The sequence below is a fragment of the Sus scrofa genome, chromosome X, assembly GCF_000003025.6.
Source record: "Sus scrofa isolate TJ Tabasco breed Duroc chromosome X, Sscrofa11.1, whole genome shotgun sequence".
NCBI classification, from domain to species: domain Eukaryota; kingdom Metazoa; phylum Chordata; class Mammalia; order Artiodactyla; family Suidae; genus Sus; species Sus scrofa.
Genome location: NC_010461.5, coordinates 43205465 through 43273352, shown reverse-complemented (window position 1 = coordinate 43273352; position 67888 = coordinate 43205465). Strand labels below are relative to the sequence as shown.

General features: G+C 54.1%; 5 protein-coding genes across 10 annotated transcripts in view; 3 read left to right on the top strand and 2 right to left on the bottom strand.

Moving 5' to 3' along the window:
• CACNA1F (calcium voltage-gated channel subunit alpha1 F) overlaps window positions 1–22904 on the top strand; it is a 34010-nt gene extending 11106 nt beyond the window's left edge. The window contains 32 exon segments of the mRNA XM_021080219.1: window positions 30–150; window positions 267–348; window positions 2719–2761; window positions 3222–3273; window positions 4474–4633; window positions 4804–4933; window positions 5798–5857; window positions 6016–6122; window positions 6206–6293; window positions 6749–6856; window positions 6956–7008; window positions 8732–8878; window positions 9815–10016; window positions 10109–10267; window positions 11090–11200; window positions 11432–11509; window positions 12543–12671; window positions 13024–13089; window positions 13354–13445; window positions 15064–15223; window positions 15455–15582; window positions 15808–15904; window positions 16092–16194; window positions 16459–16560; window positions 16750–16880; window positions 17124–17258; window positions 18025–18194; window positions 19828–19953; window positions 20054–20181; window positions 20571–20683; window positions 21286–21483; window positions 21753–22904. Coding sequence (XP_020935878.1) covers window positions 30–150; window positions 267–348; window positions 2719–2761; window positions 3222–3273; window positions 4474–4633; window positions 4804–4933; window positions 5798–5857; window positions 6016–6122; window positions 6206–6293; window positions 6749–6856; window positions 6956–7008; window positions 8732–8878; window positions 9815–10016; window positions 10109–10267; window positions 11090–11200; window positions 11432–11509; window positions 12543–12671; window positions 13024–13089; window positions 13354–13445; window positions 15064–15223; window positions 15455–15582; window positions 15808–15904; window positions 16092–16194; window positions 16459–16560; window positions 16750–16880; window positions 17124–17258; window positions 18025–18194; window positions 19828–19953; window positions 20054–20181; window positions 20571–20683; window positions 21286–21483; window positions 21753–21983 — 3810 coding nt within the window. The 3' untranslated portion in view covers window positions 21984–22904.
• SYP (synaptophysin) lies at window positions 26589–41163 on the top strand. Its single transcript, XM_003135078.5, has 7 exons — window positions 26589–26715; window positions 27884–27949; window positions 29097–29221; window positions 33958–34153; window positions 34867–35058; window positions 36261–36591; window positions 39492–41163. Exons 1-6 carry the CDS (start codon window positions 26680–26682, stop codon window positions 36585–36587), a joined length of 942 nt encoding a protein of 313 aa, XP_003135126.2. The 5' UTR covers window positions 26589–26679; the 3' UTR covers window positions 36588–36591; window positions 39492–41163.
• On the top strand, window positions 42985–55082 carry PRICKLE3 (prickle planar cell polarity protein 3). The gene is made up of 9 exons (XM_003135080.4): window positions 42985–43123; window positions 44466–44551; window positions 45616–45799; window positions 49186–49299; window positions 50189–50326; window positions 51625–51828; window positions 51928–52114; window positions 53302–53601; window positions 54216–55082. Exons 1-9 carry the CDS (start codon window positions 43082–43084, stop codon window positions 54827–54829), a joined length of 1869 nt encoding a protein of 622 aa, XP_003135128.1. The 5' UTR covers window positions 42985–43081; the 3' UTR covers window positions 54830–55082.
• Window positions 55035–57981, bottom strand: PLP2 (proteolipid protein 2). The gene is made up of 5 exons (NM_001244435.1): window positions 57720–57981; window positions 56478–56630; window positions 56288–56383; window positions 55660–55750; window positions 55035–55434 (listed from the first exon to the last, which is right to left on the bottom strand). The coding sequence occupies exons 1-5, from the start codon at window positions 57813–57815 to the stop codon at window positions 55412–55414; spliced, it is 459 nt and encodes a 152-aa protein (NP_001231364.1). The 5' UTR covers window positions 57816–57981; the 3' UTR covers window positions 55035–55411.
• Window positions 60464–66673, bottom strand: MAGIX (MAGI family member, X-linked). 6 transcript variants are annotated; one of them, XM_013986138.2, is made up of 6 exons: window positions 66403–66673; window positions 65297–65400; window positions 64262–64344; window positions 63949–64185; window positions 63671–63842; window positions 60464–62251 (listed from the first exon to the last, which is right to left on the bottom strand). In XM_013986138.2, exons 1-6 carry the CDS (start codon window positions 66531–66533, stop codon window positions 61944–61946), a joined length of 1035 nt encoding a protein of 344 aa, XP_013841592.1. In that variant the 5' UTR covers window positions 66534–66673; the 3' UTR covers window positions 60464–61943. The 6 variants fall into 6 exon arrangements, with proteins under 6 accessions (XP_013841592.1, XP_003135142.2, XP_003360368.1 ...); XM_003135094.5 differs by lacking the exon at window positions 66403–66673 and adding an exon at window positions 66207–66316 and having other exon boundaries at window positions 65254–65400; XM_003360320.4 differs by lacking the exons at window positions 63949–64185; window positions 66403–66673 and adding an exon at window positions 66207–66316 and having other exon boundaries at window positions 65254–65400.

Genomic DNA, 67888 nt, shown 5'->3' with positions numbered 1-67888 from the left:
GGAGCTTCACGGTGACCTCCCACCCCCAGATCCTGACGGGTGAGGACTGGAATGTGGTCATGTATGATGGTATCATGGCCTATGGTGGCCCCTTCTTCCCTGGGATGCTGGTGTGTGTGTATTTCATCATCCTCTTCATCTGCGGCAACTGTATCCTTAGAGCCTTGGGAGGCTGGATCGTGGCAGGATTGAGGGAGGAGAAGGAGGACCAGGGAACTCCACAGGTAGGCTGTTTCTCCATCCTTTGTAGCCTGAGCTCACCACAGACATCCTGTTGAATGTGTTTCTTGCCATCGCTGTGGACAACCTTGCCAGCGGAGATGCAGGCACTGACAAGGACAAGGGCAGGTGAGATCTGGCTCTGCCTCCAGGACTCTCCCTGGGATCCCTGTCTGAGACCCCCCACACACACATCCCACATCCCCAGAGATGCCTTGGTCACCCTGGCAACCCACATCTGCAGATCCAACTCGCCCGTCCTCATTCATGTGACATGCATTTATTTATTTGTTTATTTGTCTTTTTGCCTTTTCTAGGGCCGCTCTTGTGGCATATGCAGGTTCCCAGGCTAGGGGTCAAATCAGAGCTGTAGCCACCAGCCTAAACCAGAGCCATAGCAACACGGGATCGGAGCCACATCTGCGACCTACACCACAGCTCACGGCAACACCAGATCCTTCACCCACTGAGCAAGGCCAGGGACCAAACCCACAACCTCATGGTTCCTAGTCGGATTCGTTAACCACTGCGCCACGACGGGAACTCTGTGACATGCATTTATTGAGCACCTATTTTTTACCAGGCCCTGCTCTAGATGCTGAGGAGACAGCAGGGGTCAAGGTAGAGAGAGTCCTTGACTTCGGGGAGCTGACATTCTAGTTGACGAAGGCAAGCAAAACACAAACAAATGAATACATAATAACATAATTTAATTAAATATGTTAATAATATGTAATGAAGGAAAAGAAAGCAGGATCAGAGACTAGAGAGAAATAAAGATTGCTGTTTTGGTTAGGTGATCAAGGAAGGCCTCTAAGAGGAGGTAACAGTTGAATAGAGAGACTTGATTGAAGTGGGAAAATGAGCCATGCAAATATCTGGAGAAAGGGTGTTCAAGGCAAGAAGACAGCAAGTGCAAAGGTCCTGAGGTGATAATACTCTTGGCACATTAAAAAAAAAAAAAACCTCCATGGGAGTTCCCATCATGGCTCAGTGGTAATGAACCTGACTAATATCCATGAGGATGCGGGTTCAATCCCTGGCCTCGCTCAGTGGGTTAAGGATCCAACGTGGCTGTGAGCTTTGGTGTAGGTTGCAGATGCGGCTCAGATCTAGCATGGCTGTGGCTGTGGTGGAGGCCTGTGGCTACAGCTCCAATTTGACCCCTAGCCTGGGAATCTCCATATGCCGCAGGTGCGGCCCTTAAAAGCAAAAAAAAAAAAAAAAAAAAAAAAAAAAAACCACCAGCCAGATAACACAGATGCCATGGAGTGGCATGAGCAAGGAGAGTGGTAGGAGGTTAATATCAAATGGGGGAAATAGGGAAGCCAGGTCAAGGGCATCCTGGGCCATGGTGAGGACTTTGGGTTTTGCTCTGAGTGAGGGGGAGCCATGGGAGGGGTGTGAGCAGAGGAGGAATGTGCCAGACTTTGGATTTGTTTGTTTGTTTTGTCTCTTCAGGACCACACCCCCAGCATATGGAGGTTCCCAGGCTAGGGGCCCAAACAGAGCTGTAGCCGCTGGCCTATGCCAGAGCCAGAGCAATGTGGGGTCTGAGCTGCGTCTGCAGCCTACACCACAGCTCGGGGCAATGCCAGATCCTTAACCCACTGAGAGAGGCCAGGGTTCAAATCTGCATCCTCATGGATGCTAGTCGGGATCATTAACTTAAAGTTGAGCCACAAAGGGAACTCCCAGACTTAGGATTTAACAGGATTCCTCCTGCTGCTGCTGTAAGACTAGACTATGGGGATAAGGGAGGAAGCAAAGACGTCCTATGGGATCTAAGGAAGGTCTGTTCTGGAGTTCCCGTCGTGGCTCAGTGGTTAACGAACCCAACTAGGAACCATGGGGTTGCGGGTTCCATCCCTGGCCTTGCTCAGTGGGTGAAGGATCCGGCGTTGCCGTGAGCTGTGGTGTAGGTGGCAGACTCAGCTCAGATCCCACGTTGCTGTGGCTCTGGTGTAGGCCAGTGGTTACAGCTCCAATGAGACCCCTGGCCTGGGAACCTCCATGCGCGGGAGTGGACCTAGACAAGGCAAAAAGAGACCAAAAATAAAGTTTTAAAAATAAAATAAGGAGTTCCCGTCGTGGCGCAGTGGTTAACGAATCCGACTAGGAACCATGAGGTTGCGGGTTCGATCCCTGCCCTTGCTCAGTGGGTTAACGATCCGGCGTTGCCGTGAGCTGTGGTGTAGGTTGCAGACACGGCTCGGATCCCGCGTTGCTGTGGCTCTGGCGTAGGCCGGTGGCGACAGCTCCGATTCGACCCCTAGCCTGGGAACCTCCATATGCCGCGGGAGCGGCCCAAGAAATAGCAACAATAACAACAACAACAACAAAAAGACAAAAGACAAAAAAAAATAAAAATAAAAATAAAATAAAATAAGAAAGGTCTGTTCTGACTGCAGTGACACCACCCCCCCCCGCAATGCTCAGCCTCACCTATCTGCTTTGATGCTGAACAGTCACTACCCACCCCCCAATCTCCCCGCACAGGGAGAAGAGCACAGAGGAAACTCCAAAGGAGAATGGAGCATTGGTGAGTTAGGAGCCTGGGCGCCGTCTCCACCTCCCAATCCCTGTCGATGTGTGTGTGTCTTTTTTTTTTTTTTTTTTTTTTGCCATTCTCTTGGGCCGCTCCTGCGGCATATGGAGGTTCCAAGGCCAGGGGTCTCATTGGAGCTGTAGCCACTGGCCTACACCAGAGCCACAGCAACGTGGGATCCGAGCCACATCTGCCACCTACACCACAGCTCACGGCAATGCCGGATCCTTCACCCACAGAGCAAGGCCAGGGATGGAACCCACAACCTCATGGTTCCTAGTCGGATTCGTTAACCACTGAGCCACAACAGGAACTCCATTGATGTGTGTGTGTCTTTAACCCCCATCCTCGAACTATTCATTCCTTCTTCATTGCGACCCTTCCATGCCTCTCCCATGTCCATCCCCTGGCGTCTCCTGAATGACTTCATTGACTGCCCTCTTCCTGTCCCCAGGTGCCTGGTGGGGAGAATGAGGAAGAGGAAGGTGCAAAGAATGAGGGAGCAGGCAAGTGGGCAGGGCCAGACAGAGGAAGTGTGGGACCTTGGGGACATCACCTAGGCAGAGCTCTTGACCCCTGAGACCCTCCAGTCTGGGGAGCAGCCTTCTCGGAGATCATCTTGAAAATAATGGGCTTGGTGTGTGGCCAGCAACATTTGTGACACTGAAATTAAAGAAGAGAAACAGATGTTGTGTTTTACTGCAGAGCTTCTCAGAGCCTTTAATTATAAAACAGTGTGTCAGGAATTCCAGTCATGGAGCAGCAGAAATGAATTCGACTAGGAACTATGAGGTTGCAGGTTTGATCCCTGGCCTCGCTCAGGGGGTTAAGGATCCAGCATTGCCATGAGCTGTGGTGTAGGTGGCAGATGCGGCTTGGATCTGGCGTTGCTGTGGCTGTGGTGTAGGCTGGTAGCTGTAGCTCCGAGTCGACCCCTGGCCTGGGAACCTCCATGTGCCGCAGGAATGGCCCTAAAAAGCAAAAAAATAAAAATAAAATAAATAAATAAAATAAATAAAATAGTGCATCAGAGTTCCCACTGTGGCCCAGGGAGCTAAGGATCCAGCATTGCTGCAGCTGTGGCCTAGGTCGCAGCTGCAGCTTGGATTTGATCCCTGGCCAGGGAACGTCCATATGCTGTGGGTGTGGCCAAAAAAAGAAAAAATAATAGATAAAATAATAAAATAGTGTATCTATGACTGTGAGGACGGCGGTGGTCATGCAACACACATTGATTGAGTCCCTACTGTGGCCCAGGCCCTGTTCTAGTGCTGAGGACACAACAGTGAGCAAAAGAGACTAAACTCTTCTCTGAGGAGCTGACATTCTAGAGGGAGATGAGAATTTACCATTTGACAAGCCCTGTTCTAGGGGCTTTATATGCATTTTCTTTTTTTTTTCCCCTTTGGTTTTTTTGCCATTATCTTGGGCTGCTCCCGTGGCCGATGTAGATTCCCAGGCTAGGGGTCTAATCGGAGCTGTTGCCGCCGTCCTATGCCACAGCCACAGCAACACGGGATCGGAGCCGCGTCTGTGACCTACACCACAGTTCCCGGCAACGCCGGATCCTTCACCCACTGAGCGAGTCCAGGAATCGAACCCGCCACCTCATGGTTCCTAGTCGGATTCATTAACCACTGAGCCACGACGGGAACTCCTATGCATTTTCTCAGTTACTTCTCCCTCTTTGGATCTACGGCTGCCAGGCATGGAGGAAGAGGAAGAAGAGGAGGAGGAGGAGGAGGAAGAGGAAGAGGAGGAAGGGGGTGCAGGACATGTGGAACTCCTGCAGGAAGTTGTACCCAAGGAGAAGGTGGTACCCATCCCTGAGGGCAGCGCCTTCTTCTGCCTCAGCCAAACCAACCCGTGAGTGCTGGGAATATGGGGGGGGGGGGCGCATGAGGTGCTGGGGTCGGCGGGGAGATCCAGGGTGGGGGGCATGGCCTGATGCCACAGGGCCCATGATGTATCCTTGGGCTCCCTGGGTCCACTCTGTGGCCCCGAGTTCTGACCATGGCCCATTGTCCACTCCCCAGGCTGAGGAAGGCCTGCCACACCCTCATCCACCATCACGTCTTCACCAATCTCATCCTGGTGTTCATCATCCTCAGCAGTGTGTCCCTGGCCGCTGAGGACCCCATCCGAGCCCACTCTTTCCGCAACCATGTGAGTTTTGGGCTAGGGGCTTGGGGGACACTCCCAGGGGTGTCCGACTGGGCACAGGCTGGGCCAGGGTGGATGCAGGGAGAAGACCCCTAGTCGGGCAGAGAGAGAGAGGCGCGATAAGGGCAGCTGCTGCAGCGCAAGCCTTTACTGTGTGTGCAACACGCTTGGGGAGGTGGTCAGTATCTGGCCGAGGAGGAAGCTGTCTGTGCTCAGAGGTTGAACAGAGGAAGGATACCCATGTAGCTGGGTAAAGGCAGAGGAGCCCAAATCTCAAGCTTTGTCTTCCTTTCTTCTTCTTCTTCTTCTTCTTCTTCCTCCCCCCATCCCCTCCCCCTCCTCCCCCCTCCCTCTCCCCCTCCTCCCGTCCCCATTCTTCTTCTTCTTTTTCTTGTTCTTCTGCTTCTGCTCCAGCTCCTGCTCCTTCTTATTTTTTGCTTTCTTAAGGCTGCACCTGTGGCACATGGAAGTTTCCAGGCTAGGGGTCGAATCAGAGCTACAGCTGCCGGCCTACGCCACAGTTCCTAGCAACATGTGATCTGAGCCGCATCTGTGACCTACGCTGCGCTCACGGCAACACCAGATCCTTAACCCTCTGAGCAGGGCCAGGGATCGAACCCTCATCCTCATGGATACTAGTTGAGTTCGTAACCTGCTGAGCCACAGTGGGAACTCCTCAGGCTTTGTCCTTCTGATGGCCAAGGCTTTTTTGCCTTGTAGAGAAATCTTTGATGGTGATGAGAGAGAGAGAAAGAGAGACAGGGAGGGGAGGAGGGGGGGAAGAGAGGCGCAGCAAAACTTAGTGAGCCGTACCCACACCTAGGATCCCCCTCAGCCATGACTCGATGGCTCTTTCTCTTTCCCCAGATTCTGGGGTACTTCGATTATGCCTTCACCTCCATTTTCACTGTGGAGATTCTACTGAAGGTGACTAGTGGGCACCCCCCTCATCATACTCCCAGTTGTCCCAACCTACTCCCCACCCCGCTGCAGCCCACCTCTCCTGTATCCACCGCCAACTCCCCTCTCTATCCCTGGCTCTGGGATCTATCTCACCCGATGTCCTTCTCCCACCCCACCCCCAGATGACAGTGTTCGGGGCTTTCCTGCACCGTGGCTCCTTCTGCCGTAGCTGGTTCAATCTGTTGGATCTGCTAGTGGTCAGCGTGTCCCTCATCTCCTTTGGCATCCAGTGAGTGAGGCCCTGCCCACCCCATTCCTCCCAGAGCCAAAGCCAGGCCCCGGGCCATGGCCTGAGGACTGCCCCCTCCCCAGCTCCAGCGCCATCTCGGTGGTGAAGATTCTGCGAGTACTCCGAGTACTGCGGCCCCTCCGAGCCATCAACAGAGCCAAAGGACTCAAGGTAACCCCGCTCCACCCAAATCCTCAGGACCCAGACCCCGCCCCGCCCCGGGGGCCCGGATCCCAGATCAGATCGGCCACGTGCGGTGACGCATGACCGCAGAGCTTAGATCCAATATATAACCACATGGCCCCTGACCACTGGCCACGTGGCCTGATCCCGTGTTCCTTACAAGTGACCACACATTCTTTAGCAAAGGCCACACACTTGTGGGATCCACGTCACATGTGGCCACAGACCCCTGCCTGGCAAACACTTATTTCTGGTTGGTGCCCACACCCCTGCCCCATGACCACGTGTCCCTGACCACACATAGTCCCTCAGCCAAGACCACATATTCCCAATCCAAGTCCCTGAGCGCTCTCCCTGCCCAGAGTCCCTGCCCCGAGTCCCTGCCCCGGGGCCGCCATGGCCTGCGGGCGGTATCCAGGAGCCGTATGTGTGGGTGCCTGCAGCACGTGGTGCAGTGTGTGTTCGTAGCCATCAGGACCATCGGGAATATCATGATCGTGACCACACTCCTGCAATTCATGTTCGCCTGCATTGGCGTGCAGCTCTTCAAGGTAGGAGGAAACCCTGGCGGGAGGCCCAGGCATGAGTCAAGGCCGGGGTGGGGGCAGGGGGATGAACAGCGTGCTGCTTGACAAATATCCTTCCTGCAGGGGAAATTCTACAGTTGCACCGATGAGGCCAAACACACACCCCAAGAATGCAAGTGAGTGCCCGAAACCCCGCCCTCCACGGAGCCCAGGACCTCTCCCAAAAGTCCCAAGAGGCCCCTAGATGTCACCCAGGCCTCCAAAACCCCCTAGAGCTTTCGCCCAAGAACTGTAGAACCCCCTAGATTTTATCAAGCCCCGCCCCCCAAGACGCCAGAATTTCTCAAGTTCCCAAAATACACCCCCAGAACTCTCCCAAGAACTGCAAAGAACCTCAAATCTCATCAGTCCCTAATAGGTCCCCTGATACCTCCCCAAACCCCCTCTCTACACTCCAGACTCCCCAGAAATTCCCATCCCACCCACTAAGTCCCCAGCTTCCATCTTGAGATGCCTGTAGAGGGTAATAGTTAACTGAAATCAGATGTTCCTGGTTGAAATTCATCTCTCGAGACCAGAGATGTTTCACCTTGCTGAACCCCACTTTCCTCAGTTGATAAGTGGGTGGTGGAGTTCCTGTCACGGCACAGCGGAAACAATCCGACTAGGAACCACGAGGTTGCGGGTTCGATCCCTGGCCTCATTCAGTGGGTTAAGGATCTGACATTGCTGTGGCTGTGGTGTAGGCCAACAGCTGTAGCTCTGATTTGATCCCTAGCCTGGGAACTTCCACATACCTTGGGTGCGGCCCTAAAAAGACAAAAAGAAAAAAGGGGGTAAAAAGAGTGTGGACCTTGCAAAGTTGTTGGGAGGAGTAAATGAGTTACTACACGGAGCACATACTACAATGTAAAATTACTACCTATAAAGCCTAGCTCAGTGCCTGGCATATGCTTGGTGCTGGTAAATGTTGGCTTTTATTAGCATTACTTTTTCGGAAATGCCCATTGTGGCTCAGCAGTATGGAACCCAACTAGTATCGAAGAGGACACTGGTTTGGTCTCTGACCTCACTCAGTGGGTTAAGGATCCAGCGTTGCCGTGACCCTTGCTATAGGTCACAGATCGGCTCGGATCTGGCATTGCTGTGGCTGTGGTATAGACCAGCAGCTATAGCTCTGATTCAACCCCTAGCCTGGGAACCTCCATGTGCCGAGGGTGTGGCCCAGAAAAACCAAATAATAGATAAATAAATAAATAAATAAATAAAGGCATTACGTTTTCCTGGAGGGCAATGATGATGCGGATGCTGATGCTAGCTAACATATATGGTACCAACAATGTGCCAGACACCATTCTCAATGACCGATAAAGTTGATCCTTATAGGAGTTCCCATCGTGGCTCAGCAGTTAACGAACCTGACTAGCACCATGAGGATGCGGGTTCAATCCCTGGCCTCACTCAGTGGGTTGAGGATCCGACTTTGCCGTGAGCTGTGGTGTAGGTAACAGACACGGCTCAAATCCCAAGTTTCTGTGGCTGTGGCCTTAGCCCAGAGGTTGCAGCTCCGATTGGACCCCTAGCCTGGGAACCTCCATATGCTGTGGGTGCGGCCCTAAAAAGACAAAAAGACAGAAAAAAATTCATCCCTATAACAAGGCAGGAAATGCATTCTGTCATTATCCTTATTTCATAAATGGAAAAAAAAAAAACCCTGAAGCACAAAGATTAAATGCCCAAGGTCACCCGGCCAGTAAATGGAAGGGCAGGATTGGAACCCAGGCTCTCTAGCTCCATCACGATGCCCTCCACCACTATGCCCATACCGGAGACAACCAGTCCCCTTTCCTCAGCTCCCCACCCCTCCTCACCCACCCCGCATGTCTGCAACATCCACAGGGGCTCCTTCCTGGTGTACCCCGATGGAGATGTGTCACGGCCCCTGGTCCGGGAGCGGCTCTGGGTCAACAGCGATTTCAACTTTGACAATGTCCTTTCAGCCATGATGGCCCTGTTCACGGTCTCCACCTTCGAAGGCTGGCCTGCGTGAGGGCAAGGGCCCCGGGGATGGGCAGGGGACTGGGCAGGAGTCGCTAGAGGATTGGTTTGGGTTATCCTGAGGATGGGTGGAAGGGTATCTTGGGATGTGACCAAGGTCTCTGGAGACTGGATAGGGGTCTCTGGGGACGGGTGGGTGTATCAGAGGACTAGGTGGGGATCTCTCCCAGAAGTTGGCTGGGGGTGCTTTGGTGACCTGGGTTGGGGAGCCTCCAAGAATTGGGTCGAGGTCTCTGAGGTAATAGATGGAAGTCTAGGAGTTCCCGTCGTGGCTCAGTGGTTAAGGAATCCGACTAGGAACCATGAGGTGGCGGGTTGGATCCCTGGCCTCGCTCAGTGGGTCAAGGATCCGGAGTTGCCGTGAGCTGTGGTGTAGGTCGCAAAAGCGGCTCGAATCTGGCATTTCTGTGGCTCTGGTGTAGGCTGGTGGCTACAGCTCTGATTTGACCCCTAGCCTGGGAACCTCCATATGCCACGGGTGTGGCCCTAAAAAGACAAAAAGACCAAAAAAAAAAAAAAATAGATGGACGTCTAGGAGGACTGGGTGGAGGTCTCAGAGGAGATGGAGCTGGAGATTCAGGGATTTGCAGACGGCTGCCCACATCTTTGAGAGTACCAGCTGAAGACATTTGGGAGTGATGGAGCAAGGAATTCAAGTTGATGGGATGGGAGAGTTAGAGATCTCAGGGGACTTCCAGGGAGCTGCCTGGGAATTTCAGGATGGCTGGAGGAGAACAGAGGGTCTCTGGGAATGTAAGGGATTTGGAGGTCTTTGAGGGCCTGATGGGGATCTCTTGAGGTAGGTGTGGAGGTCTCAGGTGGATTTGGGGATCTTTGGGGAAAATTCTGGGGGTGTCTAAGATCTCTGGGGGCAGGTGTGAGAGGTCTGGAATACCCCCTCGCTTGCCCCCACTGGCTCCTCAGGCTGCTCTACAAGGCCATTGATGCACATGCAGAGGACAAGGGCCCCATCTACAACTACCACGTGGAGATCTCAGTGTTCTTCATTGTCTATATCATCATCATTGCCTTCTTCATGATGAACATCTTTGTGGGCTTCGTCATCATCACCTTCCGTGCCCAGGGCGAGCAGGAATACCAAGACTGTGAGCTAGACAAGAACCAGGTGACCCCTGAGCCCCGAAGCTCCAACCCCCACCCACCCACCCTCTTGCCTGGGGACCCCACCACTCACGCTTGCCTCGTACCCATATGCAGCGCCAATGCGTAGAGTATGCCCTCAAGGCCCAGCCACTCCGCCGCTACATCCCCAAGAACCCACATCAGTATCGCGTGTGGGCCTCTGTGAACTCTGCTGCCTTCGAGTATCTCATGTTCCTGCTCATCCTGCTCAACACGGTTGCTCTAGCCATGCAGGTCTGAACACCCCACCCTGACCCCTTTCGTACACCTGACCCTATTTTGTCCACACACCTCCTTGGGACCCATCAGGAATTCTTTAGGCTGCAAGTAACTAAACCACAACTGACATAGACGTAAGCGTTAAAGGCATCTGCCATATTTCTTTAAATCTAAGGCCAATAATCATAAGTTGCCTCCTGATTTCAGAGATGGAAGAATATGAAAAAAATCAGCAGGGGGCAGTCGTAAATTGCCACTGACTGTGAGATGCACCTCAATTTCAGAGATTCTAAAATGTGAAAATATGTGCATCCTGGAGTCAATGACATATGATAGTTACCTCATATAACAAGCAGTACAGAGGTAGGTTATTTGCTCATTGCTCATCAGGGATCTTGGATCTGTCTTTCTGCTCCACTATTCTTAGCAAGTTGGCTTCATTCGCATGATTGTTGCTTCATGGTCACAAAGTGGCTGCCACAGCTCCAGGCATCAAAACCACATTCAAGGCAGGAAAAAAGGAGGGAAGGCTACACCAAGGGACTTTCTTTGTTTGAGCCTTTTATTGGAAACCAAAAATATTTTTCACAGAAGCTGCCCAAGGAGCAGCAGACTTATGTTTCTGCCTCATTGGTCAGTACTAGCTGCAAGGAAAATTAGGAACTCAAGAACTGGGCTTTTAAATATCCATAATGGGAGACAGAGAGTGTGAGAGGTTGGGCCAACTCATAATGCTATCACATGCTCAGACTCACCTCAGTCCAAGCTAGAGAATCTTTGGTGGGGAGGGGTCGCCTCAGCTTCAGGACATTCCCCACACCTGAGTTTCTCCCCCAGCACTATGAGCAGACTGCTCCCTTCAACTATGCCATGGACATCCTCAACATGGTCTTCACTGGCCTCTTCACTGTTGAGATGGTGCTCAAAATCATCGCCTTCAAACCCAAGGTACCTCTCCAGCCTGGGACCTATTCCTTAGGGTGGAGCTCATTGCAGAGTTTGGGGGCGGGAACAGCAACCAGGAAATCATGGGAGAGGAGAGGGACCTTCAGGATGCAGCCCTATCCTGTGGTCTGAGCCAGGCCCTGCCTCCCCAGTGGTCCCCACCCCAACTCCTGGACCCATAGCCTAGCTTGCTAGCTCTGAGAAGACAGGGCACTCCTTTCCTCCCATTTACAGCATTACTTTACTGATGCCTGGAACACATTTGATGCTCTTATCGTGGTGGGCAGCGTAGTGGACATTGCTGTTACTGAAGTCAACGTAAGAACTGGCCTCTTCACTAACCCACTCTCCCTCTAACCACCTTCCCCCACCTCAGCCCCAGGGATTTCTTTCACACATGTAGGTGGTTCCCACTCACATCCACCCCACTCCTGGAGACTCAGAGCTCCTTCCTCTAACTCTATCCCTTCTGAGTCTCTGTTGGGTTCAGCCAAAGCCCCCTTCTACCAGTTCCCCCTCATTCATTTGCAAGGTATCCTCTGGCTCCACCATCTCCTAAAATGACTCTCCTATTATTTCTTATCATTTCCTTCATTGCCTCTTCATCCTCCTCCATGGGCTCCATCATCTATACCAACTGCTCCTTTGGCTCCATCACCTCTTCTGACTCCTTCATTGGCTTTGGTTCCTCCACCGACACCATCGTCTCCAACCCTGGGTCTTCATCAACACTGACTGCACCGTTGACTCCATCATCTCCTTCATTGGGTACTACATGTTCTCAATGGACAATGCTGCTGGTTCCATATCTCCATCAATGGCTTCTCCATTTGGTCCTCCATCGGTTCTCTCATCTTCACGAAACCACTGGCTCCATCATTTCCTCCACTGACTCCAATATCTCTCCTCCATCATCTCCTGTGCCCTCTCCTCTCCCTATGACTCTCATTACCAACATTTGCCTCATCTATCCTGATCCATACCCTTCCTCATCATCCCTTGGATGATAACTCTACCATTCACTGTCCCCCTCCATCTGCTCCATCGTTCCTCCCCTTGTTCATTTGGGCCTGTGATCTCATCAACTCTTCCATCACTTCTGTTTTGGCAATATCCCCCTCAGAACGGTGGCCACCTTGGCGAGGTAGCCCCCTCACCTTACAACAGGGACTCTCTGCTTCTTTCCTCCCCTACCCCCCTTTCCTTTCTTCCTTAGAAATGCTCCCTGACCACCCTGGGGCCTGGGTTCTGAGGGATTTGGGGGCAGTGGGGGGGGGGGTACAAAGCATGAGACAGGGAAGTGGCTGGGAGCAAATGTGGACTGAGCATACCCACCCAACCCCAGAGTTCTGAGGATAGTTCCCGCATTTCCATCACCTTCTTTCGCCTCTTCCGAGTCATGCGGCTGGTCAAGCTTCTCAGTAAGGGGGAAGGGATTCGCACGTTACTCTGGACATTCATCAAGTCCTTTCAGGTAAACCCCCCTCTACTCCTTTGTCCACCCCTCACCCCCACCTCATACCTCTTAGTGTCTCCTTCTACCACCCCCAGAACTACATCTTCCAGCATGCCATACCCATCCACATCTTATCATTTCCAGTTTTCTCTCGTTTCTGGGCTTTCAATTCCCAACATGTCTTGGCCTTGTTGACCTTACTCTATTGTATATAATACTATGCCCACGTTTGGGAGAACTTGGCAAGTCATGGGCACTTTGGGAATGGACCACAGCTCTTCACCGGCCCAGGCTTGAGAGAGCAGTGCATTCTGGGGCTGACAGTTCTCTGCCTGGACCTGAATATCTATCCTCCTCTCCACCCCCATAGGCCTTGCCCTATGTGGCTCTTCTCATCGCAATGATATTCTTCATTTATGCAGTCATTGGGATGCAGGCAAGTAGGGACCCTAGGGAGCATCCCTCAGGCCCTCCTCTGCTGAATGGGGTTAGGTAGGAAATGCACCCAAAGTAGAGGTGGAAAGACAGACACTCAGACAAGCTGGATGACCCTGAGTCAGTCCATACGTCTGTGAAATGGGGTCAGCCATGCCTACCTGTCAGTGTTGTGAGGCTCCTCTGGGTGATAGATGTTATGAAATGGGGAGGAACCTGGAGAGGCACAGGTTCACCCCTCTGACACAGCTCCATGTGCCCACAGATGTTCGGCAAAGTGGCTCTTCAGGATGGCACACAAATCAACCGAAACAACAATTTCCAGACCTTTCCACAGGCTGTTCTGCTTTTGTTCAGGTGACCTATGTCCTTCTCCCCTGCTACTTCGATCCCCAGCATGCTCTTGGGTGCCCACACATCCTCTCTGTGTTCCACAGTGCCTGAGCTGAGGAAATAATAGGGCAGCGTGGGGCTCTAGGGAGTTCCCACCATGGCTCAGTGGGTTACTAACCTGACAAGTATCCATGGGGCTGGTGACATTATGGGGGCTGGTGAGGGTGACGAGATGACCTGCTTCTTGCCAGGGGCTTCACCCAGCAAAGATAGCATTTCAATATTTTAAAAGCTGGTATATAGAGCTCCTGTCCTGGCTTAGTGGTTAAGAACCCGACTAGTATCCATGAGGGTGTGGGTTTGATCCCTGGCCTTGCTCAGTGGGTTAAGGATCCAGCATTGCCGTGAGCTGTGGTGTAGGCTGGCAGCTGCAGCTCCGATTCGACTCCTAGCCTGGGAACTTCCAAATGCCATGGGTTTGGCCCTAAAAAAAAAAAAAAAGCATGCAGTGCCATATTGCCTGAGACATTTTCTGGCTGTGTTCTTTCAGAATATTCTATCCTTGGAGTTCCCATCATGGCTCAGTGGTTAACAAATCCGACTAGGAATCATGAGGTGGCGGGTTCGATCCCTGACCTGGCTCAGTGGGTTAAGGATCCGGCATTGCCGTGAGCTGTGGTGTAGGTCGCAGACGCGGCTCAGATCCCGAATGGCTGTGGCTGTGGTGTAGGCCGGTGGCTACAGCTCCGATTGGACTCCTAGCCTGGGAACCTCCATATGCCGTGGGTAGAGCCCTGGAAAAAGACCCCAAAAAAAGAGAAAAAGACAAAAGAATATTCTATCTTCAGCCATCCTTTTTCTGGCTGCAAGATGTATCCCTTTCATAGGGCTCAACATCCCATCTATAAAACTCAAACATTACTATCATCAACACGGTCATACCAGCTTTTTTTTTTTTTTTTTTGTCTTTTGTCTTTTGTCTTTTTAGGCCCACACCCGTGGCATATGGAGGCTCCCAGGCTAGGGGTCCAATCAGAGCTATAGCCACTGGCCTATGCCACAGCCACAGCCACGTGGGATCCAGGTCACGTCCATGACCTACACCACAGCTCACGGCAATGCCAGATCCTTAACCCACTGAGCGAGGCCAGGGATCGAACACACATCCTCATGGATGCTAGTTGCGTTTGTTAACCACTGAGCCACGACAGAAATTCCACATGCCAGCTTTTAAAATATTGAAATGTGGAGTTCTTATCATGGCTTAGTGGTTAACAAATCTGACCAGGACCCATGAGGTTTCGGGTTCAATTCCTGGCCTCTCTCAGTGGGTTAAGGATCCGGCATTGCCATGATCTGTGGTATAGGTCGTAGACGCAGCTCAGATCCCGTGTGGCTGTGGCTGTGGTGTAGGCCAGCGGCTACAGCTCCGATTAGACCCCTAGCCTGGGAACCTCCATGTGCTGCAGGTGCGGCCCTAGAAAAAGACAAAAAAAAAAAAAAAAATCTTGAAATGCTATCTTTGCCAGGTGTAGCCCCTGGCAAGAAGCAGGTCATCTCCTCACCCTCCCAGCCCCCATAATGTCCTTTGTCATGACTTTATAGCCTCCACTCCACGATGGCACCCCTGTATGACCCCTAGGTGTGCTACTGGTGAGGCATGGCAGGAGATAATGCTTGCCAGCCTTCCTGGGAGCCGGTGTGACCCCGAATCTGACTATGGCCCTGGTGAGGAGTTTAGCTGTGGTAGCAATTTTGCCATCGCCTATTTTATCAGCTTCTTCATGCTCTGTGCCTTCCTGGTAAGGACCATTTCCCCGCAACCACCCCCACTGCCCTGGGGGCTGGCCCTTTGGGGTCTGGGGATGAGGGCAGGGCCCCAGATCTTCAGAGTGGTTGACAGGGCTGGCCTGATGACCAGATCAAACCAGGGACTTGGGACTCGGTGCCCATATAAGCTTCCTTCGTCCTCCTACCAACCCCCACACCCTGCTGTGCCCTTCGCCTAACCTCCCCTACTTGCTGGCCCACAGATCATAAACCTCTTTGTGGCTGTGATTATGGACAACTTTGATTATCTGACCAGAGACTGGTCCATCCTGGGCCCCCATCACCTTGATGAATTCAAGAGGATCTGGTCTGAATATGACCCTGGGGCCAAGTACGCCCTCTAACCCCATCCCTGGGATTCCAGAGGATCGTGCATTGCCTCACATGGTCCTCTAACCCCAGAACCTGACCCGTGCCTCTCGTTACCCAGTCAGTAGATGCCCTTCCCTGGCAGGCTCTGGGGGTGTTGGAGGGGGAAGGGAGGGATGATCTGGTAGGGCCTTGAGAAAGGACTCGAGGGGGTACCTCCAACCCAGTCCACCCCCACCTTCCCCAGAGGCCGCATCAAACACCTGGATGTGGTTGCCCTGCTGAGACGCATCCAACCCCCACTGGGATTCGGGAAGCTATGCCCACACCGAGTGGCCTGCAAGGTCTGTGCACCTGCCCACCACCGCCTCTGAAAGGACGTGGGCAGGAACCAGCGGGGGTGGGCAGGAACCTTGCCTTGGGTGGGGAGGGGTGTTTGGTGGCAATCCTCAAAGGTTTCTGCCCTTGGGCATTCGTGCCTGCATCCCCAGCCTTTGCCCAAAGTGGGTCTTCTGTCCCCGATGTGCGCAGAGACTCGTGGCGATGAACATGCCTCTCAACTCAGATGGGACAGTTACATTCAACGCCACACTCTTTGCCCTGGTTCGGACATCCCTGAAGATCAAGACCGAAGGTGTGCGGGGGAGGAGGGGGAGGGGCCGGAGTGGGACGTCCCTGGGGAAAATGCCAGGAGCAAATCAATTAAGGGATGGGTCCCACTCCTGGCTCTGGACCCCAACCTAGGTGACTTTGTCTTCTCCAGGCTTGTTTTCCCATCGGTCCAGTGGGGCCGGTGTGTGGCTGCGGTAGAAGCTTGGTAAGCCCCCTCCGACAGTGAGGGCGTGACCGTGAAGGGCTCTTCCCATTGGCTCATGCCTTACATCCTCTCCCAATGCAGGGAACCTGGAGCAAGCCAATCAGGAGCTGCGGATTGTCATCAAAAAGATCTGGAAGCGGATGAAGCAAAAGCTGCTCGATGAGGTCATCCCGCCGGCTGACGGTGAGCTAGCCCCACCCCAGGTCCTTAAGCCCGCCTCTGAATGTCGATGATTGCTCACCATTGCCAAACCAGCACGAGCTGGAGAGGGAGGGGAGCGGGGAGGCGGAGTCCGTGCCGAGGGTTGGGTGGGGGAGAGGGGGGGAAGCCAAGGACTCCTGAGTGACCTTGCCTCCTCTCCCTTGCCCCCAGAGGAGGAGGTTACCGTGGGCAAATTCTACGCCACATTCCTGATCCAGGACTATTTCCGCAAATTCCGGCGGAGGAAAGAAAAGGGGCTGCTAGGCACGGAGGCCCCCCCAAGCACGTCCTCTGCCCTTCAGGTCCTGGGAGCAGGGCCTGGGATGGGTGGGGGGTATGTGGGAGCGCTGTGGCTGAGGCTGACTGCCTGCTCGAGCTCATGGAGCCCATGTCACAGATGAGGAAACTGAGGCCGCAGGACCCACCAGAGGGTCAGGGGTGGCTGTGGGGCGCCTTCCACCACCCCACACTCCTACTCAGGGCCAGAAAAGTTTTAGACCCTGAGATGCCCGCTCCCCCGTTTTTCCACCCCCGCCTCCCCACAGGCTGGTCTGAGGAGCCTGCAAGACCTGGGTCCTGAGATCCGGCAGGCCCTCACTTGTGACACAGATGAGGAGGAGGGGGAAGAGGGACGGGAAGGAGAGGAGGAGGAAGAGGAGAAGGACCCAGAAACGTACAAAGTAAGGACAATAAGCTTTCACTCGCCCAGGAATTTTTTTTTTTTTTTTTTTTTTTTTTGTATTTTTGCCTTTTCTAGGGCCACTCCCATGGCATATGGAGGTTCCCAGGCTAAGGGTCTAATCCGAGCTGTAGCCGCCAGCCTACACCACAGCCACAGCACCGCCAGATCTGAGCTGTGTCTGCAACCTACACCACAGCTCAAGGCAACGCCGGATCCTTAACCCGCTGAGCAAGGCTAGGGAGCGAACCCACAACCTCATGGTTCCTAGTTGGATTCGTTAACCACTGAGCTATGACGGGAACTCCTCCCCAAGGAACTTTTGATTGTAAAATAGCCCCCCTCAACTCCCAAGCGACTTCCATACTGCCCCTGCAAGTGGGTTTTTGGTTGGTTGGTGGCTTTTTAAGGCCACACTCGTAGCATATGGAAGTTCCCAGGCTAGAGGTCCAATCCGTGCTACAGCTGCTGGGATTCGAGCCGCGTCTGCGACATACACCACAGCTCATGGCAACGCCAGATCCTTAACCCACTGAGTGAGGCTAGGGATCCAACCTGCGTTCTCATGGATCCCTGTTGGGCTTGTTACTGCTGAGCACAACAGGAACTCCAACAAACAAGTGTTTGTTGGGCACCTCCCCCCCCCCCCCCCCCGTTGGAGGGTAAGGCCCAGAGTCAGCCCCTGGGGAGCTCACTGGAGACACACCATTTGACCAAGTGACTTAGATATAACCTGGATGCAAAGCTCAGCCCTGTGATTTCCACAGGCCTCCGTGGGCTCCCAGCCCCCATCCCGCCGGAGCTCTGTGATTTCTGTGTCTCTGCCTGCCGGGGACAAACCTCCAGATTCACTCTCCCTTGGACCCAGTGATGATGATGGGGGGGCTCTCAACTCCAGACAGCCCAGTGTGCCCCAGGCTGGGTCCCATGCCCACAGGTATGGCCGATGGTCTGGGGGAAAACAGGGATGCGGGTACTTCAGGGGGCGGTTGGGGGAGCATAAGAGGGCCTTCAAAATTTGGGAAGGATGGAGGGGGTTCAAGGGCTCGGGTGGGAACAGAGAATAATAAGAGATTGATATGAGAAAGGCAGTGCAAAGCTTAATGCAAAAAAAAAGCACATGAGGATGGAGTTGTGGCACAGCGGAAACGAATCCGACTAGGAACCTTGAGGTTGCGGGTTCGACCCCTGGCCTCGCTCAGTGAATTAAGGATCCGGCATTGCTGTGAGCTGTGGTGTAGGTTGCAGATGCAGCTGGATCTGGTGTTGCTATGGCTGTGGCTGTGGCTGGCAGCTGTAGCTCCGATTCGACCCCTAGCCTGGGAACCTCCATATGCTACTGGTGCGGCCCTAAAAGGCGAAAAAGAAAAAGAAAGCACATGATGGAGTTCCCAGGTGGCCTAGCGGTTAAAGACCCAGCGTTGTCACTGCTGTAGCTCAGATTACAGCTGTGACTCAGATTTGATCCCTGGCCCAGGAACTAACACAGGCTGCAGGTGCGGCAAACACACACACACACACAATGTGGAGGTAAATGGGGGGGGTAAGTTCATTTTTTTTTTGTCTTTTGTCTTTTTAGGGCTGAACCCCCAGCATATGGAGGTTCCCAGGCTAGGGATCGAATCAGAGCTGTAGCCACCAACCTACATCACAGCCACAGCAATGCAGGATCAGAGCCGCATCTGCAACCTACACCACAGCTCACGGCAACACCGAATCCTTAACCCACTGAGCGAGGCCAGGGATCAAACCTGCCACCTCATGGTTCCTAGTTGGATTCATTAACCACTGAGCCACGACAGGAACTCCAAGTTCATTTTTAAAAAATTTTTAATATTTTAATTTTTTTGGCCACGCCTGCAGCATGTGGAAGTTCCTGGGCCAGAGGACGAACCCTTGCCACAACAGTGACCTGAGCCCCTACAGTGACAATGCCAGATCCTTAACCTTTGCACCCCAAGGGAACTCCGGGGGGGGGTTAAGTTCAAATCCCAGCTCTGCCATTTTCTAGGTGACCTCGGGCTGGTCACTTAGTTTCCATGGTCCTCAATTTCCTCACCAGTGAAAGGGTGATGGGAAGATGAAATGAAGTCACACCTAGCTTTTACAGCCAACCCCCTCACCACCACCACCCAACACACTCTCAGTTTCTGTGTCTCCTCAACAGGCCAACTTTGATTTTTTTTAAAACTTTGGGTGCTTCCAATGAGACAAACACATATTAAGAGAAAGCCCATGTAGGAGTTCCCTTGTGGCGAAGGGGGTTAAGGACCCAGCATTGACACTGGCAGCGGCTCCAGCCACTGCCATGGTGCAGGTTCCACCCCTGACCCGGGAACTTCCACAAGCTGCAGGTGTGGCCAAAAACTAATAATAATAAAGCCCATGTCTGCTTTAGAATGATAACAGGTTATTTTTGTTATCTGAATTTTCCCAATTAAAAAAAAAAAAAACACTTAAAGCCCAGTGTTTCTGTTGAAGGTGGAGCATGGGATGAGAGGTAACCGGGGGTGCAGGGCCATATACTGGGGGGGGGATCTGGTCTACCTAACTTGCCCCACTTTCCCCAGGAGAAGCTCTGGGGTTCTCATTTTCACCATTCCGGAAGAGGAAAGTTCTCAGCCCAAAGGAAGCAAAGGGCAGGAGAAACAGGATGAACAAGAGGAAGTCCCCAGCCAGCACTCTGGCCACGACACGTAGGATGAGCCCATGAACCATGTGCGGGAGGGGAGGACTGATGGCATCCCACTGTGCATGCCCAGGTCTGAGCTCACCCCAGCCCTCCCTTCCGAACAGGCTCTCGTACCTAGATGAGCAGGCAGGGACTCCCCCACGCCCCATCCTTGTGCCACCTCACAGACCCCAGAGATACATGGATGGGCACCAAGCACCACGACGTCGTCTATTACCCCCAACACCGGCAGGTAAGAGTGGGCATGGGGAGTTCCCCTTCGTGGCTCAGTGGTTAACGAGTCTGACTAGGAACCATGAGGTTGCGGATACAATCCCTGGCCTTGCTCAGTGGGTTAAGGATCTGGCGTTGCCGTGAGCTGTGGTGTAGATTGCAGATGCGGCTTGGATCCCGCGTTGCTGTGACTGTGGTGTAGGCCAGCCGCTGTAGCTCTGATTTGACTCCTAGCCTGGGGACCTCCATATGCTGCGAGTGCAGCCCTAGAAATGGCAAAAAGACAAAAAAAAAAAAAAGAGTGGGCATGGGTCCTGGGGACCCCCCCACCCCACCCCGCAACCAAGGGCCATCAGGGCAGAGGGCTTGGGAGGCACTGACATTTGTCTTTGTCCCCGGTGCCCCAAGGTCGAAAGCCTTCCTTCACCATCCAGTGTCTGCGGCGACAGGGCAGCTGTGAGGATTTACCCATCCCGGGCACCTATTATCGTGGGCGCAACTCGGGGCCCAGCAGGGCACAGGTGAGGTGGGAAAGGGGGGCTGAGGCCTGGAGGGGCGAGGGCAGCTTAGGCTGAATTTATCAAATACACTACAAGTCTGGCTTTTCTGAAAAAGGGGCACATAGGCATTCACACAATCATCACTGGACCTGTGACGTGGGTACTGTTATTAGCCCCAGTTGACAGATGAGGAAACTGAGACCCAGAGAGGCTTACCCAAGATCACGCAGCTAGTAAGTGGCAGAGATGAGATTTAAACGCAGGCCTTCTCAGAGTTCCCGCTATGGCCACGTCTTAGGAGCGCTGGGACACAAGGTCAATCCCTGGCCCAGCACAGTGGGTTAAGGATCTGATGTTGCCACAGCGGTGGCTCAGGTCTCACCTTTGGCTCAGATCTGATCCCTGGCCTGGGAGCTCCATATGCTGCGGGGCAGCCAAAAAAGAAAAAATAAATAAACCCAGATCTTCTCTGCTCTGAAATAAACTCAAGTCTGATTTATACCCATTGGACTTAATTATAGGTGTGTTTGGGGGAGGGGTAAGAGGGAGACAGGGGAGTGAGTCCTGGATCCTCATACCTGACCCTTTCAATCACTATGTCCCTGATGTTTATTTTGGTCCAGGGCTCCTGGGCCACCCCTCCTCAGCGGGGCCGGCTTCTATATGCCCCACTGTTATTGGTGGAGGAGGGTGCAGCCGGAGAAGGATACCTCGGCAAATCCAGTGGTCCACTTCGCACTTTCACCTGTCTGCCCGTGCCTGGAACCCACCCGGACCCCGGCCATGGCAAAAGGGGCAGCGCTGACAGCCTGGTGGAGGCCGTAAGTCCAGAGAGGGAGGGGGCAGGAGGGATGGGAGAGAAAGCGGGGAGAGGGGAGCTTGGGAAGGCAGGGAAAGGGGTCTCCAGTCTGTGCTGCACGCATAGCCATCACTTTGCTCGGCGACTTCTGCTCAGCATGATGTGTGCTTCCACTGACCTCCCTGCATGTCCTCATGGGTTCATCATTCATCCACACGGACCCCTGTTCACATGCTGCAGCAACTCCATGCTGGGCCCTCTGTCAACATTGACCTCCTCTGTGCCCCCCAGGTGCTCATCTCCGAGGGACTGGGCCTCTTTGCCCGCGACCCACGTTTCGTGGCTCTGGCCAAGCAGGAGATTGCAGATGCATGTCGCCTGACACTGGACGAGATGGACAGTGCTGCCAGTGACCTGCTGGCACAGGGGACCAGCTCCCTTTATAGTGATGAGGAGTCCATCCTCTCCCGCTTTGATGAGGAGGACCTGGGAGACGAGATGGCCTGTGTCCATGCCCTCTGAATTCCCACCTCTCCCCTACTGCTCAGTAAACCTCCAACCCTCCTTCCTTGGAAGGAGACAGGCATGGACCACACCCCTGGAGACAGGCATGGACCACCCAGAAGCCCCGATCCATCCACCCATCCATCCATCCATCCATCCCCTGTTTCAGCCCTGAGCCACTGCCCACACATGGGTATTTCCAGAAACCAGGACAGCCAGGCCTGATTATTCAGCGTCAGGGAAGGAGGGAGGAGGAGGAGGAGGAGGAAGAGACAGCAGCCAAAAAAAGCTGGAGACAGAGTGGAGGTGGTGGGGGAAGGGAGGGTACTGGACAGAGATGAAAGACCGTGGAGAGAGAGGATGCGTGGGGGCTTGGATAGGGGCTTGGGGGAAAGGCAGAGATTCCACTTAGGGGTCAGGCAGATCAGACTGAGGCAGGGCAGATGGCTGGAAGGGAAAGGACAAGGAAACCTCCAGGAGAATCTTGCCAGTAGAAAGGCCTGGAGGTTAGAATTAGTCTGGCATGTGATGTGTCTTAAGCAGAGAGGTCCTCTGACAGCTTCAGGAATGTCAGGGAGGCTACGAAGGGATCACCCTGTCTCCTACCTCCCTGCTTCTGCCTGACAAAAAGGAAATCTGAATCTGTGGGTAGACGACATGGGTGACAGCAAAGGGCAAGGCTCTTAGCCTGTAGGAACCCACTCAGGGCCCAGCTGGCTCTCCGAAGACCAACTACCCCAGCCCCGAGACCCCAGAGATCCTCTTTCTGTTTCTTGCCCCACCTTAGTCATCACCCAACCTTTGGGATCTCATTCATTTAGTGCAAGTTTTTCAAGCATTTATTTTTACTTTATTTTATTTTATTTTATTTTATTTTATTTTATTTTATTTTATTTTATTTTATTTTATTTGTCTTTTTAGGGCCATCCCCTCAGCATATGGAGGTTCCCTGGCTAGCGGCTGAATTGGAGCCACAGCTGCTGGCCCTTGCCGCAGCCACAGAAATGTGGGATCTGAGCTTCATCTGCAACCTACACCAGAGCTCATGGCAACGCTGGATCCTTAACCCACTGAGCGAGGCCAGGGATTGAACCTGCTTCCTCATGGATCCCAGTCGGGTTCGTTACCACTGAGCCACGACAGGAACTCCAGGCATTTATTTTGTGCCAGGCGCTATTCTGGCTTTCCCTCCGCACAAATGGAGCTGGCTTAGACATGTGATAGGGCTTGTCCAAAGTGGTAGTCAGGGGAGTTCCTGTTGTGGCTCAGCAGGTTATGAACCCACCTAGGATCCATGAGGATGCAAGTTTGATCCCTGGCCTCGCTCTGTGGGTTAAGGATCCGGCGTTGCCGTGTGCTGCTGGTGGAGGTTGTGGTGTAGGCTGGCAGCTGCAGCTCCGGTTCAACCCCTAGCCTAGGAACTTCCACATGCCACGGGTGTGGCCTTAAAAAGACAAAAATAAAAAAATAAATAAAAAGAAGAAGTGGTGGCCATCCCCACTCCAAAGGAATTGGAAGTAGTGTTGGAAGTGGCACCGGATGGGGCCCTCCCTGGGGAGGATCTGACCTAAGGTCTCCTCCCAGCTCTCCGAGCCGGGGTTTCTCACTGGTAACAATGGGTATCAATCGAGCCAGGGCTGAAATTTGAGGGAAGCCAGAATTGGAGACTAGGACTCGGAATATATAGAGTTGTGCTGGGTCTGGAAACAAAGGCTCGGAGTGGTTGGGCTGGTGTACAGGGGAAAGTAAGTCATGGGCATGGAAACAAGAGCAAAAAAAGGAGATTGTTGAGGGATAGGGTGGGACAAGCCACCTGAGGCCAGAGGATGTGGACCCTTGAATGCCAGGCTCCGACCCCTGGAATTTTTCCTGAAAGCAGTAGGGAAGCCACGGGAGGGATTTGAGCAGGGTGGTGACATAGTTAACTCTGAATTTTAAATAGACGCTCTGACGGCTGTGCTGAAAACAGAAGGGAGGGGAAGAGACTGGAGGTGCTAAAATTGGCAGGAATGATGGTCGCCTTAGCCAGGGGAGGTGGCAGAGGAGATGGTGAGAAGTGAGTAGATTCCGGAGATGTGTAGAAGATAAAATGAACCATGTATTGTGCCCGGTGCTAAATGTATTACAGTGATATCATGTTTCATCAGCGCAACAATCCTGTAAGTACCATTTTCAAGTATCTTACCTGTCCCAAGTCACACAGGAACAAATATTAGAGGTAGGATTCACATTCAAGCAACTGAATGTCAAAACCCATGCTCTTCCCCCAAAAGGGCAATAACTGGAAAGTACCCATTACATATTTGTGTGAATTTGAGTGTGTGTTTTTAAAAAATAGACATACAATATATAAAATAGATAATCAACAAGGGCCTACTGTATAGCACAGGGAACTCTACTCAATATTCTGTAACAATCTATATGGGGAAAAATCTGAAAAAAAGAACAGGTATATGTATAACTGAATCACTTTGCTGTACACCTGAAACTAACGCAACATTGTAAATCAACTACCATTAAAATTTTTTAAAAATGGGTAATACATTCAGATGGTTCAAAATTCAAAGGTACAAAGGTATATAAAGGCAAAGTTTCCATCTGGAGGCAACCAGTGTTATCAGATATCTTTTATACACGTATAGGATGCTGTTCTGATGTTAGCACAGTGGCTGCAAGTCACAGGTGCCAGAGCCAGACTTCCTGGTTTCAAATCCTAGTTCTGCCACGTACCAGCTGTGCAAATCCTAGTTCAACCACTTACCAGCTGTGTGACCTCAGGAAAATTCCTTCACCTCTCTGCACCTTAGTTTACTCAGCAGTAAAATGAAGATAGTAGTAGTACCTGATCATAGGGTCATTGTGAGGATTTAAATGAGTAGTATATGTGAAGCTCATAGAATAGCCACAATTTAAAATGGCAGCTATTCTCTCTATAATTATAATTCTTCCCTTCTTTTTTTTTTTTTTTTTTTTGTCTTTTTTAGGGCCACACCCACGGCACATGGAAGTTCCCAGGCTAGGGGTCGAATCAGAGCTGTAGCTGCCAGCCTACACCACAGTCACAGCAACACAGTATCCCAGCCGCGTCTGCACCCTACACCACACCTCAGAGCAACACAGGATCCTTAACCCACTGAGCAAGGCCAGGGATCGAATCTGCAACCCCATGGTTACCAGTCAGGTTCGTCAACCACTGAGCCACAGCAGGAACCCCCTTCTCTTTGTATACAATTCCCAGAGAGTTAAATAAGTTTGCATGTCTTACTCAACTATCTTGGTAGTAATTACACAGCTCCATATTATTAGTAATGACAGCTACATAGCAGTCCATTCTGAGGCTCTGAGATTGTTTTTAAACAGGCCACCAGTAATGAGCACTTAAGGAGTGTCCATACAGCACACAGCGTATTATCTTATACATAACTCTTTTAGCACATGTATGAATTTATCTGTAAGATAAATCCATAGAAGTGTAAATGCTGAGCCACATATATGTATTTTTTAGTTTGCTATATTTTGCCAAATTACCCTCTATAAACGTTCTACCAATTTAACTTCCACTGGCAATTTATGAGAATGCCTGTTTCTGGAGTTCCCGTCGTGGCGCAGTGGTTAACGAATCCGACTAGGAACCATGAGGTTGCGGGTTGGTCCTTGCCTTTGCTCAGTGGGTTAACGATCTGGCGTTGCCATGAGCTGTGATGTAGGTTGCAGACGTGGCTCGGATCCCGAGTTGCTGTGGCTCTGGCGTAGGCCAGTGGCTACAGCTCCGATTCGACCCCTAGCCTGGGAAACTCCATATGCCTCGGGAGCAGCCCAAAGAAATGGCAAAAAGACAAAAAAAAAAAAAAAAGAATGCCTGTTTCTGGCCAACTTGCTACTATGGAGCATTACCAAACTTTTTTTATATTCATCACCCTCAAAGGTGAAAAACAGTGTCTTAGATTTTATAGGCATTTCTTTTAGCATGAGTGAGGTTGAGCATCTTAAATTCCAATTGTGTTTATCTGCTGGATTTTGCAACACGGCAACTGCCATTGACCTTGGTGGGTCTTAGTAGCATGAAGGAGGGGTAGTCCAATTAAGAGAGGACTGAGGAATGAACAGGATACAAAGTGCAGAGTCGGAAAAGGCAACACTTTTACTAAGGAAGAGAGAAACAGAGGAGATGGTTGGAGGGGGAGGGTTTTTTCTAACTGTGCTTAAAATGCAGACGAGAAGAAACCCTCAGGATCCTGACCTATGTTTAAATTGCAGGGACTTTGGGCACTGCCGATAACCTGCTGAGCGACCTTGTACACGTCGCTTAACCTCTCTGGGGACTCATTTTCCTTACCTGTAAAAATGAGGCCAATAGTCCCTACCACATAGGGCTGTCCTAAAGATTAAATAAGTGAATACGGTCAACAAATTAAGTAAAGGGTCTGGCAAACTGTCTTACTGGAGGGCCGAACGGTGCACCTCGCCCCAGATCTCTAGCTGTGTTTTCAAAGATAATGATGGGGGACCATTCTCACGGTTCCAGGCTCCGGGCTGGAATGGCGGCAGGGAGATTTAGGGACCGTTGTTGTGCGCAGGCGCGCGCGGAGAGAGAGAAGGGGGCGCGGGAGGCGGAGCTACGGCCGCCTGGGCTGTTCCGACGATCGCGCACCGCCCCCCCCCGCGCCCCGCGCCCGCCCTTGCTGGCAGGCGCCTCCCGCCCCCCGCATTGCTGATGCTGCTGCTGGCCGACATGGACGTGGTGAATCAGGTACGCGTTCCAGCACCGCGGACAGAGCCCGCCGCTGCCCGGCCTCCTCGCCCGGTCGCAGCGAATCCGCGGACTCTAAGAGGTGGTGGCCAGAATCCAAGCAGCGGACCACTGGTCCCTGGCTCTGGGGATGGGGTCTGCGGCAGGCGAGGGGAAGAAGGGGGAGGTGGAGAAAAGAAGGGGTGCGCCCTTTGCCGCAGCGAGGGCCGACCTCACTGCCGCAGCGGGGGCCGCCAGAAGCCAGTTCCTTACAGGAGACCGGGAAGGAGAGGGGTCTGGGAGCTAGGGTATAGGCAAGGAGGGAGGGGAGGGGAGGGTGGAAGAAAGATGGGGGGTGCTGCGGATGAGCTAGGAAATAGAGCGACAGAAGGCGTGGGGGCGGGGATGGAAGCGAGGGCTGACACCTGCCCCTTCTAAACAGAGACGGTACCCTGGTGGACGACCACCTCGTCCCCCAGAGCAGACCAAGGGGGAAGACGATTGGTTTCGCTTCTCCGAAACCCCTATTCTCCCTTCCCCCGGCACGTATGCAGTGAAGCCATGTCCCAGCCCTCCTCCTCCTTAATCGGTCCAGACCCTCTCTGCCATTGCACTCTTCTTCACCACCTCAGAACCTCGCCCATCTCTAACCAGGACTAACCCCTCCCACCTTCATCACCTCAGACACCCCGCGACCATCATCTGACTCACCTTTACCGCTGCAGACCCCTCCCCCACCCTAGCCAACCCGACTCCCTCCCTGGTGTGACTCACCTTCGCCACCCAAGACCCCCCTCCCCCACCCTAGTGAACCCCAAATCCTTCCTCACTTTCTCCACCCAATCCCTTTCACCATCTGTCTCACCTTTACCGTTTCGGACCTTCTCCCCTTCCCTAACTAGTCCTGACTCCATCCTCACCTTTTTCACCCCTGACCCCCTCTGCCGTTTATCTCACCAACCCCCCAGACCTCCCCACCAGCCCTGAATCCTAGGGAATCTTCTCTCAGAGACCCTGAGCTCACACCTTCCCCAAAGTGTCACTTTCTCCTTTTCACCTCCTCTCCCAACGTCACTCCGTCCCCGAGGTCATATGCCTTATCCCCAGGGGTCATTGCCTGGTGGCCTTGCCCCTCACCTCCTTCTCCATCCCAAACAACCCCACCCCTCCCCACCGTTTGTCTCTTCAGCTGGTGGCCGGGGGTCAGTTCCGGGTGGTCAAGGAGCCCCTCGGCTTCGTGAAGGTGCTGCAATGGGTGAGTGTGGCCTGGGCTGTAGGGAGAAAGAGGGAGGTAGTGGGGTCTGGAAGAGCAGGGGTGGAGAAGGGATGGGGAGGGGGAATGGGGGGGCTGAAGGGGGATGGGGAAATTGGGTTCCAAGGTGAAGTCCCAGAGGGTTGGGACCAGAGAATGGACAGGCTGTGCTGTGATATAACATAAGGCCAAGGGTACCCCCATTGTGAAGCGGAAGACTGTGGCGTCCTACTTCCTCCTCTCCGGAGGTGAGAAAGGGGCAGGGGAGATGGAGCCCGAAGGTGGTTGCTGTAGGGAGAGATGCAAAACCAGAGAAGCCCAGAGACAGTAAAGGAGACAGGGAGGATGGGAGAACAGAAATGATGGCGACAGAGATAGAAATACCAAGAAAAAAAGAGATACAGAGATGAGAGAGAGACAAACAGAAAGAGACAAAGAAAAGGGAGACAGAGAAGGATGCACAGAGAAAAGAAGAAGCCAAGAGAAACCAGACCTAGGAAGAGAGGAAGAGACATGGGGTGAGGGAGAGCGAAAGAAGAGACCCTCCAGGAAAAGAGAAACCGATAAACACAAAGAGGCAGGAGGGAGGGAGAGAGCGCGCACCATAGAGAGAATGAGTCAGAGACAGACCAGGGAGATAGAGAGAGACCAAGAAACGGAAAGACAGACAGACAGACACGCGCACATTCAGACAGAGAGAAGAGGCAGAAAGAGACAGACTTAGCTACCAGAGAGGCAGAGACAAGCAGAGATACAGAGAGACGAGAGACATCTGAGAAAGACACAGACACATCAAGAAACAGAGCCAGAGATACCGAAAGAAATAGAGACACAGAGAATAGCAGAGATAGGTAGAAAACAGATAGAGATACAGAGGCAGACAGAGGAGCCGAGAGACCAAGGCAGAAGAAAGGGGTCAGGGCATTGAGAGGCAAGAGACCAAGAGAGACACCAGGAGAAAGACTGGAAGAGGTAGCCACACCCCTCTAATCAGCTTGTCCTTGGGACTGAGGAGCCCTGATTAGGGGATGGGGGTGGGGACGAGTCCATCTGCTGCTGCCTATGCTGGGCCCCCATCTGTCCAGAGGAGGGCATCCCTGTCCGGGTGCACACAGGCTCACCATGGTCATCCCCGTCCCTGCTGCCCAAGGTCTTTGCCATCTTCGCCTTTGCCACATGCGGCAGTTACAGTGGGGAGTTCCAGCTGAGTGTGGAATGTGCCAACAAGACCAAGAGTGACCTCAACATCAAGGTCGAATTCGAGTACCCCTTCAGGTGTGCGCCCCCCCCCCCGCCCTAACCCACCCCTGGGATCCTGACAGACTGGGGGGGGAGCGTAAGTGGGGGAGGGGGGGACCCGCCAGCACCTTCTCCCCAGGGGCTCCTGACCAGCCCCCACCGCAGGAGACCACACCCACTCAGTTCACTGCACATGCACTGAGCACCTACCTTGTGCCTGGCACTGCTCTGGACATTTAGAATATGTGGCGACCAAGACAGGCATAGGCTCTTGCCCTCTGGGGCTATGTTCTAGTGAAGGGGAGGGGCAGGAGACTGGCAATAAACAAGATTCAAAATTTTAAACACACACACAAGGAGATATATATATATATACTTAACACAGTAGGTGCTCAATTAATGGTAACTAATATCATTACTTAAATACCATTCATTCATTCCATACACATTTTTTGAGAACCTATTATATGTCAGGTATTGCTCAAAGTGCTAGGGATATAACAGTGAACAAAACAGACCAAGCTCCTTACTCTCCTGGAGCCAGCATGATAACAAATAAACAAACTGCAGGTTAGGAGAAATCCAAGCAGGGGCTCCTCATGCGGGGTTTTATGATGGGGAAAAATGAGGGGTGCTGCTTAGCTCTAAGGAAGGATGAAACCCAATCCAGCACTTCTGAGAGTTCTCAAGCTCAGACCAGACCCTGGATGCTAGGTATTTGAGAGTGAGCACAAGCAGGCAAGGTCATTGCCCTCATGCAGATAGACGCATACCTCCTAGGAGTGGGGAGACAGAGATCCACAGATACAATTTCATCAGAGGCTCCTGAGGCGCTTCCACTACTAGGACAAATTGCATAACTGCTCTGGGTCTCATTGTCCTCATCTGTAAGAGGGGATAATAACCACTTTACAGGAGTTCCCGTCGTGGTGCAGTGGTTAACGAATCTGAATCCGACTAGGAACCATGAGGTTGTGGGTTCAATCCCTGGCCTTGCTCAGTGGGTTGGGGATCCAGCATTGCCCTGAACTGTGGTGTAGGTTGCAGATGCAGCTCAGATCCCACGTTGCTGTGGCTCTGGTATAGGCCGGTGGCTACAGCTGCGATTCGACCCCTAGCCTGGGAACCTCCATATGCCACAGGAGCGGCCCTAGAAAAGGCAAAAAGACAAAAAAAAAACAAAAAAAAACAAAAAAAAACACTTTACAGACTTATGATACATAGTAAATGAATTAATACTTGTAAAATGCTTAGCACAGTGTCAGGCCCACAATATGTGCTCCATAAACATTTGTTAATATATAAGAAAAATAAATACGTTTAAGGGACTCAGGGAAGAGGTCAGCGATTGAACTGGAAAGTAGGGATTTTTTTTTTGTCTTTTTAGGGCCACACCCTCGGCTTATGCAAGTTCCCAGGCTAGGGGTCTAATCGGAGCTGTAGCTCCTTAACCCACTGAGTGAGGCCAGGGATCGAACCCGCTTCCTCATGGATACTAGTCAGGTTCATTACCACTGAACTAGGATGGGAACTCCCGAAAGAAGGGATTTTTGAGCACTAGGTGTAAATATAGGATGAGAAGGAAGACTGAAGAGAGGAAAAGCCAGCACAGGCCCTGAGCAATAACGAAAAAAAAAGGGGGGTACCAGAGTTCCCACTGTGGCTCGGTGGGTTAAGGGCCTGGCATTGCCACAGCTGTGGCATAGGTCACAGTTCTGGCTCAGATTCCATCCCTGGTCCAGGAACTTCCATATGCTGTGGGTGCAGCTGAAAAATATTTATTTATTTTATTTATTTATTATTTATTTATTTATTTATTTTGCTTTTTAGGGCCACACCCACGGCATATGAAGGCTCCCAAGCTAGGGGTCTAATCGGAGCTACAGCTGCCGGCCTTCACCACAGCCACAGCAATGCCAGATCCTTAACCCACTGAGCAAGGCCAGGGATTGAACTCGCAACTTCATGGTTCCCAGACAGATTTGTTTCTGCTGCACCATGATGGGAACTCCTGCAAAACCAAAAAGAAAGAAAGACAGAAAAAAGGGTGCCAAGGAGGCGTGGTCTGAGAGGCTGAGGGGCTTGTGGCAACGGGGGATCCACAGGTTCACAGAAGCCAAGAGAGATTAGGAAAGGAGCAGGCGTTGAAGCATGGGATAATGCCAAGAGCAGGCCCTTTGGGGACCCAGAAGACTACAGAAATCTGTGGACCCCCCCCCAATCCAACACCTCCCAAGCCTGGGACCTCAGGTCCTGAGGATCTTCCCTTTACCCACGAGTCTCCCAGAAAAAAAATACTTTGCCCTCTGTCCCCATGACTAACCCTACCACTGCCTCAATAATCCCCCCAAAGGCCCCTTATTCCCCCTAGAAACTTGGAAACTCAAACCCAGATCCAACTCCTAGCACCACCATTTAGCAGCCATATAGCCCTGGGCAAGTAACATAACCTTGCTGAGCCTGGTTTGTGCATCTATAAAACAGGTATAGGAATGCCTGCTTTTTGTGGGGGAGGGTCATTAAATGAGGCAGTTGTGTGAAATGCTTAGAGGTCATCAATAAGTGGAAGCCCTGGAGTTCCCATCGTGGCTCAGTGGCTAACAAACCCCGACTAGTATCCATGAGGATGAGGGTTCGATCCCCGGCCTGGCTCAGTGGGTGAAGGATCCGGCGTTGCCGTGAGCTGTAGTGTAGGTCACAGATGCGGCTCCGATCTGGCGTTGCTGTGGCCGTGGCGTAGGCCGGCAGCTGTAGCTCCGATTGGACCCCCAGCCTGGGAACCTCCATATGCCATGGGTGCAGCCCTAAAAAGACAAAAGACCAAAAAAAATAAATAAATAAGTGCAAGCCCTTCCCTTAGGCCCTTTGCTACACAAGGGCCCTTGGCCCCATTTGCTCATCTCAGGATCCTGCCTCTCCTCCCCTCGCTGACCTGAGGCCAGAGCTCTGGGACCTCACCCTAGTCTTTGTCGCCTCTCACACCCTCCTTTATTTTATTTTTTTTAATTTTTATTTATTTATTTATTTTCCTTTTTAGGGCTGCACCTGCAGCATATGGAAGTTCCCAGGCTAGGAGTCCAATCGGAGCTGCAGCTGCTGGCCTACGCCACAGCCACAGTCATGCCAGATCCAAGCTGCATCTGCGACCCACACCACAGCTCATGGCAACGCCGGATCCTTAACCCACCGAGCAAGGCCAGGGATCGAACCCACAACCTCATAGATACTAGTTAGATTGATTCTTAGCCTGCTGAGCCACGACGGAGTTCCCTCCCTGCACACACTCCTGATGACCCCTCTTCCATCACACCATAGGAAAGGCCTTAGCCCCAGATGCTTCTCAATCTGCCTGCCCACCCCCCACCCACACCTCACATACATGCACCCTGTTCCAGCATCCCTTCTACCTGCCTGTCTTTCTGTCTGTCTGTCTCCTCCTATTTTGTAGTCTCTGGGCCTTCCTCTGCTAAGTACACATTTGTCTTTCTCTTGGGGACCTGAAGGGAAGTGGGAAGAAGAGTCAATGTGGGAAAAACACGGGGTTCAGATCCCAACTCTGTCATTCCCGTGCCAGCTGTGTGACTCTAGGCAAGTTAGTGCATCTCTCAGAGCCTCTGTCTCTGTCTACTTTTTTTTTTCTTTTTTCCTTTTCTAGGGCCGCTCCCGCAGCATGTGGAGGTTCCCAGGCCAGGGGTCTAATTGGAGCTGTAGCCGCTGCCCTATGCCAGAGCCACAACAACTTGGGATCTAAGCCACCTCTGCAACCTACCCCACAGCTCACGGCAACGCTGGATCCTTAACCCACTGAGCAAGGCCAGGGATCGAACCCACAACCTCATGGTTCCTAGTCGGATTCGTTAACCACTGAGCCACGACGGGAACTCCTCCTGTCTCTGTCTACTTCATTTAATAAACATGTATTGAGCGCCTACTTTGTGGCAGCACTGTTCCAGGCCTTAAGGGGACCACCGGCAATGAAACAAAGGAAAAAGCCCTACCCTCCTGTAGTTATGGCAACAGTCAAGCAAAAAAGTAAAATACATGGTATGTCAGATGGGGGTGTCACAGCTATAGTGAAAAATGGAGCAAAGAAAGGGAATAAAGAGTGCTGGGAGGGAATGGTTAGATTTAATTTGAATGACTGAGATCAGGGAAGGCCTCACGGAGAAGGTGACAAACTTGAAAAAGATCAAGTGGGGAGTTCCCGTTATGGCTTGGGGGTTAAGGACCTGACGTTGTCTCTGTGAGGATGCGGGTTTGATTCCTGGCCTTGCTCAATGGGTTAAGGATCCTGCGTCACCTTAAGCTATGGCATCGGTTGTAGATGAGGCTTGGATCCTGTGTTGCCGTGGCTGTGGTGCAGGCTGGCAGCTGCAGCTCCAATTCGACCCCAGGCCCGGGAACTTCCATATGCCTCGGGTGCAGCTGTAAAAAGAAAAAGAAAAAAAAGATCAAGTGGGTAAGCCACGAAGATATCTAGGAGACTTAGCATTCCAGTGCAAAGATTCTAGTATGGGAGGGTGCCTGGTATGTTCTATGAATAACAAAGGGGCCAAAGCATCCAGGCTGGAGTGAGGGATGGATAACACCTATTTCACCAGGATGCTGTCCGCAATCAATGAGATGTGACTGGTACACAGTAGGTGCTCGTGCGTGATTATTCCCTCCTATTCCTGGGACCTTGTCAGAATCTGGGGGACCCGTGGCTGGGCAATCGGGAGGCGCAGGGAGTTCTTAGGGCCTGGGCCACACCCACCCACCTTTCTCTGCAGGCTGCACGAAGTGTACTTTGAGGCACCCACCTGCCAAGCGGGCACTAAAAAAGTCTTCCTTGTGGGGAACTACTCCTCATCGGCTGAATTCTTTGTCACCGTGGCCGTCTTTGCCTTCCTCTACTCCATGGGGGCTCTGGCTACCTACATCTTCCTGCAGAACAAGTACCGAGAGAACAACAAAGGGCCCATGCTGGTGAGCTCCCGCCACCCCACCCCACCCCCCAGCCACTCACCTGCATGCAGGGGCCAGGGGCCCTGGATCCTCGGGGACACGGCCATGTTCAGAGGCCACGCCAAATCCCAGACAGGCCCACATGCAATTGGCGCTGATAACCACACACGTTCCTGCTGCTGCTGCTGCTGCTGCTATAAGCATCACAGACACCAAATCGTAGAGTGACAGGGACACGTCTGCAGCCCACGCAGAATCCCAGACACCTGGAAACTTGCCACCTCTCACAAAACCACACAGTCTAGATGAAAGAAAGGAGCACACAGAGGTTCGTTGTGACAGTCAGGCTTGTCATCATGCCACACAGACACACTGATTCCTACACAGCTGTATTCATTCAGCCCCATCTCAGACACAAAATGACACAAATTCCCACATTGAGATGAAAGTGGAAAGACGCACTGCATTCCACGGATTCCACAACCATCCCATAGAATCCTCCTCTACCCACCCACACCACATGCCGCAATCACACTCCCACATCCTCTGTGTCACACACACAAGGCTAGGAGGGCCACCTTCAAGTGAGTGTTGAGGGCTTCAAGAGCTCGAAAGACAGGGGAGAGACAAGCTTCTTTGGGGGGATCCCTCCTCCCAAGAAAGCCTGTGATCTGAGGAGGCCCCACAGCCCGGCAGGAAGCAGCCCACTCACGGTGCTCCCCTACCCATCCTAGGACTTTCTGGCCACCGCAGTGTTCGCCTTCATGTGGCTGGTTAGCTCATCAGCCTGGGCCAAGGGGCTGTCAGATGTGAAGATGGCCACGGACCCAGAGAACATTATCAATGAGATGGATGTCTGCCACCAGCCTGGGAATACCTGCAAGGAGCTGAGGGACCCTGTGACCTCTGGCCTCAACACCTCGGTGGTAAGCCCTAGGAAGCTGGCCTGACCAGCTGGGGAGGGTGGCTGGGAAACTTAAGTCTGACATGGGGAGTGGTGGAGAGAGAGAACGAGGGAAAAATTCAGAGGAAATTCAAGAGGACCCCCTGGAGGAGGCATGCCAACAAGAGACTTGAAGGATGAGATAGCAACTGCAACCCCTGTGACACCAGACTGTCCCCGAGAGGGGAACGTGAGATCGTCTGTCCAATTAGGTGTGGGAGACCTGGATCCTAGGCCCAGCCTAGTCATGCAGAATCGCTGGCGACTCAGTAAGTACCCTCTTGGGACCTGTTTCCTCATAAGCAAAATGAAAGCATTTAACTTGAAATGTTGCCCATCTGGACGCCCCCTACTGGCCAGAATCAGATAAGCTCAAATCCCAGCTCTGCCACTTGCAAGCTCTGTGACCTAAAGCTAATTACTCAGCCTGTCAGGCCTCAATTTGAGCATATAACTTGAAAATAAGAGGTCCTGCTCCGAAGTTGAGTATTTCACGAATAACATACAAAGCGCTTAAAAAAGGGCCTGGCACATGGTAAGTGGAATACAAGATGCTAGGATTCCAACTCCTTTTTTTTTTTTTTTTTTTTGGTCAGTTGTTGGCTGTGAGATCTTGTGCAGCTTAGCCTCTCTGGGCCTCAGTTTCCTCAGCTGTAAAGTGGAAATATTACTTCCCGTCACCAAATTGAATTACGTTGTATATATCTATACAAATTCCATATATTTGTTTTAATATAAAAGTATATAATTATATACTTTATACATGTGTATTTATATATTTGTATATACATATGTGCATATGTGCATTTAGTAGTGGCATATCTACATATTTAATAAAAATGTGTGCTTAACATTTTACTATATATTACAATTTAGGATTCGTTTACCATATTTTATACATATATAAACTATATATATGCAAATATATAAACACATAAGTAATACTGATATATCTCGACATCTCTGGGAAGCTGAATTCTAACACGCCACGCACCCCACTCCCCGCCAAGGTGATTTTCTTCTGCACATAGACATTCATGCGCTGGGACTCAGAGGGTCTAGGGTTTCAGAAACCACTACCCTCTGGGAACCTGCAAATCCAAGCCTGACGCAAGCGGCCTCGACGTCCCCCGGGGCCGGCAGGGCAATGGGTGCAGGACGACAGCCGAGCTTTGCTTCCCACAGGTGTTCGGCTTCCTGAACCTGGTGCTCTGGGTCGGCAACCTGTGGTTCGTGTTCAAGGAGACAGGCTGGGCTGCCCCATTCCTGCGCGCTCCTCCCGGCGCCCCCGAGAAGCAACCGGCGCCCGGTGATGCCTACGGCGAGGCAGGCTACGGGCAGGGCCCGGGCGGCTATGGGCCCCAGGACTCCTACGGGCCCCAGGGCGGCTATCAGCCTGACTACGGGCAGCCAGCCAGCGGCGGTGGCGGTGGCTACGGGCCTCAGGGCGACTACGGGCAGCAAGGCTACGGCCCTCAGGGTGCGCCCACCTCCTTCTCCAATCAGATGTAGTCTGGTGAGTGACGGGCGGGCGGTGCGGCCAAGGACGGCTCATGAAAGTAGACGGGCGGGTCAATGAACCAATGAGAGTCAAGATTAAATGGTACGTAGGACACTGACCGGACAAATAAGGATGGGAGTTTGAAGGAGCCAATGGAGAGGCGGAGCTACATGCTAAGGGCGGAAAAACTAGCCAATGATGGAGAGTAGGAGAGCGGTGCTTGAAAATGGGCAGAATGAAGAGCCAATGGGAGAGAGGTAGAAGGGCTGCTTTGAGGGAAGGGAGTTGAGAGCGAAGCGAGTAGAACAACCGTGGAGTAGAGGGAGTAGCAGAAGGACTTGAGTGGTGGGGGATCGGTCGGGCGCAGGAACCTAGGAAGGAAGAGGAGGCGGGGGTGTCTTAGCCAATATGTTAGGATAAAGCCAACACAGTGAGGATCATGAAGGTCACACAAACTCACCAATTCGGAAAGAGGTGATAGATCCGCCACCTCTTCGCAACCCTGGAGATGAGGGAGGTGGCATGGAATTTCAAAGAGGGAAAGGGGCGGGGCAGAGTGAGGGCTTCTGGTTGGGCCTCAAAAGAGAAGTGAGATTTTCCGCACATTTGAGATGGGAAGATGGGGAGAAGCAGGTGGAGGACTTGAGATGGGAAAGGCAAGGAGGTGGCTACACGTGAGTGGATGTAGCTTCCGGCACTTGGCCAGGATGGAAAGGGCAGGGAGGAGTGTATTAGGCATCTCAGATCTAATTCATTAAAAAATCCTGTTGGCTCTACCTTGAAAATATACCCATAATTTTCCCACTGTGCCCTTGGACCTCCACCCCTATTCCCGATATATTCTACTCACAGCGTGGGGAGCAATCCTGTTAAATCCTAAATCAAGCCATGACCTTTCTATGCACAGAGCTCAGATGGGGACTCCATCTCACTCTGATTAAAAGCCAAAGCCTTCATTATGGCCCACCCCTCACTTCTCTGACCTTTCACCTCCAACTGCTACCCCCACCCCATAGACACACACCCTATTCCAGCCATACTGGCTACCTCGATGTGCCAGGCACAGCTCAACTGCACAGTCTTGGAACTTGCTTTCCCTCTGGAGTGTCACACCCACACACACTGATTACCTTTCCTGGCCAGCTCCTTACAAGTCCCCTTTCTTCCTTTTTTTTGGGGGGGGGGAACACCCACAACAATGCCAGATCCTTAACCCGCTGAGCCACCAGGGAACTTCTTCACTAGTCTACTTTTCTTTTTCTTTTTCTTTTTTTTTTTTTGTCTTTTTGCCTTTTCCAGGGCCGCTTCCGTGGCATAGGGAGGTTCCCAGGCTAGGGGTCTAATTGGAGCTGTAGCCACTGGCCTACGCCAGAGCCACAGCAACACAGGATCCAAGCCACGTCTGTGACCCATACCACAGCTCATGGCAACGCCGGATCCTTAACCCACTGAGCAAGGCGAGGGATCGAACCCACAACCTCATGGTTCCTGGTCGGATTTGCTAACCACTGCACCACGACGGGAACTCCTTGTTTTTCCATTTTACTTATTATCACCATACATCATACTAGATATCTCACTTATACATCAAGGTCATTGAAATCTGTCTCCCCTGCTGCAGTGTAAGCTTCACAAAAATGAGGATCGTTGCTTTGCTCAATATAGTTTATCACCAATGAGAACAGTGCCTGTTAACAGACTTTACTGGGTTGTTGGAGGGGGGATCATAATTTCTTTGGTACATAGTCTAGTGAGGGCAAGGTATATCTTCCCAGTAGGGGCAGCTGGGATGAAGCTGACCCCAAGACTCTAAGTAAAGGAAGAAGGAAGGAAGAAAAGACATGGCAGGTGAAGGGTAAAGCCTGGGCAGAGGCATAGCAGCCCAGCCCTTCCCCGAAGGCACCCCTTATGTCTGAACTCCCTCTCTCTCTCTCTCCTTTTTTTTTTTTTTTGCTTTTTTTGCTTTTTTTAGGGCCACACATGCAGCATATGGAGGTTCCCAGGCTAGGGGTCAAATTGGAGATGGGGCTTCTAACCTATGCCACAGCCATAGCAACGCCGGATCCTTAACCGACTGAGCGAGGCCAGAGATCAAACCCACATCTTCATGGATACTGGTTGGGTTTGTAACCCATTGAGCTAAAATGGGAACTCCCCTCTCCTATTTTTTTTTAATTAAAAAAAAATGGGTTTGTAACCCATTGAGCTAAAATGGGAACTCCCCTCTCCTATTATTATTATTATTATTATTTTGTCTTTTTGCTATTTCTTGGGCCGCTCCCGCGGCATATGGAGGTTCCCAGGCTAGGGGTCGAATCGGAGCTGTAGCCGCCGGCCTACACCACAGCCACAGCAACGTGGGATCGGAGCTGCGTCTGCGACCTACACCACAGCTCACGGCAACGCCGGATCGTTAACCCACTGAGCAAGGGCAGGGACCGAACCCGCAACCTCATGGTTCCTAGTCGGATTTGTTAACCACTGCGCCACGACGGGAATTCCCTCCTATTTTTTTTTTAATTAAAAAAAAATGGGAGGGGGGAGTTCCCGTCGCGGCACAGCGGATATGAATCTGACTAGGAACCATGAGGTTGCAGGTTCGGTCCCTGGCCTTGCTCAGGCTGTTAAGGATCCGGCGTTGCCGTGAGCTGTGGTATAGGTCGCAGACGCGGCTCGGATCCTGCGTTGCTGTGGCTGCGTCATAGCTCTGATTCGACCCCTAGCCTGGGAACCTCCATATGCCATGGGTGTGGCCCTAAAAAGAAAAAGAAAAAAATTTGGCCACACCTGTGGCATGTGGAAGTTCCTGGACCAGGGATCAAACCCTCATCACAGTAGTGACAACACCAGACCCTTAACCTGCTAGGCCACCAGGGAACTCCTCCCTCTTCTTTTTGTGTCTTTTGTCTCCACAGGACAGTGCAGCCCGAGAGGATCCCATGGGTAGGCAAGAGCTCAGGAGAAAGCCTGCCCCCCTTCCCACTCCTACACCCCAGGTCTCCATCCCTCAAGCCAGGAGACCCTTAACTGTCTTTGCTGTTTATATATATATATATTATATATAAATATCTATTTATCTGTCTGAGCCCTGCCCCCACTCCGCTCTCCTCATGCAATAGGGGCCCGATCTTGAGTGGGCCCCTCTCTTACCCCTACCCCTTCCCCTTCATCCATTGGCCCCTCTCTGTCCCCTGGCCCTGTGCCCTGGAGTAGGGGGACTCTGAAAGGGGGACAGGGAGGAGACCGAAGGCTGTGTCAGGAGGGTGGGTGCAACTTCAGACTCTCTCCCCCTCTCCCTCGCCTCTACCCAACTGGCCTTGATTCTTCCAGCAATGCCTGAACAAGGGCCATTAGGGAAAATTCAACCCTGAGAGGGGGAGAGAGAAAGAGACTAGGGGAGCTTGGGACCCGAGGTGGTCTTGGCGAGGAGCTCTGGAGTGGAGGAGACCAGTAAGCAGGAGGAGCATTGGGTTCCAGACATACTGGAGCTGGAGTCTCAAGAAGAGGGGTACTCTGGAGCATTCTAGACTGGGGCTTGGAAGGAAGCTTGGAAAGAGTGTGGTTCGAGAAGGGGTGGAGCCCTGAGGGAGGCAGCAGGGGGGCCCAGAGTGGGCGGAGGTTGGAGTATGACAGGGTCCTAGGGAAGGAGTGATTTGGGACCTGGGGACTGGGTTTTCAAAAAACACTGAGGGTCTGGTGCTAGAAGGGGGGGGGCTTGAACTGTATAGTGGAGTGAGACTCCAGAGTGGGCAGGTTTTGCATTGGGACCAGAATCTATGGAAGAGGTGTGGCCTGGAACATTCGGGAGACCGAATGTGATTCTGAAGGGGGCAGAGATCTTGGGCAAGGCAAGAAGAGCGACTCAGGAATGGGTCAAAGTTGGCATGAGGTCGGAGTCCGGGTTCTAGAAAGTTCGGGGCTTGGAGTGGGACACGCCTGGGGGTTTCAAAGGAGGCAGCCCCACCCCAGCAATGGAGCAGTGAAGACAAGGTGTTAGAGTGAGTGGGTTCGGCAGTGGGAAGGGCGGGGCGAGAGGCTTGGCTAGGGGCTGCGACAGCATGGGTCTTGTTAAGGGTGGTGGTGGGGGGACGACAAGGCTGGGGATTGAGGTGGCTGGGGACTGAGGTGACCTGGGAAGAGCTGAGAGGTAAGGTTCGGAGGGTGAAAGGTGGGATCCAGAGAGAGGCAATTTCCCCCCCCCCCCCCCCCCGTACCCTTGTCCACCCTGCGATGCGACAGCTAGGTAATCAGAGGACAGAGGCAAAGGGTCTGTGGGGCCGACCTCCCCCCTCTCCCCTTCCCTTGTCTCCTCCCTCTCTCCCTCCACACCCCCATCCGTTTCGGGGTGGTTGGAAACCCGGTCTGGAGCCCCCGTCCTGCACCCTCTGCTGTGTCTGTGATGTCGGTAGTGCCTGTGATTGTGTGTTGCCATTTTGTCTGGCTGTGGCCCCGCCCCCCGTCCCTCCAGGCCACACCCCCCCTTTCCCTTGCCCTTCGGTATTGTTTGAAGACTCCCTCCCCGAGGAAGAACAAATACGATTACTTCTCCTCCCCTAAATAAAGTCCTCAACCACCTAGTGCACACGGCTCTGACTTCTCAGTGCGTCTTTTTTGTTGGGGGATGGAGGTGAAGGGAAAGATTAGGAAGAGGAGACAAGAGGAAGCTCCGCCCCCGACCTGCTGTACACCGTTGGAGTCACCCCGCTGGTTTTGGCCCCTCCAACAGTGTTTTGTGCAGCCCCATCCTCTGTGAAGCCGCCTCCGCTGATCATTCTAAATCACACTCTGAGTAGCCCTGCCCACTGCCCCACTACGGGCCGCGGAATACCCACTCTTTCTAGGATTCGGTTCTAATTCTGGTCCCTTAGCCTTAACCCCTTTCCAGCCCCTGTGAGCCCTGTCCTTGAATCCCCAAAGGATTCAAATAGGAACCACATGGCTCACAGAGAGACTTACCCCTAGCCACCCTCCTCGCATTCTTCATACCCTGGCATCGCTCCATTTCCTTGCCGCCACTCAAGCTGGAGAACCAGGAGGCCGACTAGGCTGCAGGGTCGGGAGGCAGGAAGCCAAGGTGACTCGTTAGTTCTTTCGTTCATTCCCTGTAATCTGTCCTGGGCTCCTCCCTGGAGCTGGGACGTGACCAAGATTGCGTCAGGGGGAGGATGTGTGTGTGTGTGGGGGGGGAGTGAGGTCCCTGGCCCCCACGCTGAAAGGCCTGGCTGACCGCCAGCACCGCGGTGCCTAATTAGAGACTCCAGCCAGGCACCGGAGTTCTGACTGTGGACGGAGGACCCCTCCTCCCAGGCTGAGGCATTGAGAGCACGAAGGAGAGACTCCTAGCCCTAGGAAAGAGCTCAGGGAAAGAATAACTGGCGAGCGAAAAGCAAGAGCAGGGCAAGGAAAGCTTTAAAATCTATTTTTCAGGACTTAGGGGGCACCACAGCTGGGCCTGTAAAGATGGGGAGCAAGCAGGGAAGAGGGGGGCCTCAGCACCTGGCCAGTAACTTTAACCCACTTCCCATAAATCTCAAATAACCCTGGCTCTAAAAGGGGATAGGAGGAGTTCCCGTCCTAGCGCAGCGGAAACGAACCCGACTAGGAACCATGAGGTTGCGGGTTCGATCCCTGACCTCGCTCAGTGGGTTAAGGATCCGGCGTTGCCGTGAGCTGTGGTGTAGGTTGAAGACGCGGCTTGGGTCCTGCGTGGCTGTGGCTGTGGCTGTGGCATAGGCCGGTGGCTACAGCTCCGATTAGACCCCTAGCCTGGGAACCTCCATATGCCAAAGGTGCGGCCCTGAAAGGACAAAAAAGGCAAAAAACAAAAAAAAGAAAAAGAAAGAAAGAAAAGCGTTTCCTTTTAAAAAAATTGAAAAAAAAAATAAAATAAAAGGGGATAGGAGTTGGGGCGTGGTGGGGATGGTGGTGGTATAAGACCTAGCTCTCTGACGGGGGCGAGGGAGAGTCAGCAGGGGCTGCCATGGGGTTGAGGACCATTCTTGCCACATTCATCCAAGAGAAAGAGATTCTCAGAACATTACCAATGGGAAGGGAGCCACGAGGTGCTTTAACCCATCCCCCGGATAAACATCCAAAATAAATCCACTCCAAACATCAATACAAATACCCAAGTACCGTAGCGTACACCCCATGGAGTCAGATCGCCACTTCCAAGTCCTCAGGCCCTAGAATGTATGAGACACCATGTGGCACCTTGGGGTTCTGGAGGCCTTGCCTTCAGAGACCCAGCTCCCGCCGGGGCAGGAGGGCAGAAGAGCTTGCGCGCACCGCGCTCCCGGGCTGCGAGCCCCTCGCCTCTAGGCAGAGGGCGCCTCGGCCCGGGAGAGACTGCGAGGCCCAGGGGCGGACCCTACTGGGCGCGCTCCTCCCACGCCGGTGTCAGGTTTACGGAACAGCGAGCTCCCCTGCCCGACGCGCGGTGGCCAGACGGCCACAAGGATTCCATTCGCCTGGCCCGGCCGGCTTGACCCTGCCCGGACGCGCCATGTTCGCGCGTGGGTCCCGGAGGCGCCGCTCTGGGCGCGCGGTGAGCGAAATTATGGGGTCGGGGTAAACTGAGGCTCAGGAGCCGGAGCAGGGGATAGGGAGAGCGAGGAGGTGCTCCACAGAGGATCCGGGAATCCCCAGCCCCAGGATTCCTGACCAGAGGGCCTGGAAGCGTGTGGATGAAGGAAGGAAATCTGGTGGCCCTTGCTGCCTTATCACCTCTGCGCTCACCTTTATCAGCACTCCAGGGACCTCCCCTCTGGAGTGAATTATAGGACGGGATTCTGAGAACCAGAAGACTGTGTCCTGGAGCCCTGCACTCCTGGGGTGCCCAAATACCAAGAGAGTCCGGTAGTTTGGATTGGGGGCAAGAGGGCTGCCAGGCCTCCGCTTGAATGAAGCAGGGGAGCTTTTTTCTTTCTTTCTTTCTTTTTCTTTTTAGGGCCGCACCCGAGGTATATGGAAGTTCCCAGGATGGGGGTCAAATCCAAGCTACGGCTGCTGGCCTACACCACAGCCACAGCCACGCCAGATCTGAGCCGCCTCTGCGACCTGCACCACGACTCATGGCAACGCCAGATCCTTAACCCACTGAGTGAGGCCAGGGATGGAACCCGAGTCCTCATGGATCCTGGTCGGGTTCGTTACCACTGAGCCACAACGGGAACTCTAAGGCAAGGAGCTTTTGACTTCCTAGATAGGTGGGCTTCTCTTTTTTCCTTTGGAGGGGCTGTCTGGGTGGGCTCTGGGTTTTGGTGGTCCAGAGAAGGAGTGAATAGCCCTCAGATCCAAGAGAGAAGACTTTTTGGGGTGTGGGTTTCTGAATGGCTCAGGGGCCTCCTGAGATCCTAGAGGAGCGTTTCGGGTCCTTAGATATGAAAGGGTGAAGGTGGGATTTGGGGGAGGGGGTCTTGAGCTTCTGAAAGGAGGGGCAGGATTTGTGTACTTATCCCAAGTAAGGACAGGGTCTGAGACTCCTACTCTGTGGAATTGGAGTGCTGCTGGCTTCATAGGTGGAGAAGGGGCCCAGAAGAGGCCAGGGAGGAGACACCCCAGATTAGGTACTCTGTGCTGGTGGGGAGAGTACTCTGAGTTCTGGGGGAGGTGTCAGGCTGGGTGAGGGGCGTCCTAGGCTGGCCTGGGGAGGGGAATTCCCTGAAAGGGGGGCATATAGAGAGGTGGCCTCAGCTCCCCCGCCTCCGCCTCGGTTGTGTCCCCCCTCCCCCGCGCTCTGGGCGCTGTCCCAGCCTGCCCGGCGTTGCCCTGGTGGGACAGGCCCCGGCGTGCTGCTGCTGGCCTTGGAGTGGAGAGGCGGGCGTTGACTTCCCTCTCCCTCCCCCGCGCACCTCGCCGGATCCTGCTTGTGCCTCCGCCCACTACAGCCTCCAGAGGCCGAGGACCCGGACCGCGGCCAGCCCTGCAACTCCTGCAGGGAGCAGTGTCCCGGCTTCCTGCTGCACGGTTGGAGGTAGGTGACTCTCCCAGGGCCTTGCCTTCGTCAGGGTCCTACCCTCAGGGGAACCTCCAGAGTAAGTCAAGCCACGCCCCCAGGCTTGAGCCGGGTCTGGCAAGAAAGCTCGGATTCAGAGCCCCTCCCCTGACTCCTTCCCAATTGTCCAGTTCCCAGGAGAGCTCCGCCCCCTCTACCGTCCCGCCCTCAGAAGTGTTCTCCCCTGGCTTCCGAGTCCCATCTCTAGGGAGCTTGTCTGTCCCGGGCTCTGAGCACCGCCTACTGACCCCCACCCCCTTTCTTGGGCTCAGAACTCCTCCCCTAGATGCAGGGTCCTATCCTCTTCGTGGAACCCTGTACTCAAAACGTTTCGTGGGAGTTCCCGTCGTGGCTCAGTGGTTAACGAATCCGACTAGGAACCATGAGGTTGCGGGTTCGATCCCTGGCCTTGCTCAGTGGGTTAAGGATCTGGCGTTGCTGTGGCTCTGGTATAGGCCGGCGGCTACAGCTCCGATTCGACCCCTAGCCTGGGAACCTCCATATGCCTCGGAGTGGCCCCAGAAAAGGTAAAAAGACAAAAAAAAAAAAAGTTTTGTAAAATAGCACAGGCAGAGCCGTACCCACAGGCTCAGAGCCCCAGCCGCCCACAGGTTCGGAGCCTCTGTGCTAGCCGGAGTCCGCCCCTAGGGAAAGTTAGCCCCACAGTGTCCAAAATCCTGAGGGGAAGCCCTTGGACTTATAACTCTATTCTCAGACTCAGAGCCCTGCCCCTCCTCAGGCCGGCTGCCCGGAGAGTCTGACCTAAGTCACAGATGGCCTTGAGGTCCCCACCCCACGCCGCCGTGGTCTTCACGTCCTAGGCCCAAAGCCCCACCCTCCAGCCCACAGCCACGCCCCCAGATTTCCGCTCCGCCCCTCACAGCCCCCGCCCACTCCCAAACTGCGGTCTGGCTCACAGCCTCACCTCCGCTCAGCACCATCTCTCGGGCCCTGTCCCTGCTCCTCAGTTGGACTGCTTGGAATGCCAAGGGGGTCCAAGTGGGCTATCCCTTAGTAATTGACCCCCTTCGTGGACCGCTCAGAAAGATCTGCCAGCACTGCAAATGCCCGCGAGAGGAGCACGCCGTGCACGCAGTGCCTGTGGACCTGGAACGCATCATGTGCCGGCTAATCTCAGACTTCCAGCGCCACTCCATCTCTGACGACGACTCCGGCTGTGCCTCAGAGGAGTACGCCTGGGTGCCGCCTGGTCTCAAGCCTGAGCAGGTGACCAGACCCCACTAGCCACTCTTGCTCACTAGTGGGTGCACATGCGCGCACGCACACACACACACACACACACACACCACTCAGGTGGGAAGTCATTTCCAGGGAAATGCTAGGGTGTGTGGTTAGACTTCAAAGACCCTCTGATCCCTCTGTGATCTAGGAGGGGTTGCCCAGCTCCCCACAACTCGCAAGGAACCCTTATCCATCACTGAGCCAGTTTCTTGGGGCCTGTTCACTCCACTCCTCCCCTTACCTCAGGTGCGTCAGACACCCAGACAGTGAGAACACAGCAGTGAACAAAACACACAAAAATATGTCTGCGCACATGGACGTTATATTCCCCAAGGGAGCAAGAGCCAATAAGCAAACCTGTAAAAATAGGTCAGATGGTGTAAGGGCTATGGAATAAAAAGAGCAGAGAAGTGGGGGAAAGAGAGAGGTTAGAACTGTAAATAGGGGAGCTCTCACTGAGGTACAACAGGATTGGCAGCTTCTTGGGAGCTGTGGGATTTGGGTTTTAATTCCCAGCCTGGCACAGTGGGTTAAGGATCCAGCGTTGCCGCAGCTGTGGCTTAGGTCAAGGCTGCAGTTCAGATCTAATCCCTGGCCCGGGAGCTCCATATGCCCTGGGGCTGCCAAAAATGGGGAAAAAAATTGTGAATAGGGTGCCCAGCTCAGCCTCTGATATTTGAGCTTCCTGAAGGTGAGGATGTGAGCCACACAGATATCCAAGCTTAGAACCATCCAGGCTAGGGGGAGAGCTAATGCAAAGGCCATGAGGCAGGAGTGTGCTTGGCATGTGTGAGAAACAGTGAGGAGACCAGTGTATCTGGAACACAGTGAGCAATGTGGGGAGTGGTTGGACGTGAGGTCAGAGAGATGACAGGGGCCTTGGGGAGAAATTTGACTTCTATTCTGGATGAGGGAGGAGGCACAAATATTCTGGATGAGGGAGGAGGCACAAATGGCTTGTGAGCAGAGAAGGTATGTAATTTGTCTTAGGATTTCACAGGATCCCTCTGTCTGCTGAGTATAAAATGGACTATCGGAGTGAGTGACAGCAGGGGACCAGTGAGAGAGAGGCTACTGCAGTAGTCCAGATGATTGATGCGGGTACTGGCAGTGGAAGCAGCGAGCTGTGATCAGATTCTGTTTTGTCTGGTTTTTTTTTTGTTTGTTTGTTTGTTTTAGGGCCGCACCTCTGGCATATGGAAATTTCCAGGCTAGGGGTTGAATCAGAGCTGCAGCTGCTGGCCACAGCCACAGCCACAGCAACACAGGATCCAAGCTGCATCTGAGCTCTACACCACAGCTCACAGCAATGCTGGATCTTTAAGGCACTGAGAGAGGCCAGGGATCAAACCCAGGTCCTCGTGGATACACCCACAGTATATAGAAACTCTTAGGCTAGGGGTCGAATTGGAGCTGTAGCTGCCGGCCTACACCACAGCCACAGAAACACAGGATCCGAGCCGTGTCTGCGACCTACACCACAGCTCATGGCAATGTCGGATCCTTAACCCCCCAAGCAAGGCCAGGGATCGAACCTGCATCCTCATGGATACTAGCTGGATTCATTACCACTGAGTCACAATGGGAACACCTGGTTGTACTGAAAGTAGAGCTGAGAGGATTTGCTTGTGGGTGTGTGAGAAGGGTGTGGGGGGGTCAAAGATAACTTCGGGGATTGACTGATGCCAGCAGGCCAAAGCAGGAGCAAGTTTGAAGGTTAAGTGCATAAATCTGGTTTGGGCTATCTAGAGTTTGAGATGTGGGTTGGACATCTGAGTGGTCACATTGTCTGGAACTCAAGTAGGAGGTCACAGGGCTGGAGGTATGTGCTGGAGAGACATTAGCCACGAGAAGGTATTTATAGCCATGAAGCTGGATGCGATTCCCAAGGGAATGAAGGTAGACAGTGGCAAGAGGACCAGGGACTGAGCCTGGGGACCCTCCCACCTTTAGGGGTCGGCTGGTTGAGGAGGAACCAAAAGAGGGGCAGAGAAGAGGCAGTCAATGAGGTAGAAGGAAATGAAGCCAGGAGCATGTGGTGGTCTGGAAGCTCAAGGAACAGTGTTTCCAGGAAGAGTGAGGGGATGAACTGCGTCCAGTGCTACTAGCAAGTCAAGTTGGATGAAGACTGGAGTTCTGGTCGTGGCTCAGTGGTTAACAAATCTGACTAAGAACGATGAGGTTGAGGGTTCGATCCCTGGCCTTGCTTAGTGGGTTGGGGATCCAGCATTGCCATGAGCTGTGGTGTGGGTTGCAGACGTGGCTCAGATCCCGCGTTGCTATGGCTCTGGGGTAGGCCAGCCGCTGCAGCTCCGATTCGACCCCTGGCCTGGAACCTCCATGTGCCACAGGAAGCAGCCCTAGAAAATGGCAAAAAGACAAAAAAAAAAAAAAAAAGTTAGATGAAGACTGAGACCTGAACAATGAGTTTAGCCATGTGGATGTCACTGCTGCCTGTGACAGGAACAGCTTGGGGCGGGGCAGGGATGAAAGAGCAGGGAGGCCTGACTGGAATGGGGTCTGGAGACCAAGTGGAGACAGCAAGGGCACACGACTCTTTTGAGAAATTTTGCCGGAAAGGGGAATAGAAAAGAGGAGCCGGAGTTCCCATCATGGCGCGGCAGAAACAAATCCAACTAGGGACCATGAGTTTTCAGGTTCGATTCCTGGCCTCACTCAGTGGGTTAAGGATCCGGCGTTGCCATGAGCTGTGGTATAGGTTGCAGACACGGCTCGGATCCCGCGTTGCTGTGGCTGTGGGGTAGGCCGAAGCAATAGCTTCGATTAGACCCCTAGCCTGGGAACCTCCATATGCTGTGGGTGCAACCCTAAAAAGCGAAAAAAAAAGGTATTTCTACAATTTATGTCAAAAAGTGTTCTGCCTAGGTTTTCAAAACCATCCGAAAAGATATATGGAGCTCCCATCGTGGTACAGTGGAAACGAATCCGACTAGGAACCATGAGGTTGTAGGTTTGATCCCTGGCCTTGCTCAGTGAGTTAAGGATCCGGTGTTGCTGTGAGCTGTGGTGTAGGTCACAAACTCGGCTCGGGTCTGGTGTTGCTGTGGCTCTGGCATAGGCCAGAGTCTACAGCTCCGATTAGACCCCTAGCCTGGGAACCTCCATATGCTGTGGTTGCGGCCCTAAAAAGACAAAAAAAGAAAGAAAAGTCGCCAGAGGGAAACGTGGGGTCACGGCATGAGGGAACCCTCAGCATTTGGCGGGGGGAGGTGGCAGAAATGGCCTGGGGTCATTTTAAATTCCCTCCTGATGACTTTCATTTTCTCAGAGAAGTAGGGACCCCCCAATCCCTCTGCATCTTGTCTCACCCCTAGTCTCAATTGTTTTCTTCCATTTCCATGTCCTCCCAGGTGTACCAATTTTTCAGCTGCCTCCCAGAGGACAAGGTCCCCTATGTCAACAGTCCTGGGGAGAAATACAGGATCAAGCAGCTGTTGCACCAGCTGCCCCCACACGACAGTGAGGTGAGGAGAGAGGAGCTGGGAAGGGCAGACCCAGTAGAGGGGCGCAGCCTGGATAGATGCTGGGCAGCTGGAACGAAAGGAGCAGGGGCAGGAGTTCCTGTTGTGGCTCAGTGGAAATGAATCTAACTAGGAACCATGAGGTTGCAGGTTCAATCCCTGGCCTTGCTCAGGGGGTTAAGGATCCGGCGTCGCCATGAGCTGTGGTGTAGGTTGCAGACGTGGCTTGGATCTGGCGCGTTGCTGTGGCTGTGGTGTAGGCTAGCAGCTGTAGCTACGATTCTACCCCTAGCCTGGGGATCTCCATATGCCTTGGGGGTGGCCCTAAAAAGGAAAAAAAAAAAAAGGTAAGGGGCAGAGGAGGAAAGGTGAGCTGATCTGAGGCGACCAGTGTGGACAGCCAATCAGGGGATATTCCTTGGCAAAACCGCAGCTGGGTCTTGGGAGATAGGTTAAAGGGTGGGGGGAGTATTTCAGACAGGAAGCACCATCTTGAATAAGGGAAGGGCTTACAAGGAAACTTATTGGGAGTTACCGTCATGGCTTAGCAAAAACGAATCTGACTGGGAACCATGAGGTTGCGGGTTCGATCCCTGGCCTCACTTAGTGGGTTAAAGATCCGGCGTTGCCGTGAGCTGTGTTGTAGGTCGCAGACGAGGCTTGGATCCTGCGTTGCTGTGGCTCTGGTGTCGGCCGGTGGCTACAGCTCCGATTAGACCCCTAGCCTGGGAACCTTCATATGCTGCGGGAGCAGCCCTAGAAATGGCCAAAAAGAAAAAAAAAATTACAAGGAAACTTATTTGAGCGTGGATGAAATTGGGAAGAGGGTCCTGGGGGTGGGGGAGGTGGGGGCAGGCATCAGGGAGGAGCCTGGAAGACCGCACTACCCCAGGTACAGTACTGCACAGCCTTGGAAGAGGAGGAGAAGAAAGAGCTCCGAGCCTTCAGCCAGCAGCGGAAGCGGGAGAATCTGGGACGTGGTACTGTTCGCATCTTCCCCGTGACCATCACTGGGGCCATCTGCGAGGAGGTGAGCCATGGAGGGCCTCAGGGAAGGGGGCAGTGCCTTTGCTCTAAGCCCTGGGGGGCAGGGTCCGTCTCTACAGCCCCTGGAAGGTGAGGCCTGTCGCTTGAGCCCTGGTGGTCTGTCTAGTGTCTTTCCCTTGTGTTTTATTATTAGGTGGGACCTTCTCTAAGGCCTCCCTGGCCAGCGAGGTCTGTCTCTAGGGCCCCCCTGGTGGACAGGGGTGGCGGGGGGGGTGCCCTTAGATCCCACTGTTAGGTTTGGTCTACCTGTAAAGAGGCCCTAGTAGGAATTCCCGTTGTGGCACAGTGTAAACGAATCCGCTAGTAACCATGAGGTTTTAGGTTCAATCCCTGGTCTTGCTCAGTGGGTTTAGAATCTGGCATTGCCGTGAGCTGTGGTGTAGGTCACAGATGCTGCACAGCTCAGATCCCACCCCACATTGCTGTGGCTGTGGTGCAGGCTGGCAGCTGTAGCTCTGATTGGCTCCCTAGCCTGGGAACCTCCATATGCCACGGTGCAGCCCCAAAAGGCAAAAAAAAAGAAAAAAAAAATAGAGGCCCTAGTAGATCTTATCTATTAGTTTCCTCCCTTTCAGGCCGTGCATATGGTGTGTGGGCTATCTGGTCCTCTTTTGATCCAGACTTGTCTTTAAGAACCAGCCCACAGGAGTTCCCGTTGTGGCACAGTGGAAACGAATCCGAATAGGAACCGTGAAGTTGCAGATTGGGGGTTGATCCTTGGCCTTGATCATTGGGGTAGGGATCTGGCGTTGCTGTGGCTGTGGCCTATGCCGGCAGCTGCAGCTCCGATTCAACCCCTAGCCTGGGAACTTCCATATGCCATAGGTGTGGCCTTTAAAAAAAAAAAAAAAAAGCCAAGGCACAGTGACAGGGCCTGTCTCGAGAGCTGGGTCATGGTTGGGATTTGTCTGTAAGCCCCAAACCCTGTGGGCGGAGCCAGACTTTAGATCTTACTGTTATGTGAGGTCTCTTATTAAACTCCCCCAACTGGGCCTGGCCTGTCTCTATGTCCCCAACGCCTTAAAGGCAAGACTTTCCTTTAAGGCCATTCAGGAGGAATAGGGCCTGTCTCTGTGGTTTCCAGGAACAGGGTGACTTTCTAGGGACTTTCTCCCAACCCCACCCCTGGTCATGTAGGCAGGGCCTTGTCTCAACGTCACCCCCAGAATGGGGTTGGTCACAGAGGCCATGGGGAAAGGCCTCAGTGTGACACGCTATGGCTGACCCCCATCCATCTGATCATCTTGGTAATGGTGACGGCGTCCATCTGTCATTTGGCAGTGCGGGAAGCAGATTGGAGGCGGGGACATCGCTGTGTTTGCCAGCCGTGCCGGCCTGGGTGCCTGCTGGCACCCCCAGTGCTTCGTGTGCTCCACGTGCCGGGAGCTGCTGGTGGACCTCATCTACTTCTACCACGCCGGCAAGGTCTACTGTGGTCGCCACCATGCCGAACGCCTGCGCCCCCGCTGCCAAGCCTGTGATGAGGTTCGTGCCTCTCCCTCCTCTCCCGGGGGTGCGAATGGAGTGGGGGGCAAGGCCAGGGGTGGGCCCTTCTGATGGCCACTGATGGCCTCTGTCCCCCAGATCATCTTCTCTCCTGAGTGCACGGAGGCTGAGGGCCGGCATTGGCACATGGGTCACTTCTGCTGCTTCGAGTGTGAAGCGTCGCTAGGAGGCCAGCGCTATGTCATGCGTCAGAGCCGCCCCCACTGCTGCGCCTGCTACGAGGCCCGCCACGCGGAGTATTGTGATGGCTGTGGGGAGCACATTGGTGGGTGAACATGGGTCTGGAGGGGGGATGGATAGACAGCTGGATCACAGCCCCACCCCCAGGATTCCTCCTATCTTCCAGGCCCCATCTCTCGTTAGACCCCATATTTTAAGTCTAGCCCCAGAACCACAGCCCTATACCCTTCACTGCGACCCCATTACCAATGTCCCCCTTCATGCCATAACTTCTTTTTTTTTTTTTTTTTTTTTGTCTTTTTGTTGTTGTTATTATTGTTGTTGCTATTTCTTGGGCCGCTCCCTCGGCATTATTGTTGTTGTTGTTGCTATTTCTTGGGCCGCTCCCGCGGCATATGGAGGTTCCCAGGCTAGGGGTTGAATCGGAGCTGTAGCCACCGGCCGACGCCAGAGCCACAGCAACGCGGGATCCGAGCCGCGTCTGCAACCTACACCACAGCTCACGGCAACGCCGGATCGTTAACCCACTGAGCAAGGCCAGGGACCGAACCCGCAACCTCATGGTTCCTAGTCGGATTCGTTAACCACTGCGCCACGACGGGAACTCCCATGCCATAACTTCTAAATGCCACCTACCCAACACTAGGCACCACTAGACATCTAGGCCCACCTCCAGAGTGCCCTCTAATTCCTAGCCCCCCAAAGCTACCCTCCTACCCTCTCAGCCTAGCCCCTACTCCAAGCTATGCCTTATTCTCTAAGACCCTCCTCCATCAGCCTAGGTAAACCCTACCTTCTAACCCAGGCCCTACCCTCTAAAACCCATTCCCTTCCCATCAATGCCATGCCCTTCCTACTATGCCCTGCCACTGCCACCCGGGCCTGTTCTTCAGGCCCACCTTCCACTCTCCTTCCACCTCTTATATGTCAAAGCCTGACCCACATCTTAGAGTCCAGGGCCCCACCCCCACACTGGAAGCCTCCCCCCACCCCCCGCCCCGGGTGGGGGAAGAAAGGGAGGCAAGAGAGACGTTTATCAGCCAGTTTCCAGGAGGGAAGGAGGATGAGGAACCCTGGGGTGAGAACAAAACCTTGAGTTTTCTGCTTTCTCCAGAGAAGGGACCCATTCTGGAGAGGCGGGGAGAGAGGGCATCTCTGGGTACCCTGCCTCCGATTTCCTGCCTCTTCCCAAGAAGGGCCCCCATTCAGGAGGAGTTGGGACTGTGCCTGGGGGCTCTGCCTCAGTTTTCTTCCTCGTGTCCATCCCGGCAGGCCTAGACCAGGGCCAGATGGCTTATGAGGGCCAGCACTGGCATGCCTCAGACCGCTGCTTCTGCTGTAGTCGCTGTGGGCGAGCCCTCCTGGGCCGCCCATTCCTGCCGCGTCGTGGTCTCATCTTCTGCTCTCGAGCCTGCAGCCTGGGGTCTGAGCCCACAGCTCCCGGGCCCGGCCGCCGCAGCTGGAGCGCAGGCACCGTCTCCACACCTCTCGCGGCCTCCACAGCCTCCTTCTCTGCTGTGGAGGGGGCCTCTGAGACCACCACCAAAGGCACCAGCACTGAGCCAGCGTCTGGTGAGCTAATCCTCGAACCATGCCCAGCCATTCCAGTGCCCCCGACTCAACCCTGTCCCCTCCCCTTGACTCCTTCGGGTCCTTCACCTGCAGCATCCCTGGCCCCGCCCCCACCTCAGCCCTGACTCCGCCCCCAAACCATTCCAGGCTTGGTCTCCGTCCCAGACGACACCCCTACGCGAACCCTGGTTCCGCCCCATTTCTGTACAGGGCCCTTCCCCTACCTCCACTTGTCCCAGCTTGAGCCCAAGTTCCACCTCCTTTCCTCCAAATCTTTGACCCCCTCGCCCTCCGCCCCCATTCCATCCCAAACCACGTCGGCGCCAGCCTTGGCCACGCCCCTTCCACCAGACGTCACGCCCCCACCCCTGCCACACCCCATTCACCCATCCAGCCCTGCTCCTCCCGCTTTCAACCACCTCCTCCTCCCCACCCAGAGCCTGCCCCGGGCCTCAGAATTCCCGGACTCTCCCCGCTGCCCTGCTCCGACGCCGGCCCCCGCTTTCCCAGTCCTGATGGGGGAAAGGAGAGAGAAGGCCCTTCCAAAGGCTTCCCCTGGGCGTCGGGGGTAGGGGGGGAGATACAGGGAGTCCCTCCATCTCTCTCTTTTCCAGCTGCAGGCCCGGAGGAGCCCGCCCGCTTTCTGAGAGGGGCCCCCCACCGCCACTCCATGCCCGAACTGGGGCTCCGCAGTGCCCCCGAACCACCCTCAGGGCCTCCCGGCCAGCCAGACCCGCATCCGGAAGATGGAGCCTTCGGTCGCCAGAGCGCCCCGCGCGTCAGCTTCCGCGACCCTCTGGTGTCTGACGGAGGCCCACGGCGGACCCTGAGTGCGCCCCCAGCCCAGCGCCGCAGGCCGCGCAGTCCCCCGCCCAGGGCCCCCACCCGCCGCCGCCACCGCCGCCACCACCACCATCATCATCACCACCACCACCATCACCATCACCGCCGCCACTCGAGCAGACGTCGCCACCATCAATGTGACTCAGGATCAGGGTCAGACTCAGGCTCTTGCTCCAGCTCGTCCACCAGCCCCAGTTCCGAGTCCTCAGAGGACGACGGCTTCTTCCTGGGGGAACGCATCCCGCTGCCCCCACACCTGTGCCGGTCTGTGCCTGCTCGGGACACTGCAGCTGAGACCCCCAACTCCCCATCTCCACAGCTCCCCGGGACCTCGCGCCCAGGGATGTCTCGCCAGGCCAGGGACAAGAACTGCATCGTAGCTTGAAGGAGAGACAGTCCAGGGGGGTCTCCATTCTCAAGTCAGTGTCGATGACGACCCCCCCCCAACTTCAGTCATAAATCCCCTTCCTTCCTCCCTCCTGTTTGTATTACTGAAGTAATTTAATATTTGTTGTAAAACAGACCTGGCTTCTTTACTTCCTTGCTCCAGCCTAATTTTCCCCCCTTCCTGATGATGCTTGAGATTTATCTACGTTTGATCAAAGGCTTAATTTATTCATTCTCATATGTTCTAACAATCTGGTTATTATGTATTTATTCCTCCATGGAACCCCTCCCACCCAACACACACAGAAAAGGTTATTTGGAGAGGGTCACAACCTGGGGCCTGGAGTCTGAAATCTGTGGCTTTAGGTGGGGGCATTGTCCAGGCAGAACTAGCGTCTCTGGATACTGCAGAAGGAAGGTGGACCTAGGCGGACCCATAAGGGTGGCCACGCCCAGGAGGGTTGATTGGCAGGCTGGAAGGCATGGTCTCCCGGTAAAGGCACTTTCAGTAGGGGCGGGAAGGAGTTATTGCGATGGAGGTGTTATTTGCAGGTTGCTGAGACACGCGAAGGGAGTTCACCTACACGGGGCCATCTGCAGGGTCTACAAATGAGGAGAAGAGAGAAACAGCATTGGCAGGTTCCTGTTACAGATTTTAAGACGCCCATTTTACCGATAAGTATACTGAAGCTTATGGTACTTTTTGGCACTAAAGCCTTGAGTACCAAGAAGGGACAGAGTTCGCATTCGTGCTCTTGGAAGACCTCTTGCTTTCTCAGTCCCCTTAACCACACCGCCCCCCCCCCCCCAACACACCCACACACTTACCAGTAGGGGCTGCTGTATGTCTTTGCTGCCTCAAGGGGAAAGTAATGTAGGCATCGTAGCCAAACAAGCATGCAGCCAGTAGGCCCAGTACCTGGAGAGGGTGATGAGAAGGAGGTGGGTTGGATTAGGGCAGGTCACACTCCTCATTCTTTTACTTCCTTGTACCTACCACCTTCAATGACTACCCCACGCAGGGATGATGACTAAAGCCCCAGGTTGAGAAGTCAGAGAGCCCCAGGGAAAGGCCAGAGATGAGTCTCTACCCCCACCCTCCCCCTTCCTAGTACCTCTCAACACAGTGCAGCCACAGAGTGGCCCCATATATAGGCGGCCCCATTCATACTGTACACGGAGACAAAGCTCTAGCAGATGGTAGTCTAGTGTATTGACAAAGGGGCCGTCTCATTGTGCTTCCCACACAAGTCCCTGTGTTGGACAAATTGTGGCCCTTTATTGCCAATGACACTTGGGGGAGGAAAACCAGGACCTGAGTCAGCCTTTTCTGCAGGAGGCCCTGAGGACAGGTGTGACCTCCTGTGGGTCACACACTTTCTGACAGAAGCAGAGACACAAATGGCCCCGGGAGCCTCAAACCCCTCTCCCAGTGCTTCAGAGCCACAGCCTTTACCCCTGCGGCAATTTTGGAGCTGTGTCCTCCCTCCACGAGCACAAGGATGGAGGTGATCAGGTAGAGGATGGCTGCTATGAGGGTTCGGAAGAAATCCTGTGAAGGGCAGGGAGAAGAGGAAAGTCAGCATTCAAAATCCCCCCCCTCCCCAAGCCCCTCCCTAGCCTGGTCATTGTGGCCCCTTTCTCACACTCCAAGGCCAGTTGATGATTTGTATCTTGGTGTGCAGGTCACACATGTAGATGACAAAGAAGACAGCAGCAAAGATCATCTCTATCACCGACAGGAAAGAGAATCCTGACGTCGCGGCACTGAAGCAGATCAGAATCACCAGGCACACTACCTGGAAAGATAGGCGAAAGGGGGCTTCGATCGATCGACTCCAAGGGCTGAGGGCGTGGGTTTAAATTGGGGGTGGGGAGGGTCTCAAACTCAGATGCCCACCAGGACTGGGAAGATGACCAATAGCTAAACACTTAATGTGTGCATACTGTGTTTGGGATATTGTTCTAAGAGCTGTACAGGTATTAATTCCCTCAATCATCGCAACAACCTAATGAGCCAGGTACTATTATTAATACCTTTATGTCATAGATGAGAAAAGAGAGGAACAGAGAGACACGAGGTAACTTATCCAGGGTCACCTAGCTAGGGAGGGGTAGGGTTGGGTGCCTCAGTTTCCCCTCTTTTCCCTTCTAGGATAGCCCAAGGGGAGTGGTGCCTTCAGGTGGTTTTTGTGAGCGCTGCTGGCGCCAGCTTCAGGGCTTTGACGGGGCGGGACGTGCGGTTCCCCGGGCAACCCCTTTGGGAATCGGTGCGAGTGACACCGGAGGGGCAGGGCTCTGTTAAAGGCGCCGCACCTCTTTTACGAGCGACTCAAAGGAGGCACCCCCTTTGCCGGGGGTGGGAAACCGAGGCTCCCGAGCGGCCCCAATAGCTAAGGACCTCCCGCCCCGTCACAGAGGAGCGAGGAAGAACTGGGGTAGGACGGGTGGCCCTGCCCCGCGGGACAAGCGCGCGCGGGGGCCCCACCCCAACAGGTCCCGCCCCTGGGCGCTCTGCCAGCCCGCCCGCCACTGCCCAGGCCGCGCCACGCCCTGCCACGGGAGGATCCCCCACCACCCAGCCCCGGGAACCCCTTCTATGAGTCCACTAATGAATCTACGGGGTCTCCTTCCGCGGGGTCGCCCGTATGCCCTGTGGGCCTCGTGCCTGACTCCATGGGCCAGCAGCTGCCGACCACCTTCTCCAAACCTCACTGACTCGCCCTGCATGTGCCCCTGGTTTCGGGCCTCCGTCACCGACCCACCCACCCCGCGCCCCACTGCCGATCACCCGCGGCCGCGAGCCTGCCTCCCCCGGGGCTGCCCCAGTCCGCGTGATCCAGCCACTCCACCCGCCTTTGCCCACCAGCCAGTCCCAGGACACTTACAATCTCAGCCAACAGGACAAATCCCTTTCGGGTGCGCGAGAAGTTGGTGCAGGCGGCCCAGCAGCCCGGGGCCGAGAGGCGCTCGGAATCCGCCATGGCGTGGACCTGAGTCCCGAAGGGCGCCGAGGAGCTGCTCGCTTGCTTGCGGGTTCGAGGACGCTGCACACCCAACCGTCTTCCCCGCCGTCTGGCCGGGAAGGGGGCCCCGGGGCGAAGGAGGGAGTGAATCACCGCGCGGAGCAGAAGCGGGCGGGGCCGGAGCGGGCTGGGCCAGGTGGCTGCCGCCCCGGAAGCCCCTCGCCCCGCCCGCCAAGGATTCTCCTTGCCCAGCGCACAGCGCACAGCGCCCCCCACCCCGCCCCGGGGCGCCCCATCTCGGGCGGCGGGGGGGGGGAACTACCAGCTTCTGAGGCTCGGCAGTTCCTCGTAACGTGTGTTGAAAGGAGACGACCCTTCCCGTTTTTAGAATACAAATGTGCCTGGGGCTGCCTCAACTCAGAAATGTTTTGGCTTTGGGGAGGGAGTGCCTCAGTTTCCTTAGCTGGAAAAAGGGCCAAAGCCAGGGTTAAATTCAGGTCCGTTTTCAGAATTCAGCATATTTCGGGGTTTAGAGAGTTTTCCCAGTGCATATAAGATATATGACTTTTCTCAGCGGTGTCTGAGACTGCCCGGTTAAAAACTAACAAACAAACACGTTATTTCCTCATGGAATGGTGTGGCCGTTCACAGCAAGTGGGATAAGCCAGGACCAAAAATCACTCCTGGTTAAGTCAAGTTTTGTAACCAAATGAACCAAATGGTGCCCAACTTTGTGGGAAAACTGTGGGTCTCTGGAGTTTTTTTGGATTTTGGAATTGTGGACAAAAGGTCATAGACGGTGGAATAAACCTCTTAGTAGCAATGGGAATGGGACCTCGCCAGTGCACAGACCCGAGACAGAGAGAGAACAGAGCCTGTGGAGCATCACGCTGCTGAGTAGATGAGGGTGGACTTTTTTAATAGTGTCAGAGCCCAAGATATGATTCTCTGTTCTGCAATTCTGGGGAGGTCTTGGCCCTAAGTGCTGAGCTTCTGTTTCCTGCTTCTAAGTAAAGGGTCTGTCAGCCCAGTCCCAGATGAAGAATGGGGAAGGAGGACAGGCTTATTTATTGCTGGGAGCTTGGCAAGATGAGGGCAAGGCTCTTGGGTGCCAGGCTCGGTGAACAGGCTGATGACATTTGAAGAGCGTGTTATCCTGAGCGAGTAATTTCTCCTGACTCAGCCTCAATTTCTGCATCTGCGACATGCACCTGGTCACGGGCATCAGGATCTCCCCCAAGATGTGCTGAGGGGCACACCCTCCAGAGTGGGTGTTGCTTTCATTCTCATCTCATTGGAAGGCCAGGATGGTTCAACCAAGGCCGGTCTGCTTTCCGTCCCCAACCCGGAGTCCCACACAACCACAGAAGGGGCTCCCCTCTTTCAGCCCAGGTTGCCTGAAGAGTGATTGGATAGTGGAAGGCATGAAGCACACTTCCCAGAGCCAACTGTGTGCTTTCCAACTCTTTGAGGACGTGCCTGAGTTTCTAGAACAGAACAAACCCTGCTCTGCATCAGGGCCTTTGAACTTGCTGTCCCCACAGCTGTCAATATCCTTTTCCCAGCCCTTCAGACACCTAGCTTCTTCTTCTTTTTTTTTTTTTTTTTTTGGTCTTTTTAGGGCCGCACCCACAGCATATGGAGGTCCCAGGCTAGGGGTCCAATCAGAGCTATGGCTGCCGGCCTACACCACAGCCACAGCAATGAGAGATCTGAGCCACACCTGCGACCTACACCACAGCTCACAGCAATGCCGGATCCTTAACCCACTGAGCAAGCCAGGGATTGAACCTGCATCCTCATGGTTCCTAGTCGATTCGTTTCTGCTGAGCCACGACAGGAACTCCCCAGACATGTGGCTTCTGATCATTCAGGTCCCAGCTCAGATATTGTGTCTTCAAAGAGGCCAGCAGCCACCATCATTACCTCTCCCACCATAACCTTTGGCTTTCTTCACAATTCTCGCTTCTCTCTGAAATGATCTTTTATTTATTCTTGTCTTTTCTTTTCTGACATCTGTCTACCCCTCCCCCACTACATCATCTGCATAAGGATAAAAACCTTTGCTTCATTTCTACAGCATCTCACCACTGCCTCTGAATGCAAGGTAAACAGTTGGGGCTCAATTAATACTTGTTGAATGCAGGTGAGATTAAGAGGACAGGCTTGGGAATCAGGCAAGATTAAATCTTGCTTCCATCCCCAACTTCCTCAGGCTATTTATACTCACTGGGCCTTACTTCTGTCTTCTGTGAAATGGACATATCAGGATTGTTGAGTTGGTGTGTAACTAACTAGATGGGAAAATAGGGAACTATATCTGATCACTTGTGAAGGAACATGTGAGAAAAAATATATGTATAACGGGGTCACTTTACAGCAAAAATTGACAGAACACTGTAAATCAACTACAATAAAAAAATTTTTTAGGAGTTCCCGTTGTGGTGCAGTGGTTAACGAATCCGACTAAGAACCATGAGGTGGCGGGTTCGATCCCTGGCTTGCTCAGTGGGTTAAACGGTCCGGCGTTGCCGTGAGCTGTGGTGTAGATCGCAGACACGGCTCGGATCTGGCATTGCTGTGGCTCTGGCATAGGCTGGCAGCTATAGCTCCGATTAGACCCCTAGCCTGGGAACCTCCATATGCTGCGGGAGCGGCCCTAATAAAGGCAAAAAGACAAAAAAAAAAAATTAAGAAAAAAAGAAAAGAAAACCAGATCGTGCTGGTAAAGCCTGTAGCCCAGATAAGGCTAAGTAAATGATGGCTGGGGTTACTATTATTTTAGTCTCCTGGGTGTGACTGTGTTTATAGGACTGGGGCTCTAGAGCCCTTGCCTGAATTCCCTAGAGCCACACCTCTACCAGGCTCTGAGTCAGGGTCAGCTAGAAGCCCGGGCACACTCCCCCACAATGGCTACAGCGCTAATTATTTAAGATTTCACCTCTTCACCTGGCGCCAAGCCTGGCTTTACAATCCTTCTCTGTTCCCCAGAGCCGCCATGGACACTCACGATCTGGTCCTTTCATTTCTCTTCCCCACCTCTCCAGCCCCTCCCCAAAGGGGTAAGAGCTGCCCATTCCCTCCAGACCACAGCTTCCTTCTTCGGGGGGATGAGACCAGGTGTTCAGGATGTGGTGACATCGGAGGTGACCAGACATTTCTAGCTTCGGTCAGCGCCCGCTTTGGGACTACATGGATTGGAGTCTGGCTGGTCATATAAGCCTTGACTTTGGGGCTCTGTTCCCAGGGTAGAGGAGACTCTGGCCTCTCCCGGGACCGGGAACGCCCAGCGTGTGTCTTGTGCACACAAGCCCAGCTGCCTTTCGTCACCATCTATGGAAGAGGGGGGGCGCGGCCCAAAGGTTTTAACAGCCTTTTTTAGCCCGGCCCGCTGACTCACACCTTCTGGCTCCACCCCGATGGGGGCTCCAGGGCCCCAGCTCGTGCCCTGGGGGTGGCAGTCTACAGGCTAGGGAAAGCTGGCCGACCAAGGGGGAAGTGAGAGACCGCAGACGCTCAGCGAAAGAAGCAGCCCTGGTTCTAATCTTGCAATTTCAGCCCCCGCTGGGGATCTGGACGATTCTCGACTGGGCTCTGGGTATACTGGTGCACTTCCGACACAATAGGCCCCACTTCTGCATTCTCCACGCCGTGCACAATAATTAACTGTGAGCCCTACACACCTCCAAAAAAGTGAAATGAATGAATGGGGAGAGAAGCAGGAGTTGGCCAAGGGGAACGGAGTGGGCAGAAAGCATGCCAGCAGAAGCAAAGAAGTCTCTTAATGGCAAGAAAGAAACAGTACGAAGTAAGCTTGTCAACAGCTGCTAGAAGAGGCCCTCCTGGAGACCAGATCGACCCACCCCCTTTACGGGTTGGACTTGGGAGCCCCACCCGGCCTACAGCACCTGGAAAGTCAGGACTGGACCGAACCATTTTATTATCTCCCCCCCCCCCAATCTAGAAGTGCAGGGCGAGCCGGTCCAGGAGGGCCATACCACTGACGCCGCGAGGGGAGCCCGGGCTGGTCGACTGAGCTGCTGGAAGACCAGACCAACTGGAAGCTCTCCGCGCAATGCTAATAGGCATGGGCAGAGCGCGCTACATCCGGGATGGGCACTACCAAGTAAGCCGTCTGATGCACGCTCAGTGCCTCCGCCTTCCGGCTGCCATCTCAAGGGCGAACTGCGCTGCCCCCGGGACCCCTAGGGCCCGCGAGAGCCGTTCCTCGCTCGGCACCAGCCAGGGTCCGGGGGAATCTGGGGTTTGGTCTTCTGGGTCCTCCGTGCAGCGCTCAAGCGGAGGATCCGCGGGGCCGTCGGCTGCTCCTGCTGGGCTAAGCTCCGCGCTGCCCCGGGTTTGGGGAGTCGTACGGGGTCGAGGGTGCTGAAGCGGGGAAGTGCTGGCGCTGCGAGACCTCATCACCTCTGGTCTCCCAGGATCTGGGCTGAGATCTGAGGATGGCAAGACTGTGGTTTAGACTGGGCGATAGGGTGGGAGATGAAGATGGGGCCCCTTAGCTGAGAGTGGCTGGAAAACTCTAAGAGCTGCGGGAGACCGAGATCCTGGTACTAAGAGAAACCTCCAGTCGAGGCACGGATGTGCTTTTCAGGAACCGGGGCCACCCAAGACCTCACACTTTCTTTCCTGAAATTCTTCCCCTCCTGGATCCAGAACACTCCCATCAGAAATCAATTCCCACACAGTCCAAAGGAAATCAACCCCCTCCCATCTAGGATCCCAGATTCTAACCTTGCTCATCCACCCTTCCTCGACTACCAACGCTTCCCCTGATGGACCCTTTGTCTTTTGGGACTAGACCCCCCCCTACCTTCTGGAGCCCCGTTCCATCCCCTCTCCTCTAAGACTCACAATGCCTTCCCATCTGAGGACCACAACCTTTCTTGCTGAACACCCACTTTTCTTTTTCTTTCTTTCCTTCTTTCTTTCTTTCTTTCTTTCTTTTTTTTTTTTTTTTTTTTTTTTTTTTTTTTTTTTTTTTTTCTTTTTGCTATTTCTTGGGCCGCTCCTGCAGCATATGGAGGTTCCCCCGGCTAGGGGTTCAATCGGAGCTGTAGCCACCGGCCTACGCCAGAGCCACAGCAACGCGGGATCCGAGCCGCGTCTGCGACCTACACCACAGCTCAGGGCAATGCCGGATCGTTAACCCACTGAGCAAGGTCAGGGACCGAACCCGCAACCTCATGGTTCCTAGTCGGATTCGTTAACCACTGCGCCACGATGGGAACTCCTCTTTCTTTCTTTCTTCCTTTCTCTCTTTCTTTCTTTCTTTCTTTCTTTCTTTCTTTCTTTCTTTCTTTCTTTCTTTCTTTTTTCCTTTTTTTTCTTTTTTCTTTTTTGGTCTTTTTAGGGCCGCACCCAGGGCATATGGAGGTTCCCAGGCTAGGGGTCTAATTGGCGCTACAATTGCCAGCCTACGTCACAGCCACAGCAATGCCAGATCTGAGCTGCGTCTGCGAACTTGAGCTGCACAGCTCATGGCTACACTGGATCCTTAACCCACTGAGTGAGGCCAGGGATCGAACCCGAAACCTCACGGGTCCTAGTCGGATTCGTTTCCGCTGCGCCATGATGGGAACTCCTGAACGCCCACTTTTACCCCAAACCCCTTCCTTCCTCTTCCCTCCAGGTACTTCAAAAGCCTCCCCTCCGAAATCCATCCTTTTTCCTATCGTGGGACCCCACTCTTTCTGCCCCCCACTTTGAGACTATCATGACCCTCACAGACACCAAGCCCCCAATCTTCCCCACTGAGGATGCCAAACCCTTCTTGCTCAGGACCCCAGCCTCTCCACCCTGGAACCCTTTTCTTCCCCTCACAGATCCCTGACCCCTCTCCCCTGGAAACCCACCATCTTCTTTCCGGGACCCTCCCACGCCCTCAGGCTTGCCGGGGTGGGTCTTAGGAGGCCTGCTTAGCACCAGACAGAGCCGCGGGCCGCTTGCACGAATCCTCTCCACGACCTGGGCATGGGTGAGCCCCTGCGTTGACTCTCCATTGATGTGGAGCACGAGGTCGCCAGGCTGCAAGAGTGCAAGGCAAGAAACGTTCTAGGAAAGTCAAAATAGAGAGCACACCGACAAAGGGTGAGGGCTGGCACTCTTGAATGGAGGGTGCCTCATTGTTCACCTGCAAGCGACCACAGCGCTGTGCTGGCCCATCCTTCAGCAGCCCGCGCACTGCCAGTGGAGCGTCCCCGCCTGTGTCTCGGCCTCCACTTAATGTGAGGCCAAAGCCCATGGAACTGCGAATCAGTTCCACACAGAACCGACCAGAGGCCTGGAGCGGCTTCGAAGCACCACGTGTCTTACTCTGGGTCACTTGGGGTGGCGCCGTACGCGTACCCAAAGTCTCTGACCGACGATGCTACAGTAAGGACACAAGTGTACATACATTGCCAGTCTCTAGGTAGGTGGCTTGGATTAAGGGGAAGAGGTGGTACCTGGGGCCGATGTGCCATGAAAGTGGCATTAGGAAGGCGACTGTCCGTGACCTCTATGTCCGCCGAATCCAGCACGCTAATGGCTGGGGAATGAAAGAGGCAGTCGGAGGAGTACTATAAGGAAACCATCTAGGAAGTGCCCCGTAAGTTAATATTCTAGCCTCTTTGTCTCTGGGATGTACAGATTTGCTCATGCATTTAACTAGGCTCCGCTCACACGAATAACTATCCTGATATCGCATTGTTGTTGTTGTTGTTGTTTTCCGTTTTGGCTGTGCCTGCAGCAAGTGGAAATTCCCTGGCCAGGGATCCAACTCTAACCACATCACCGACCTGAGCCACTGCAGTGACAGCTTTGGATCCTTAATCGGGTCTGACACGAGGGGACTCCTGGATCCCGCCTTTATAAATAATAACCCTGGGACTGGCTATTTGAATAATTTTCCAGACCTTCCTACCACCCTAATAAAACCCAGATCCTGCCCCTCAAATTAAACCCTTAGACCCACCCTACAGGGTGCTACTCCACGATTTAGTTGCTGAAGATTTCAGGCCACGCTCTCTAGTTAGCCTATAAACCTCAACCCATTGCTGACTTTTCCAGCCACAGCCCCTTCACCCGCTTATAAGCTCCAGTCCCTTGACTAACCTTACGGTCCCGCCCCTTAGCTGAATGCCCGCCCCAACCCTCTCTAGGCCCCGCCTCCTAGGAAATGCCACTCGAAATCCCTCTGACAATGGTAAAGTTCAGCCCTGCACCCACACTGATCGTGCAACGTTCACCCACTGCAATAACCCACCTCTGTGTCACCTCCCAGAGGAATATTATAGGCTAAATCCCAGACCCCTCAACACCGCCGAGCCTCGTCCTCCCAACTCACACTCACTCGCTGGCCCCACCCAGGGCAGTAACTAACAATCCCAGGCCCGCCCCCCCAGAACCCGGCTCCGCTCCGACCACGCCCTCTGGACGCCCCGCCCCTGTCACGCACCCTCCTTGGGGCGCAGGCGCAAAGTGGCGCCCGCCCTGCGTACCAGCGCCGCCACGTCCGCCGCAGCTCGGGCCGCCAGGGGGCGCGCGTCCAGCCGCGCCAGCCGCTCCCGGGCGCTGGGGCCCGCGCGCGGAGGAAGGCCACCGCCTGGCGAACGGAAAGGGCAGATCAACGCCCACCTTCAGTCTCAGCGAGCCCCCACGCCCCCCGATGACCGAAGACCTAGAGTGGCCATCAAGATCCCGGAGACCCGGGACCACTCTTCCACAGTTGCGAAGGTCACCGACTGTCCCTCGCTTGCCCGTGGACCCCGCCTGCCCCCAAGATATCTCTGGACTTAGCTGTTTAACCCCAGTATTCCCGGACCCCTCCGAACACCCTGTGGGCATCTCTGGAGGTGTCCTACTGCCCCCTCCCCCAACTGCCGCCAGAATCCCAGATCCCAAACTCTTCCCCGCCAGCATCGAGAAGGATCCCGACTCTCCCAGAGGTCCCGACAGAACACGGTCCGGCCCCCTGTGGCCCCGGCACCCCCGGTTCCCCTCTAGATAGCCTAGGTACCCCTGCCGGCCCACGTAGCCCCGGATTGCCCCTTCCCATATCCTCGCAGGGCCCTGCCTAACCCCCCGGAGGCCACCACAGACCCTGCCCGAGTGCCCAGGTGTGTCCAGTGACCCCGGGCAGACCCCCTCCTGCACCTCTCCCCGGACCCTCCTGAGAGCCCCCGGGTCTGGTGCACCGCTTCGCAGCGCGGGTGCGGGTAGGGGGCCCAGAGCCCAGCCCGGGTCGCTGGGGCCCTGCCCTCTATCGCCGCCGCCGCCGCCACGGCCGCCGCCGCCCCTTGGGCGCCAGGGCTGCCTTGTTTACCACCTGCCAGAAGGAAAAGGTGACGAGCAGACAGGCGGGGCGAGGGCTGGCAGGGACGCGTCCACTCGCTCCCGTTCGCCCCGTACCTCCTCCGCTCCCCCTAGGGTCTGTGGCGCCCCCCGCGCGCGGCTCCATGACCTGTGCTCGGCCCGCTGGACGCACGGACGCCAGTGGCGTGTTGGGAGCGCCTGGGCGAGCTCACCTGGCCGCCTGCCCGGGCCTGGACGCGGCTGAGGCCGGCCGGTCCCGTGCTCAGGCGCCCCAAGCAGCGCGGTGACCTACCTGGCGGCCCGCAAGGAGGCCTGGCCCAGGGAGGGAGCCCGCGCGAGCCCTTGGCCTCGCTCTGCCGCAGGCGCTGCCTCTCTTTCCCAGCACCGTGGGAAACCTCTTTTCCACCCCGGGGATGTCGTCATTCCACGTGGGAGAGGGGGACGTCGAGGCCCAGAGACGTTCAGGGCCCCTCCTGCGCTCTGACAACTGGAAACTGGATGCGGACCCCGAACCCACGTTACCCAGGGTATTCTGCAGCCTCCAGCAGAGCTTTGCACATCGTAGGCACTCAGTAAATTGGCGGGGAATGTGGGGCTGGGGGGGAGGGTGACCTCGGAGGCTTGGGGGGCCACGGGAGGGAGGCGTCAGGGCCCTGAGCATGATAGGGTTGGGGGATTCCAAAGGTAGGGAAGGGTGGGTCTCCTGGAGAGTGGAGGGACAGTAGGGGGCTGGACTCGAGGAGGCTTTCAAGGCACGTGGGTGGAGGGGACCCCAGGCAATGAGAGGGGAGAGAGGAGGCCCGTCCTAGGTCTGAAAGGGGGTGGGGGTGAGGGGCTCTGGAGACAAAGGCCCCGAGGGGGGAATGCTTGGGCACAGTGGTCCTGTAGTGGAAGCAGGAAGGAGGAATGGGGAGCAGGGAGAGAAGGCCTGTGGCCACCACTTTGTGGAGGAAGAAGCTGAGGGCGGGAGGGACCCAGGGCCCCTCCTCAGCCAAGGGCAGTGTGGGTCTCAGGCCCTTCACCCCCGACAGTCCCTTGGCCCAGTTACTATGTCACCATGGGCTGTGGACGGGCACACTGTGTCCTGGTGTCCATCCTGGCTGGCTGGGCCACCTCTCGCTCCCTCCTTTCAGGGTCCTGGCGGTCCTTGTCGGTGACATGGCTGAATGGTCCCTGCTTTCATTCTTCCTTCGACCCCATGCGCCTCCCATCTCGGACCTGCCCTTGTCTGAGGGGGACACACTGGACCCCCTTCACTGCTCTGCCCTGTTCTTGTGACCCCATGGGGCTTTCGAAGTTCCCCAGCTATGCCCACTGTCATTCCACCTCCCTGCCTTTGCCCATGCTCTTCCCTCTTCCTAGCAGACCCTTCACAGCCTTTTTTCCACCTGTCAGGTGACTCTATTATCAAGGCCCAGTTCAAAGGCTCCAGCCCTCCATTCTTCCATTTGAAACAAACACATGTTCCTCTGCAGACCATGAATGATTTTCTATGTAGACTTGGAAACCAAAGTGCCTCTGTTGGAGTTCCCATTGTGGCTCAGCGTTAACAAACCCAACTAGTACCCATTATGATGTGGGTTCAATCCCTGACCTCGTGCGTGAGTTAAGGATCCGGAGTTGCTGTGGCTGTGGTGTAGGCCGGCGTCTACAGCTCTGATTCAACCCCTAGCCTGGGACCTTGCATATGGCCCTTAAAAAAAAAAAAAAAAAAAAGGGGAGTTCCCATCGTGGCGCAGTGGTTAACGAATCCGACTAGGAACCATGAGGTTGCGGGT

Bases quoted from the DNA above. Each gene is read 5' to 3' on its own strand.
- SYP (XM_003135078.5), top strand. From the start codon at position 26,680: ATGCTGCTGCTGGCCGACATGGACGTGGTGAATCAG. The intron at 27,950-29,096 runs GTGAGTGTGGCC...CTGCTGCCCAAG, and splicing joins TCGTGAAGGTGCTGCAATGG to GTCTTTGCCATCTTCGCCTT. The intron at 35,059-36,260 runs GTAAGCCCTAGG...TGCTTCCCACAG, and splicing joins CTGGCCTCAACACCTCGGTG to GTGTTCGGCTTCCTGAACCT.
- PLP2 (NM_001244435.1), bottom strand. From the start codon at position 57,815: ATGGCGGATTCCGAGCGCCTCTCGGCCCCGGGCTGCTGGGCCGCCTGC. The intron at 55,751-56,287 runs GTAAAGGCTGTG...CACCCTCTCCAG, and splicing joins GCTCCAAAATTGCCGCAGGG to GTACTGGGCCTACTGGCTGC. The intron at 55,435-55,659 runs GTAAGTGTGTGG...CCTCATTTGTAG, and splicing joins ACATACAGCAGCCCCTACTG to ACCCTGCAGATGGCCCCGTG.
- PRICKLE3 (XM_003135080.4), top strand. From the start codon at position 43,082: ATGTTCGCGCGTGGGTCCCGGAGGCGCCGCTCTGGGCGCGCG. The intron at 51,829-51,927 runs GTTCGTGCCTCT...TCTGTCCCCCAG, and splicing joins GCTGCCAAGCCTGTGATGAG to ATCATCTTCTCTCCTGAGTG. The intron at 52,115-53,301 runs GTGGGTGAACAT...CCATCCCGGCAG, and splicing joins TGGCTGTGGGGAGCACATTG to GCCTAGACCAGGGCCAGATG.
- MAGIX (XM_013986137.2), bottom strand. From the start codon at position 65,717: ATGCTGGCGGGGAAGAGTTTGGGATCTGGGATTCTGGCGGCAGTTGGG. The intron at 64,186-64,261 runs GTACCACCTCTT...TCCTTACTGTAG, and splicing joins TCATGGCACATCGGCCCCAG to CATCGTCGGTCAGAGACTTT. The intron at 62,252-63,670 runs GTGGGTTTCCAG...TGCCATCCTCAG, and splicing joins AGGGTCCCGGAAAGAAGATG to ATCTCAGCCCAGATCCTGGG.